Below are 68,964 nucleotides of genomic sequence, written 5' to 3' on the forward strand. Positions count from 1 at the left end.
ACGATTTTACCTCGATCCGCTACCTCCCATGCATAAAGGAGTTTCGAGAGAACTTATGGAATATAAATGGCCAGCGAGATTTGCGTCTAACTTGTCCATACGAATTTTAAAACTACATAAAATTAGTGAATTCTTCAAATGTCCACCCGGCCATTGCCTTTTCATGCATGCAATTAGATGCGTGTTTTAAAAAAATCTTATGTAAGAAATAACGAAATCTACTCCCCATGCACCACACGCGCGTGCACACACATAATAATATACATATATTTATTTCTATATACATCGGCATTAATTATATGGGCATTGTATACATTGAAAATTCAACGCCAGCCCCCTAGCTTTCTCCTCAACAAAAAGTGCATGGCAGGTTGAACTGAAATCATTTGACTGGTAGAGTAGTACTGTAACAAATGCTTAAAAACCGGTTTGTATTTTGGGAGGGTGACAATAGCATTTCTGTTTTGGAAGTCTTCAAGAATAAGCAAGTTATAAAACCCGAAAGAAGGCGGAATTTATGAGAATGATATCACCTCAATTGGACGAAACTACACAGTAACTGCGCATGATTCATACGTGTATATATGCGTAGTTAAGGTATCTAATTCCTATATATAAAATAGTCAAACTTGCACCTCTACACCGCCATCTCACGATATATTCAGGATTGAAGATCAAGAGCATATTCCATATATATTGCTTTGACAGAGAAGCATATACAACGCATTGCTCCACAGTTAAGTTCCATAATATCCAAGAGTAATAAGAACCCTCACTGATGATGATCAGATCAGTTACAAGGCCTAAATTTCAACCCTAACAAAGAAAGGAGAAACAACAGAGAAATGAAACGAAGACGAGCACATGAACCAAAGCAAGCCAACTAGCCCATCTCTTCAGCTTCCACGCTTCTGAATCCTAAATCTGCAACCCAAGAAAAAGCCGCATTAATGCGACAAGTTTTACGTACAGTTCAAACACAATAAAGTCAAACCTTCGACACCAAGCTGTCCTCAATCTAATTTCTTTGTTCTTATTGACCCTAATAACCATCATTAATTTAAATCTTTGGATACGCACCAGATAATAGAATGAGCCGTGCTGGAGTGGCTGGAGAGTGACACCCCACTCGTTGGTGCGAACGGGCTGACCTGAGGAGTGAATTAGCACAGTATCATTGCCAAAAGCCTCGCGCACGTTGAAGGGCATCGCGGCCACCTCGAAGGCTACCTCGTTAATGAACACCGTTGATTTTGAAGGGCCACCAGTGGCAATTGCGCCCAATTCCCCAACACCTGCCAGTACATAATCCTCTTCTCAAATTAGTATATATGTCAAAACTGACGCATTAGTCAACCGAGAGGGACTAATGTCAAGCCATGCACACGTCCATCTAGACACAGATCGCAAATCCCGGATCCAAAAGTCGAAATGATCCTCATGTACATGACTCCTAACGTGACAAACATGTACGTCTGTATATATAAAATAAATAATAAAATTTATCTCTCTTTCCATTCCGTTTAAATTTTGAGATAAATAATGATTTCTCATATATCACAGATTTCATGCCTACATCAATCACGTCAATGTAATGTCGGTGAACCTTCTTGGATAAGCTTGTATATTTCGTCTTAACAAGGACAATCATATAATATTCCGGGGGAGTAAATTAGCTAGCTTTCAATTTCGTGTTATACCATTTGCAAAATGTCATTTTTCACTGATCATTTCCCATCATGGAAATGATAATCAAGTGAAGAGTGATATTTGTGTATAACATCATGTATTATCCAAACAGATTTGAAGTTTCAACTTTTTACCTTGAATTTGACTGATGGGGTGGGGAACGTGATCTGTACCAGCACCAGTAGTGGTAGCCATAGATGGAGGGACAATACTAATGTGACTAGTTGGATGAGTTGTCACGATGTAATTCTGCTGGAGATGGATTTTCATGACTTTCTGATCTTCTTGATCTTTCCTTGAATCCCCCCCATTGTTCATTATTTCACCGAGCAAGAGACTCGTGCAGGGCCCAATAGTGTGTTCAGGTACCTGAGCCACATTTGGTAGTTCAGGAAAGCAAAACGCTTGAGTGAAACTAGACGTTCCGCCGTTTTGGTGCACCCCTCCGGTCTCTTGCACCGGGAAGAAGAAAGGGTCGGGTAAAATTTCACCTTGGGATTGAAAATAGGTATGATTCACTGAGGCCGTTGGGGAATGCGAAACATCCGTAACATTTGGAAAGCTCATAGAGTTGGTCTTCTGGAGTGCTTTAGGGGATGATTTTTCGGAAGAAGATGACGAGGATGAAGGAGCAGTGGTGGCAGCAAGGGATTTGATTGGAGGGTTGTTCTGGCTTTGCTGGGGCTGGTTTTTTGAGTTTTGTAGATGGCGGAGCTTGTGTTTACTTCTTGATTTTCGGTTCTGGAACCAGTAGAAGACGTTGGCATCACCTACTTGACCATATTCTTGCAGTTGAGCTCTGATCTTTCTTATCTCGTCCCTTGGAGGGTTCACCATGCCAGAGTTGAAAATTGCTTCTAGTATTCGAATTTGCTCCGGTTTTGGATTCCATCTTGGCTTTGGCTCCGGACTCCGCTCTTCACACCCAGCTGTTGGAAAAATGCAGACAAATGATCTACTAGCAAGAATCCATTCATGAGAGCTCTCTCTACCCTCGGGTCTTATTTTTGAGCAAGTAAGTTAATCACTATTGGTAGAAAAGTTCATATTACTAGTAAAAACATAATGCGTCCTCCCATTCCATCATAATTAATGAAGCGTTATCTTTTCTCGTCATAAATTGGATGAGAGTTTTAGAACATAAAATATAAATCCATTAACTTCTCATTTGCCTTCAACTTCAAAATCTGAAGACTTTTTTCAAATTTAGGATGTAAATTTTTTTATCCATTTGTCATGGCTAACTAAGAAAGAGAAATCTCATTGAAAGCCGGCATAATATTATTTGTGAACTTCGAACTATTACTATTACAAGATGGACTGTAGATATGAATAATGACAGATTCATGACTTTGGTTTAGTATTTGGTTTGAGGGGTGCAGGGTTGAGGGCCCAGCGTCCGAGATCTACAGTAGTAAATTGTCAAGGAGAAAGAAAACAGAAGGAAAATATTGAGCTTTTAAGTCATGGTTGTTTAGCTAAGTGCAAATTGTACGTGTTATTACCTGAAGTATAAGCAGCTCTGTTGCATCCACTTGACATAAGAGATGAGTTGATGTCATGCTGCCATTGGTGGTGGGTGTTGCAGGGCTTGGACTTGAACATGCTAGGCCAGTGTCTATTGGATGAAGCCATGACGACGACGATTGTAATGAAAATTATGACGAGGATGGTCGAAACGAAAGCTGGTAATCTAATTAATTAGCAGCGAACTAGAAGAGAGAAACAACAAGAAGTTGCCCTTTTGTAGCTCTTGTTTTTGGAACTGAGTCTTGACTCTTGAAAGCAAACATGACTTCTTTTATAGCCTCAGAACCTACTGCAGTCGAGACTACGATTAAAATACATTAAAAATTAATAATAAACAGTCCATCTCATCTCCCCAAAGAAAAGTTGAAAATCTAGTACTTGAGTATAATAAAATAGGCAAAACCCGCAACAGGAATCGCCTGTGCAATGAAAGACAAGAACGGAAACCCAATTAAATAAAAAGGTGGAGGAAGATAAGAGAAGAGTACCAGGTCCCCCATCACTTCGTCACACTTTTGCATTAAAACCGAAATACTTGTGCACTACTCAAAGTACAAGCCGATTCACCCCAGGACGACGCGGAGAGGCAAAAGGACCATGGAAAGGAATACATGATGCTGGGGGCTTAATTAGAATATATCTTCCCTCGGAGATGACAGAGAAGCGCAAAGGGCTTTTATATATAATACATATAGCTTAATTTAGAGAAGTGGGGAAAGTCCGTTCATCGATTCAAGATTTCTATGGAGATCGAGGATTCTGATGATCATCTCTTGGTCATTTGGGTTGCTCGCAGGCTGGCTATATTAATTGGCCTGATGGATGGTAAACTAGGCCGAGTAGGAGCAAGTGTGGGATTATTCTAATGGAAAAAGGTTGTTGCAGGAATAAATAGGAGGTTGGGGTGTTTGAAAGTCGAGAAGGGCACGTAGAGTTCAAATGGAATGCGGTGGTGGGGGATAGTAATTGCAAGTCTAGGTTATTTTGGGCAAACTAAGCAATCTGGGCTCGCTCTCTTTTGGATTGACTCGAGGGTCATTATTTATTATTATTATTATTATTATTGTACATAAATCTTCGAGTATTTGGATTTCAAAAGCTAGGGGTTCCTTTTTTTTAGTTTGTTTGAATGAATGAAGGGTAGTGATCTACACCGTCGAATTTGTTGCATGAACAATACACAGCTAGCGCGCTAGAACTTAAATAATTGTCAGGACAGTCGCAAAACTTGCACGCAACTCTTGCATTATTGGTGCATGGCAGTCCGATGGAAAAGAATGGTGAAAAAATGGGGCGGAGGCTAGCTAGCTCTTGTACCAATTTTATGTCGTGGTGCCTGGTGATGATACTTATTTTCGTAATTTCTTGGCCGGGCATGATTTTAATTAGCAGGGTCCCCCCGCCCCGGCCTGGACAATTTTATTTGGTCGATCGACCCATATATGCAGCTAATTGCTCACAAAGATATATATTAATGCTAGCGAATCTCAATGAGTTTCTACGAAGTTACGTTCAGCCCTAGCTACATATATAGTGAATCGTTCACAATAGCTAATGAGTGGGCTAGCTAGTTGTGATCTATGTCTATAATTTGGTTGAGAAGAATTATATATATATATATATAGCACTGACCATGATCATGAACAAGCTAGCTAGCAATATTAAATTAAAAGATCGATGATCTGAGAAATCAGTAGTAGTACTACAAACTGAATTCAAAATCCCAATAATTTTTACTCATGATCAGATGAGCATCATGCATGATCGTCTGCAATCTAGATTCTAGAAGATGATCACTAGAAGCTGGCCGGCTTATCAAGTCACGAGTTCGTATACGGCTAGATATGTGCTCCTGACATTCATGTTTCAATAAAGCTCTTATATATATATATATATATATATATGTATCCATCGAGCATGCAATTAATTTCTATGATCGGATAGTTTCAAAACTATTAATACAATTAGACCTTGGATGAGTCACTACTAGTACTAGTCTAACATAGAAGTACTCATGTGAGCTACACTACTTGGAACGCTTTTTCACGGGAGATCAGATATTGAAAAACCCCCCGTGATCAATTGGATATATAGGCCGGTAATTTAGCCAATAAAATTAAAAAAAAAATTAAAGAGAAGAAAAATATAATAATTGATGCGCATGCATGGGGTAGTACTCTCTAATTTCTTGTGTTTGTCTGTAGAGTTTTATGCACAAGATCGTAATATTTTTTATGCTTAATTTTTGCTCATGTTTATATGATGATCATCGATCAGTACCATTTCTTTCAATTATATCTAGTGAGATCAGTTCGTATTGTTATACTATTAATTACGTTATAGGAATTTTGATCACACCGATATAATTAAAATCCAAGTTTTAAATTTAAATGCAAATTAATTAAACCGAGATCTAATTCTAGGGTTTAGTGTAGATCTCTAATTATTCCAATAATTGTACTTAGGCCTATACTAGCTAATCTTGTTACAAGCCAGCCTGCCTGCCTTCCTTCAATTAATTACTACTTGCTTTACGTGAAATGTTTATAATCATAAGAATAATTCATTGAAATATTTGAGCTTTGTTTAATTAATTTATTAAATATCTTCATGAATTCTAGATTTTTATAAATATTTGATATATCATGTTAAACAAAAATGTTTTTAATCGTACGTTGAGCTTATAAGACTAATTAATCCATTCAGGTATAGTGATCGATTACATGATATGTATTTATGATCACATGCGTACGTACGTACCTACGTTCATAGGACATGTTCTCACACTGCGCGCCATATATATTTCTCGTCCTCATCTTCCTCCTACTACATCATCATCATCACTAATTGCGGCTATCTTTGTAGTTGATGAAACACCAGTTTCATTTTACATTCATCACAATTTATTTTATCTAATTATTATAATTTTTTTAAATTTTAATATAAAATATAATAAATAATTTAATTTTTTAAATATTAAAATAATAATATTTAAAAAATAATATTTTATTTAATTTTTAATTTTTATCTTAATTCAATTTAGTTCAATTTAACGTGACAATAAATAATAATATTGTAGTACTGCATTACATGCTAAATAATATAATATAACCTCTATCAACCTCCATGGACGCCTTTCAATCAAATCTGCTCGTGCTAGTAATATCATGTCGCGCGCATTTAATGCTTGTATATATATATATATATATATATTTCATGTACTACTGTTTATGAGTGTTCCGAGCTCTGCTCTGGCATCCATCGGGTATTAAAGTAAACGTTAGTATGTAAATTCTGCATATATATTTTTGAAAAAAGAGTGACGTTCGTCGGTAAAAATAAATTTTTCATGTCAATCATAAAATTATTCACTTGAGTGTGCAGAATTTCTCTAACTTAAAATTACAAATATCATCTGATCTTTAATTTTCTATATAACTGATAGCTTAATTTCGCAGAGATTCTCAAGTCCAGTTAAATACAAAGAGATGGTGATGATGTGCATTTCAGTAAATCGATGCCTCAGGCGGAAAATAAGTAAAAAGGTAGGCTTGCAATCTACGAAAAGCCGTTCAAGTACAAAAAGACCGAAAAAGCTCATCAAAAGTTCTGAAAAAAAATCAAAAAGTACAAAAAGACAAATTTATTTGATGGTTTAAAGGCCCTTTTAACGAATGTATGAAGATAATTCATGACCATTACGCTCTATTATTAGATGAAAAATGATAAACGTATAATATTTTATATAATAATATTTTAAAAAGAGAAGTATTTTTATAAAATTAATATTATTTTATAAAAATATTTTTATTTTATAATATATATTATAAAAAATATTATATAAAGTGTTGTGTATTTATTATTATTCATATTAAATAGGTTTGGTTAAGAAACCAAAAGGGATTGTAAAATCCCCGCAGCAAAAGATCAGAGGCCGCCGGGAATGCTGGAGCTTAATATAAGGTGGTACTTTAGCTCTCCCCGCGGCCACCTCGCCTCCCCTTCTGACGGAGGAAGAGGGCATAGTGGTTGATGCTCTTTCTTTTGACGTGATATTGAAAGGTTGTGCTCTCCTTATATTAGCGCGCATTGATCCTAACACAGATCGAGAATCAAATCCATAACATGCATTTTGTACGTTGATCGAAACCGGCCTATAAATATATAAGCTTTACAACAAAACCAACCTTTCCTAACCCTATATAGATTAATATTATAAGGTTAAGAAATGTCTATGCAAATTTAGAGACATGTACACTTCTAATATATATATATATATATATTAAATTGAATAAGAAGGTACAAAAAAAAAAAACTATCTCTGCCCGCGGGGTGGATGTGTGGTGAGAAAGAGTCCAACTCCACATGCAAAGACGAGAGAGTGAAAAGATCAGAGGACTAGTAAAGTTCTGGCCATCGGTGTCGGTGCTGTTCCGACATGCAAAGCTCACACCGAGCATTGGTGCGTGCCATCTAATGACCCACTCATTAATTTACTTTATTTAAATCCTGATCATCTTTGTCCGCTACTCCGTCTCTGATCCTGCAACCCCAGGCCTTTTTATCTCTCTCACACACATGATACTGCCACATACACGCAGACAAAGACACGTACAGAAATGTTTTGGAATTTAGCTAATAAAGTTTGCATGTTTAATCGGAAGTTGAAGAAGATAGTTAATTTTCTTGTCTAATTTGGAAACGGCTACGTCTATAAATTTACACGAGCACACAAAATGAGGTCCATGCATACGTGCGTTAGATTTGAAGGGCCGGGAAACCGCCCTGGTTTTGTTCTTTTTCTTTTCCTTATTAATTTTGGGTAGCCAAGCAACAATATTGAACTATGTCTATTCAGTACCACTCATCATGGTATTGTTGTCTGTTGACTTCTAGTGGTAAATGTTTTGGTAATTAAGAGCAGCTGTGCATACATTGGGGTTTATATATATATATATATATATATATTATATATATATGGGGTATTGGCTGGCACACTAGAAGATGAATCCGGTTATAATTATGAGTGGCACTACAGCCACCTCTCCAAGCTACTGCTGAGAACTACAGTTAATTATAAAATTTTATTTTTTAGTTTTTTGCTTTTTCATTCATGTATTTTTTAATATTTTTTAATATTTTTATTAAAAAAATAAATAAATAATAAAAAATAAAAAATCACAGCAATAAAAATAAACGGTAAGGATAATATTTTTCTATAATTATTTAGTATCGTAAAAAAATATAATATCTATATATATATCTACTCGCCCACAAGTTTAATTAACAGCCTATAATTGTTCTGGTAAGAAAAAGGGTTATCCTTTTGCATCGATCGAATAGTATCTATTTCAAAATATATACATAAATGCAAGGAATGTAATTAAATTAATATTTGATTATATTTTAATCAAAAGATACCTTTTTATTTCTTATAAATAATATAATTATATATATTATTAATGAAAAGAGAAATATATAAATAAACTGAAAATAACAATAATTAGTGGCCAGTCCTATTATTGGTTGTCGCAAAAGCATGCAGTTGCAGGAAGGTCCTACTACTTAAAAAGCACTCTCACGCTTGCTTAAAATCTAAGTTTAATCAAATTTTGCTAACAAGAGACTTAAAATATCCCACATCCCACATTGAATTAGGTTTGTTTATATAAATTTAGATATTAACTACAGTAACTTACCAAATATGTTGGTATATAGTAACTTAGCCAAACACTATAATATTCATTTATCACTAGCCTCTCACAAAATATATAGGTATTTTTTATAATTAAGATATTTGGTTCGATTTATTATTATTAAATATCAAATGTGATAAAAATAAATAAATTAGTTAATATTAATTAGAATATAATTATTACTAACATTTAATTGGTAGAACTACAAAATGTGATAAAAATAAATTAAATTAAAAAATAATTACATTAATAATATTTTATTATTATATATAGAGTAAATAAATACTCTAATGTAGGGATTGAATTTGAATAGACTAGGCAAATACAAACTCGTGTGATATTAACTAAAATTTGAATTTGTATTTAGTCAATTCAATGAAAATACCCTGATTCTGACTATAATAGTAGTAGTACTTGAAAAACTCCAATATATTGCCGTTTGCATTGTCGAATGGAGTTGTTGGACAAAAATGATTTTATTATTTATTTTACATCTTAACCGCATAATTTTTGAAAACATAGGTACGTGCCTAGTTCAGTTCTCCAACATCATGGCACCGTAAGTCCAACTCATGTACGTAATTGTGAGTTTAACTGCTAAGGTCTCGTTTGGATGTTGAGCTAAATTGAGACGAGTTGGGTTCTTTATGAATAGTCATAAGTTAAGATGATAGAGTGAGTTTTGTGGGATGCACCTAAGATGAGTTTAGATGTGTTTGGATGTTAAGATGAGTTTAAATGTATTTACAGAAAGTTGAAAAATGTTGTAGGTCCCGTGTGTAAAGAGGTGTTGAGTTAAAAAAATTATTGATCCCACGTGTAAAAATGTGATTGTTGTGCAGGAGGGGATACTAAAGATTTAAATCACGTCCAAATGGCAGGTGCAGTTGCTTTAGATGTTTGTTTCCATACGAATCGAATAGGACTTGGTACCAAACAATGTTGGTGTGGTTCAGGAGGCCTTCAAGAGCGATGCAAATGGGAAGTATAATTGGCTTACTACCGTTCATTATCTCATGAAGGCTATGGTTCCATTGATGTAAAGCGATGATGGTTATTTTCAGCTGAGGAAATATGCCAACTGATCCGTTTCACAGTGGGTAAATTGCAAAATGTAAATTCAAAGGTTACAAGATGTTCATGTGCGGATGAAGCGCAGCTACATGAGCTCAATGTCCCAATCATCCCAGTAAAACAAAAGGTGCTACAGGCTATAGTTTGAAAGAAACCGATGTCTGGAAGAGTTAAACTCAATATAGACGGTAGTAGCTTGGGGAACCCGGGAGCGTCAGGGGCAGGAGTAGTTTTTCGTGCTTCTTACAGAAATATTGTTCTGGCTTTTTCAAAATACCCTAGTGAATGAACTAATATTAGTGCAAAGCTACAGGCTATGCTTCTTGGGTTACGATATTGCCGAGATATGGGTTTTCAAAGATTCGAAGTGGAATCAGACTCGCAAAGTGTGTGTGAAGTGGGTGCATTGGCAACGATGTGATGTGTGGTATTTAGAAGATTGTTGGGATGAAATGATGGGTTTTGTTCATAGTGGGGATGTTACTGTGCAGCATATTTTTAGAGAATGAAATGCTTCGGGGGATTATTTGGAAAAATCGGGAGCAAATGGAGTTTCGTGTGAGTGGAATTCTTTAAATCAAGCTCGATTTTTTAGAGGTTTGATTTGTACAGATAAATTAACGTTGCCTTATTTACGGCCTTGCTAATATTTGTTAGTTTTGGGATGTTAGTTTTCTTTACTGATTATAATTTTGGTCATAAGGTTGTTTTTGGTTTAGTGAAAAATTGCAAATTGAAATAATGTAACCAATGTATTCCTTTGCCAAAAGTGAGGGCACTTGCAATAAAGCCTTTGGGCAATTTGTATATATATAAAAAAAATATTGAGAGTTGAGAGTTGAGTGTTTAACTCATTTACAATTAGACTGAGCAAGTTCCAAACGGAGCCTAAGAAAATCAGCATGATAAGCACCTTTCCTTATGCACGTGTCATCGTGTTTAATCTTTAGGCTTCTCTGACATTCCCATTAATTTCTTAATTTCTTTGATTAATCTTGGAAGCCATACAATGCAAGTTTGGTTGAAGAGGCTCTACGGGACAAATTGTTGCAAACTTTAAACCTCAATAATAAGTACTTGTTCAATTTCTGTGTACAAATTAAGCTTTGAGACCGAACATACGGGAGCCCAAACCGTAATTCCCTTGGAGGAAAACGAAAAAGAAAAAAGGTCCGAATCTCACATTCAACAAAGAGTAAAGAATCTAAAGACCCTTTCTCGCCTAGAGGAAAACGGAAGGGGGGACCGTTTTTCATTTCTTCCTCTGCCTCCTCTAAATTCTGAAATAATCAATCTCTGTTGTGGGGCAGTCAAAAAGGAAAGTAAGCAGAGTTTGAAATGCGAACTCATCAAATATCTTTAGCAACTGAAGTAGACTCGTCAAAATATACTATAGTAATGTTAGGTATAAATATGTACAAATTCGATACAAGTTTTTTATAAAAAGTAAATTTCAGTAAAATAAAATAGTTTTTTTTATATTTTTTCAACGTGGAGTACTTCCCTTTTATAAAGGAGCATATTCATTATTCATATAATAAATATTTAATAAAAAAAAAATAATAAAAATTAAAAATAATGTGGAGTGTAGAATGTTAAGAGGTTGTGAAGATTTTTTATTTATAAAGATCTATAAGAGATTTATCTATTTAAAATTTATATAAATTATTTCTCAATATATATATATATATATATATATATTGTAGTATAGAGTTGTTTTGGCACTTTGACTTTAATGAGTACAGTACCATGTCACTCCTATAGGCTATATATATATATATATGCAAACGTGCGTACGCTTCTTGTTTATAATTAACGGTGAAATCCATCTATCCATCCCATTCCCCCACACTGATCACTCGCTTTAAATATTTGCAGTACGTACTGAGTGGGATCCTTCTGCTCCTCGGTACGTACACTCCTTGTATTTATTGTTTTCTTCCTATTTTAGTGTCATTTTCTTTATTAATCACCTCCTCTTTTCTGTTCCCACCAATCTGTCTGGATGTGAATAGAGGCCTTATCATCATCATTATTATTAGTATTATTATTATTATTATTTTTCTGACTTGTCCAAGTTTATCGACTATATAATAAAAAATATTTATTTAATTATTAAATAAAAAAAATATTAATAAAAAAATAAAAAATTTAAATTAACGGTAAGATGAGTATTTTTCATATATGAATGATATCACACTGTTTCTTTGCTGCAGAAACGATAAGCATCGACATTTTTATTTTCTGCACGACTCGCCTTGTACGTTGGCCGTTGGGTGCTTTCCCTTTGAAAATAGTTTTGGGTCATTCAAAACATACAATAGAAACATTTTTCGGGTCATCTTTAAAATTAATGCAATAAGCTGTACGTGCTTACTCCCTAGATGATTTTTCTGGTCATCTTTAAAATCTTTATATGTATATCCATAATCCAAACCGAATCCTCACTAATCTAAGCGGAACAATACGAGTACTTGGAATTAAAATATAGATCTGACTCTGGATTTCGACCTTTCCTGACAACAATTAATGTTGGTATATATTATGTGTCTGATAGAAAGAGGAAGTACTGGGTATTTATGTGTGTGTCTTAGCTAAAATTGCGGCAATAGCAGAGCATGCAGTAACCATATGAGAACGTGCAAGCAGTAAATGTACAACATGCTGCAAATAAATGCAGGAAATTTGGTGCACATGCAAACTTCATATAATATAGTACTTCGTTGAAATTCTTAGGACCGTTCATAACTAAGACACAACTTTGGCACAAGAACTCGCGGAGCTAGATAGAGAGATCTAGACGAATTATGCAGATATCTTTGAATTCGATTGTTAACTTGTACTCCCCTTGAGCAATTTCAATCCAAGATCATGATCAATTGGGATTCTAGCTACGCAAGAAAGACTGTTTGAAATTATGTAGGAGGCTTCTTTTATATATATATATATATATATATATATATATATATATATATATATATATTTTATATAAACTTTAAGCTCTCATTCTTGGATATAAAAACCATTTATCTGAAACGATCTATATACTAGGGAACGGCTCCATGTCCGTTAGTCTTAGGGTGCACTTGACATAATGATTTAAATAAAAATAATGAAAAATTCAATAGCTTATTTGTCTGAAAAAAAAAATATAAAGTTAAAAAAAGATTAAAAATAAAGATTAAAAAAATCTAAATTTCAACAAAGTAGAGCATTGGTTTGTATTTATATTGGATGATCTATTTACGCTTTATATAATAATAAAATATTATTAATCTAAATTATGGATATTTTGGTAAAACATGATGCTTTATTAAATTCTACAAGAGAGCTACACATCAAATGATCAAGGATTTTAAGGATCTTTTGGTAAACTATGATCTTTCATTAAATTTTACAAATGAATTACACATCAAATAGTCAAGAGTTTTAGCTAGGGGCTTTTTGGTAAAACATAACTTAACAGAAAAATAAGAAAAGTTAACGAAAAAATAACAAAAATTATTATTCATAGTTAGATAGTCACTTATTATAATAGAGTAGATATATATATAGGTTGGGAATATATATAATATAAACTTACGATAAGAAGAAGTGATTGGTGGTAAATACTAAATATTACTTTTAGTACTTCACGAGACATATTTCAAATGAAGTGGGCGAGGAACCTCCCTATGTGTCTGTTGTGATCATGAGGCACAAATATCGAATTAAGAATAAGGAAATTAGTGTTGGCCATGCACCATTATTAATATAATAAATCTTTACAACTTCTTCACACTCTATACTCTATATTTTTTTTAATTTTTATTATTTTTTTTATCAAATATTTATTATTAATATTGGAGGAAATAGAGCATGTCACGGGTTGTCAACAAAACGAAGGAAAGCAGCGCCAATAATAATATCCCACATATCGTGCATGCAGCCGATCCGGTTCAGTACCAACGTACGTGCATATCCTGCCAAACCATATATGCGTACTTACCCTAATAATTAATTGGATATATGGGTCGTATTCTCATTGTTTCAATTCCAAAGCAAGGCCGGATTGTTCAAGAATAGTCCAATATATTAATTTCATCGTAAAAGTCATATATATATTTCGAATTCAACGACCTAGCTAGCTAAAAGCCCAACATTAAGTCAGAAACAACTGCCTTTAAGAGCCATATCTGACCATTTATTTTCGATAACCAAGCTCTGAATTTCGGTAAAAACAAGCCATGGGAAACTCGATGTACTAGTGTTGATCGCTAGATCTGTCTCTTTGACAATTTGTGTTAAAGTATCTGAGCTTTTTAATCTATTATTAACAAATCAGTAATATTTAAGTCAAAACCCAAAACCAGGTCCAACAATATTCCCGAAATTGTGATTTTTTTTTTTTTCACCACTGATGTGTAATAACGGACAAAATTTGTTTAAGGTTGATGCTATTAATGTTTGTTGGGATATGTTAGTATTTTAAGAAAATTTAATTAGAACATAGGGAGGCCACGAGTGTGTACTGCAGAGCACAGTTTGGGCTGGTCTCGGGTAGATCTTATGGACTAAATAGATGAAGAAGGCTAATTACGTACTCATTCTTTGTGACAAGCTAAACGGGCCTAGAAAATGCATGCGGAGGGGTAATAAACTACTTAAAAAAAAAATAGTCGATCGAGTAGCTCTTGTTTTGCCATTAACATAAAACAATAAACTAAATACTGCATATACTGAAACTCATATATATATATATATATATATATATATATAGCAGCATAACAATGAGGCTAGGATTTATATTGAAATCCCATCCCTATAGATTTTCCATAGCTCCAGCCGGAAGTTACATATATAAATCCATATATATATATATATATATATATATATATATTACGTTCATGTGAGAAACAAAAATATGCTTTAATTGACCAGTGACAATGCTGGAGAAGAGAATTTGATATCGACGTTGATTTAACATTTGAGGAAAGCACATGTTCTTTGTTTGCGTGGCTTCTTCTCTGGTTTTGGTGGCCTTAAAGCAACCTTTATTGCACTATCAAACACGGCCTTCACGTTCTGAAAAACCAGATCATCGAAGCGAGACATAATAGTTTATCAATAGCTTTGTAGGTTAAAGCATTTTACCTGAATTAAGGTCCCACCAAATGGATGTGTCCTATGATATATGGTAGATGGGATAAAAAAAAATCCGATTGATTTTCAGGAGATTTGGGTACCTGCTGAGTTTTGGAACTGCATTCTATGTAGACGACTGCACCAATCATATTCTTCAGCTCCTCACCCTAATCATCATCAATCGATCTCACTTTAATCCCACAGATATTTTAATGTAATATGTATATATAGCTGTAATGTGATTAACCATATTCCGTCCCTGAATGACTTGCCTGAGCTGTTGTTATTGGTGTTGCTCCAGGATGATCAGCCAAGAACAGCTTGTCTTCTTTTAAATCTGCAGTTAAAAGTTGTCCCATATATAGAGGTACTTGATATTTAAGTTGAAGAAATTACACTGAAAACTTTGATGAACATCAAAAGGAAAGGAAAAATTGGGATGAGGGGAAGTTTTGAAAGATTTTGATGGGTTTTCACTTGAAAGATCTGAATTCCAAGATGCACTACCAGGAGTCAAAGAATCAACAGAGAAGCCATGAGAAGCTCCTAAGGCCGAGGAAGCACAAATAAGTTAATAACAAATTGGGGGAATATGACAAAATTCTTAGAAAAACTTCGTTGACTTTGTTTAAATTTATTGTGGATTCTCATTTGTTTAGGCATTAATTTTGCTTCAAAATTTGGGGAAAAATGATCGAATTGTCAGGAATTCTACTCTTATATTGCTTAGGTAATATTTTCAGGCTTGATCTCATCAATGCCCACCTGAAGAGAGTGAGAAGGAGAAGAAGATTGAGTTGCTAGCATGTTTTACAAATTTCTGACACGATTAACAAAACAATTTCGACAGAGAAAGCTGTGAGTTAATAAACATTAGTTGTAGAAGTTTTCATGCTGCTAGAAATGCTGAAAATGCAGTCAGATTATCATTAAATAAGCAGAACACGCAGCACCTTTAACAATTTGGGATTTTTCCCTTCAAAGCTGATGGCAACTTAGGGAACAACTCATGCTTGTAATGCTTCTAAAATTAGACTGTCTTACCAAGTTTGGTCCCCACGAGTATGATTGGCACATTGGGTGCGTAATGCTTTAGCTCTGGGATCCACTGCTAGACACAAATCCAGATATCATCTCAATGTCTAGCAGATTGTGGATGACATGAACAATCTTAGGAAATAAAATATAATAAAAAGGGACAAAAACCAGAAACCTTTTTAGAGATGTTCTCGAAACTGGCCTTGCTGACGAGGGAGAAGGCCAACAGAAACACATCGGCTCCTCTATAACTTAGAGGCCTTAGCCTATTGTAATCTTCCTGTCCTGCAAATGCACTGATTCTATTAACTCTCTAATTAAATGTGTGGAATCTCAATGTAATGTATGCTAGAAAGACATGATGGAATCACCTGCAGTATCCCATAGGCCAACGTTCACAATACTACCATCAACCACCACATTGGCACTGAAGTTGTCGAACACCGTTGGAACATAATCCTACCAAGAAACAAGAACAAACAAAATTATAAACATGCAGATGATTGCTTTACACACAGATCATTATAATCACTGCTTTCTAAAGTGAGCACCAGGAGGAAGAATCATACCGTTGGAAAGGTATTACTAGTATAGGAAATAAGCATGCATGTCTTTCCCACTGCCCCATCCCCTACAGTCACACACTTGAGAAATCTTGCTGTGCTCATTTCCTTAGGTCCCTATTAAAACTCCCCCCACAGTTATAATCACTTGGAAATCAACAAGAGGAGAAAAAGAGGAACTTTCTAGTATGAAAAGAAATGAAAGGGGAAGGCAGGAACTTAACTACCTACAAGCCCTATCACGTCCCACCCTGGTTGAAACTCATCCAATTTAAATTGATTGCTTTTGGGTTTTTCTTTACTTTAGGTGCAAGGCCAGAGCCATAGAGGTTAGCAAAGTAGGTTTGGTGCTAGTGTTGGTTGGTTTAAGTGCTGGAGAAGGGAGGGAAAGCATGATGATGATGAAGAAAGATGAATTGCTTAGTTGGTTAACCAATATACAATGATGACTGAGATTAAGAATGGCCTAAAAAGAGTCAAAAAGGTTATGATCTGAAAATGTTAGGGTTCACCAACGGTCAGAATCAGGGAATAAAACCACTGTCCCTGTAGCAGGACCCAAGTGTTATTATTGCTCGGCTTTGTGCTTTTCTGGGCCACTGACAATTACTAAGCCCAATAAACTTATATATTCTTTAAAGTGCAACTCCACTCCGACGCAGGAAAATAATATTAATTTAAGTGCTTTGGATTGGGTTCAGTAAAATGGGTTCTAGTTTATATAAAAGCCCAACTTGACTCCATTCATGCTGCTTAAGGTTAGCCAAGAACAAGCTTTCAAATTTGAAGTTACGGAGGCCTGAATTCATGGAAATTTGGGCCGAATACCCAAAGACATGTCCATGCAATATACATCATCAATTCGGAGTAAAGTATAGCAATTTGATTGTAATTAGGCTTAGACTTATTATCTAATTGTCTCCTAACCCAAGTAAGAGTCTATTAAATTTTAAACGTGTCTTGATATATATCCCTAAAAAATTAATAACCAATGGCCGATATGCCTGACAGCATTACATGTGATACGGGACTCTGTTGATCTGTTTTAAACCTAGCCAAACAAGTTTACCTTCCGCCTCCTTACTGCAATACTGATCTATCACAGTCTTCCTGATATACAGTTTTCTTGCTTCTTGTGAAGGGCATTGTACGTATTGGCTAACCATGTCTATGCCAAGGGGTAGAGCTGAGGAGCCTTGCAGCAGCAATTATCGCCATGCATGCGCTTCGTGCAGGCACCAAAGGAAGAAGTGTGACAACACCTGTCTTATGGCGCCGTACTTCCCAGCGCATATGGCCGAGAATTTCCAAACGGTTCACAGAGTTTTTGGTGTTGGGAACGTGTCGAAGATTCTCATGAATCTTGATGTACAACACAGGGAACTGGCTGCTGAGTCCATCAAATGGGAAGCCGCGATATGGAGGCAGGACCCTGTTCATGGACCTTTGGGGAAATACCGGCAACTAGAACAAGAACTTCAGTTGCTTAGGAATCAACTGATCACCCAAGAAAAGATTTTGAACCAATGGAGTATTTATAGTAGCAACCAAAGTGAAGTTGGAATGATGTTACCCAGTTCTGAGGGTGGTTTAAATTCTGGTTTAACCTGTTCTTTACAAGGAGAACAAGAAATTGAAAGCCAAGGAGTAGTATCTTGCACTGGAATTCCTTATAATACTGAAGGTGGCCTTACTCCATTCTTAACAGTCCCAGCGCCATCTCGTCAGCCATTGCCACTGTCAGGAAGCCATGGTGAAATTGAATTTTGGAATGAAAAGCTTCTACAGGGACAAGATAGAGCAAGACAATTAGGAAGATGTGAAGGAGTATGTCAGGATCATATAGGATTCGTTTGTTTTCAGAGATGAGATGAGATTAAAATTAAAAAGTTAAATAAAATATTGTTAGAATATATTTTTTAATATTATTTTTATTTTGAGATTTGAAAAAGTTGAAATGTTTATTTTATTTTGTGTGAAGATTTGAAAAAGTTGTAATAATGAGGTGAGATGAGATGATATGTTTCTTGAAAACAAACGAGTCCATAGTTATAGGAAACAAAGGAAATAATGGAATATATTGTCTTGAAGCTCTATTCACTCAGGGGTAGGTAACTTTGGAACGGCTCAGCAGCCTCAGCCTGCTGTTGGCTCCTGCAGCATGGGACAAGGGCAACCTAGAAGAAACCAGGCAGGAAATCATATGGCAATGACTTATAGATCAGATAGGGGAATGTTACAATTTGGTCTGACACCTCATCATCATGTGAATCCTCTATTGAGCAAAGATTTAGACTGCCTCAGATATCAATGGAATTTGCAGAGCACAGACTGGAACTCAAATTTACATTCTATATAAAAATTTTGGGTCAGTTAATGTAGCCTACTTGACCAGGATCTCTTAGTTTTTTTTCTTCGAATTATAATATTAAGAAATTCAGAGAAAAATATATACAATGCATTACTAGCTACTATATAGTATCATTTCAAACACTTCTATGTTGGATTTTAATTTTTGCCTATACTATTAATTGATTTTTTAAAGAGATACTCCTAATTTAATAACTTCATGATTATTAAAAAACATACAATTTTTTCCCTTATCAATCCAATGAATTGTGTTAAGGATGTGTTTGACACCCCGCCGTGCTCTGTTAGTCACTTGAGGCAGAGAAGCTTGATGGGCCTGGAGTGCCAGGAAGTCACTCCAATGCCTAAAAAGGGGATCGAGTTGGGGAGAAGAAGAAGATCCCGAATTATACATGCAATGGGGCAATTATAGTTCTCTATGTGTCTGGAGCATCCAGTCCTACCTCAGAGGGGGGAATTGTCGCATTCAATGCAGTGGCTCTTGTCAGGGACATGATCACTGGTTAGAATCCCCAGTTGACACCCCCGGTTGACACAATTAATGTGGCTCCATCTGTCTCAACGACAGATGGTGGACCTGAGGCAATCGGACCGTGGGCCTTGCCAACCATACTCTGGGCCTGGCCCAACTAGGGGGGAATGTCCCACCGAATGGAATGGACAATTCTTATGAGGTGTTAATTTGGTCACTTCTTCAGTTCTTTGTTCAAACAAATTTGCAAGTTAGAATTAGTTCAGGTACTGATTCCAACAAACACCCCTCTAGTGGCTTTTTTTCGGTCTTACCCTTCAAAGTGACTGGAGAAAGAATTCAACTTATTCAGCTCTTTAATTAATTATTAACCGAACGAGAAAGATTAACTAGGAGAGAGAAAAGAAAAATGATAATAAGATATTATATTTTTCGCATAAAAAGGAGCCCTTTGTCACCCAGCTCATCTTGAATTTTTAAGGCTTGACAACGTTACTACTTGGCTTATGATACTAGGATATTTTATTTTGTTCTGTTGAATTTCATTAAGGAACCAACAAAACAAAACAAATAAAAAGAAAATACCAATTTGATTTTTTTTTAAAATAAAAATACACAACTTATCTCCAGTGTTCACCAAAACTTATCAAGGTAAGCCCTACACTACATATATATATATATATATATATATATATATATATATATATATAGCTCCAACTTGATTCTTCTTTCTTTTTTTTTTTTTTCTTTTCCCAATTATCAATTAGATTCAAAATTTGAACCTAAGGTTGATTTGCGTGAGTAGAGAAAAAAGATCAGGTTTTGACTAGGACTAGGTGATTAAAATGATCAGGTTTATCTTAGCATTGTGTTTGTAATTATAGATGAATGTAAACTATTTATTGACTCTATCTATAATATTATTAAGTTTATCCAGAAATCATAGAGTATGTTTAGATAAGTCAGTTAGTTGAAAATCAAGTCCATAAGAATCTGCACTTATACATCACAGAAGCTGAATTGGAGCCAGTTACTGCAATAAAAAGTTATCGCAAAATGTTTGCAATCCGTCAAGAGAGGTCTTCGCGACAGACTAAATTCATTAGTAGAGTCCTACCTTAATTGAAACTCTTTCCAAACTTTATATTTAAAGGGATTTGATTTATTAATGATCTAATGAGATTTTAGTGAGAGCATATAGAGAAGATATTCCGTGTGCTTAAGAGAGAAAATTAACTTGAGAGTTTTCATCTTATTTTTCATCTCTCCTTAAGTATAATCGTGTTCCAAGTTTAGAGGATTGTTGATTCAATTTTAGCCACTTGAGTTTCAGAAGAAAAATTAATATTTGAAGATCGTCAAAGGTTCTGGCTACTATTGCTATAGAAGACAAACGATCTCATTTGTCTAGTCAAGTAAGATAGTTAATTGACAAAATTTTATAATTGAGAACTTATTTATAAGTTGATTTTTAAATAATAAATTTTTTTTAAAAAAAATTTATCTGTCTCGTAGGATTTTACTTTTAAGAAATTTTTTTAAAGTTTTTCTTTCCTAACCAATCATTGTATTACGCAAATTTATTTATTTAATTCAAGTAGTTGATTGCTTAAATAGTCACAAGATTAAGATCTAATCAAGTTTTTCAAGTGAATTGTTATACAATCTCGTGAATACGCAGGAATACATTGGGAATTTCAACATTGATCGACTATAAAGTTGATTGATTTGGATCACTATAAATTGCTTGATTTTTCTACTCGATTTCCATTTCTATTCTCCTCGTATGAATTGCTATTATATTACCTGTGTTTCCACCATACCTTCATCGTATACTTCAATCACAACTCTTTTTCATCACTTTGATTTCTCTTTAATTCCCTCTCAAGTGCTACGTGACATCAACCCACTTACATATACATCTTTGTACCAACCACTTGTTTTGCTAACCGGCCTAAAAGTTTTCAATTGCCAAATTTCTATTTAATAGAAAAGATTTATTTTTTAATAATAAATTTAATTTTTTTTGAACAAGAATACGTGAGACTTGTTGTACATTCTAATATAATAATAATATATCTAATATAGCTCATACAATGTTAGAATAACTACAAATTAACTTTTATGATGTTATAAAATGAGAAAAATATGAAGAAATTAATAGTCTAATAAACCTGAAACAGTTTTTTATATGACCAAGCCCTAATTCAAGTTGGCCTTTTTTTTTCTTTTAGGGGTTTAGTATACGAAATTGATGAGGTTGGTTTGTTTGATTGAGACTCTTTATCTCATGATATACGCAGTCTTTTATTTATTAATGAATTTTGTCTAATTCAAACCACGTGAGTTAGTCGGTCTTCAATTAGGACACGCTCTCTTTCTGCAACCAAAAAATATACATGGACACCCTTTAATTTCGTGGCTAATTTATGCTTTCGTCTCTTTGAAAAGTCGGAACAACGGAAGGCTTACGAGGGTGATGAGCTCAGATTGTAGAAACTTTTCAAAATGCGGGCGTCATGTCATCGCACAAATAAATGCGGTCGACCATGCACATGACAACTACCAATTAACACGGTGCCTACCACAACCCTGGCCTACCACCTACGCACTGTCTTCCATTTGTTTCTTTTTCAATTGCCTAATTTGCGTTGTATATGATAAATTGCCAACTTGTCACAGTTTTCAATTTCATTAAATTTATTTGTTGACTGTTTGAATTTCATATGTTGAGATATCAAAAGATATTTTAAGATGTTGATCATTCACATTCAGCATGCATGCGTCATTTACTGGCCAGTAATTATCATGCCTTCCCTTCCTCTTCTCGTGTTACCAAAGTTGTGAGCTTGTGGTGTGTCTATTATTGATAAATTCGTAAAGACGTCCATATTTATTTTAAAAATGAGTAAGGTGTGTTATAAAAAATATAATTATATATATATATATCTTTTTTAAAAATACTCGAGACTTTCAAACTCTAAAGGTTTGTTTGAAAAAAAATTTTTATCCAAAAATTTTCACCTTATCTCATCACATTTAATTTTCAAACATTACTCAAATATAAATACTTTCAAATTAATTATTACAATTTTTTCAGACTATTAATTATAATTTTTCTGAATTTTCAAATAAAAAATAATTAAATTTTTTCAAAATTTTAAACTAAAATAATATTATAAAACTATATTTTAACAATATTTTAACTTTATAATTTTTTTTCTCTCCTTTTCTAAAACTTAAAAAATATTCAACTCAAACTATCTCACTACTATTTATAAAGAGTAATAATATCTACACAACATATTTTACAATATATTTCACAACACATGTTTTAAAATAAGAATATTTTTTCTAAAATGATATTACTTTATATGTATTTTACAAAAAAAAACCCTCATTTTAAAACATTGCTATGTAAAATATTGTAGAAAGTGATGTGTGTTTATCATTTTTCATTTAGAAACCATCTTCTATTATTCACAAAATTATCATTTCATTTCATTCTCAAGAATGTCCTAAGACTGCAGATATCATTCATCTAAATTTTAACCCTAAGACTGCGGACTAGGAGCTAATTATGATATGTTTGCATCTAATATCAATCGATGCATACGGCCAAAAGACAATTAACCGATTAAAAATATAATTTCATAAGATACAAGTCTCAATGGACATTCAAATCAATAAACATCGACTAGAAATTGATTTAGAGAGGCGTAAGAGAAAATTGGAGAAAACCAGTTTGATTATTTTGATTTCGATGTCATGATTATTTATTTTAATAATTTATGTTGAAAAATTCAGAGCAATCTTATGGTGACATGTACTAAATTTTTGGACCAATGTATGGACATTTTCGATAGTTGTAATTATAATATAGTTTTATTGTTCTCACATTAAATTTGTGTTTGTGTTTTGGGGTTAGTGTGAATGGGTAATAGTAGTACTTCTATCTACGTAGAATTGATAAAATATTATGGATGTATTTTACCTCTTTTCAATTTTGTATTTTAATTATTGAGAATGAATTTGCATACAGTTTATCATGTGTCTAATTTTTCTTAACGTGTGAGTAGTTAAGATTATAAATAAAAGGGAGAGAAAAAATAAAATAAAAATTATATTAATGGAAGAGAGAAAGTATAGAAAATTGAATGAACGAAGATTTGGAAAGATTAGTAAAATTTCCAATAATAGAGATGATGTCTTCTAGCTAAAATTTAGAAAAATTGAAAAGGAATGGAACGCGAAGGCAATTAGAGCAGAATGTATAAAGTATTTTCTAGCTGTTTTCCACGATTGAGACTCGTGTCCACACCGAGCCTAGCTACAACAGGGAAAATTCCAGATACGTAATATCCAAGCAAACAAATAGTAATGTTTACCAGTCCACCTACCAACCAACACGTAAGAAAAAAAAAAAAAAAAAAAAAGGAAATTTAATCACTCTTTGGTTCCTACAACCTTCGTCTTTCCAAAAGCTGGTAGATTCGAATTCCAAGAGCCCACACGCACGTACGTGTGGCTAGGAGGCCATATTATATTCCAAAGATAAATACAATTCTGAGCCGCCTAACACAATTTCAGTTTTCAAAAACTCCAGTACCAAGAAATACCCACCCCCACCCCACCATCTAGATCAGTAGAATAAGGAAATAATCAAGGAGACAGCCATGGTTTTAGCCGCCCAAAGTGAGCTGCCATTAAACGAGAACGACTCACAAGACATGGTTATATTCCATGTCCTAAAGGAGGCCATGTCGCTCAACGGTTCCTTCGTACCCCAAAGGCAGCACCAAATCAATACGTCAAGCAGCAGCAGCAGCAGCAGCCGCCTTAGCCTAGAACCGGCCCGGAACATTGCCAAGAAACACTACAGGGGCGTGAGGCGTCGACCGTGGGGAAAGTACGCGGCCGAGATTCGTGACTCGTCACGACATGGTGCCCGTATATGGCTAGGAACGTTCACCACCGCTGAAGAGGCTGCCTTGGCTTATGATAGGGCGGCTTTTAGGATGCGTGGCGCCAAGGCCCTTCTGAACTTTCCTGCCGAAGTGGTGGATGCATCTTCCACCTTGCAAATATTTCATCCGAATTCCAGCATGATGAGCTCAAACAATAAGCAAGATTCAGATTCAAGTATTGGTAGCTCTGGTTCACATTCCGTTGGGACCTCAAGATCAGAATCTGAAAGTAGCTGTAGCACAGGTGGTGAGGCAAAAGACATATCCGGTTAGATAACCCAGAATAAAGGAGTTTAGTTAGAAATTAACCTTAATAGTACTAGTTCATGGTATATTTCATGCAATACGAGGATAGAGCCGAGTGAATGCTTTTGATTTTCTTTTTTGTCAGCTTTGCTTAATTTTGCCGTCTTTTTACGGGTCCTAGCCTTCTTTGTGTTATATAATAGGTCTAGTCAAAGAGATTGTATTCCAGCTTATAATTTGCTTTGCAGAGTGACAAATGAACAGAGTGTACTAGAAAAGTCATATATATCTAATTAGTAAAAATTGGTTTTCGACAAAAGTGAAGTCTTTACTTGGTAATAAGATCAAATTCCAAAGCCAATCTCAACCCAAAATGCTTTTAATACGGTGGCATTCAAACGGTAGCTGCATATTTTGATAGCGAATGAGACTGTCTCCAACTCTCTCTCCATTGGCCAACTAGATGATCTATACATATCTTAGGGCCATTTATGAATGTTAATTGCTTTTGCCATTGGATATGCTTAAACGTTAAGGTGCAGTATTATATGGTGAAATAAGGTGAGATAATTTTAAATAAAAATTAAATAAAATAGTGTTAGAATATTATTATTATTTTAAAATTTAAAAAAATTGAACTGTTTGTTATATTTTGTATAAAACATAGTCATATATATATATATATAGCTGGTCCAATACTCAGAATAAGAAACAAAACCTAAAATCCCTTCTAGATGATCTGCCACGTCAAGAATTATTTCGTGTGGTTGTCAAATAGTTGGAGAATTAATTACCTTGATCAACTACCTCCTTATAACCCGTGTAATTGGGTTATCTATATAAATTTATATCAAGAGATCATAAAGTCTCGATCTAGAAGTAGTAAAAGTATATTTTTATATATCTACGAAAAATCAATAGTAATAAAAACGTTAAAACTATTTTTGACTTGAACTTATGTTCTATATATATTATCTGTTGGAGAATACGTACGTACTCTATGAAAAATATAAACTTTCTTGTCTTATATATATATATATATATATATAGGAATGAAAGAATATATAGATATTATCTGTTGCTACCTACTCCCATGTAACCAGTAACATGTTTGTTTCTTTTCTTCTTCTTCTTCTTGTTTAATCTTTTAATAATCATGAGTACGTACGAGGGAACCTATTCCACGTTAAAACCTATATAGAACCAGAAGTCGGCTAAATTCAATCATTTATATATCCTTTTCCTGCTTTTTAACACTTAATTAAGTGTCTATAGGCCCGCCCAGATGTTTACTTTCTTCCCGACTTCTTCATAGATATTTAGCGTATCGATCGTTAGCGATTAAATGTGAAGAGAAATTCTATTTACAATTCTTAGAGATTGTATATGCAGACACATTATTAAATGAGAGAAAATATCATTTTAAAAGAGATATTTTTATAATTTAAAAAAATTTTAAAATTAAAATAATCTAGACTTGAATTGCTCCCCATTTAAAGACTCTACCTAGCATTTCTCTAAAGGGAAAAGTATTCCTTCATTTACTTTTTACAAAACATAAAATAAAAGAGTGAAAAGCGGGTCTCCTTTTCTTTTCGACCAGAATTTTTCCCATTTGTATTTTTCATTCCAACATAAATTTGGGGTGTAAATAGGTAATCTGGGCGGACATAATTTTGTCAATTGAATTCTCCTACCACCATTGGTCTCTACGAACTCAAGGTAAAGAAGGAAGTGTAAATTCAGTTGTGTTGTTGGAGAAATCAGCAAGAGATGTACCTTAGTAGGAAATTATGTTTGGACAAAGTGAACTGAAAAAACTCGGTCTTGTCATGCATTTACATACTTTAAATCCACTGTTCTGTCCTCAGTAATCCTGGTCTATGAGCAACAAAACTTTAAGAGATGGATGCCTAACTAAAAATAATCCAGACAATCTAATTCCCTATTTGGGATGTTGCATAATGCAAAGAAAACTTCATCTACATGCATCTGTAAATGTTATACATAAATACCGGTAATTGGGATCAATAACTCTCTCTTTTCACTTTCTGTGGGCAACTCATCCAGTCTTTATTCAAAAAGAAGACAGCAAGCTGTCCAAGTAATCAGTCCCAAGGTCCTGAAACTCAACAACATCAAATTCATTCCCTAGTATATTTTCCATGCTTCTTGTTTTCTTCAATGCAGGTTGTTCAATAATCATGTCAATATCTTGTTCAAACTCCCTCGATGCTGATCTCTTCCTAGGATTGCAAACTTTCTCAGCACTGCACCCAAGAAATGTGCAAGCTGGGTCCTCCCCTAGTCCTTTATTTGACATGGAAGAACAGGACACATCATTTCCTGAGTAATCAAGTCCTAAAGCCTCGGCAACCGTCTCAAGTGGGAAGTTGAGATATGCCTTGGGGCCTCTAATTCTCAAAGCCGCCTTGTCATAGGCCAAAGCTGCTTCCTCTGCCGTGTCAAAAGTCCCAAGCCAAACTCGTGCCCCTTTTCTTGAAGAGTCCCTTATCTCTGCCGCATACTTCCCCCACGGCCGCCTCCTTACTCCCCGATAGTGCCTTGTAGCAGCCTTCTCTGCTCTTGCATTAGGCTTTTGTAAGCACAAGCCTGTGGCACCATTGCATTCTAAATTGTCATTACAGGACTGTTCCATATTGCTTGCAGGGACCACAATCCCATCTAGGAGTGCTTCCCAGGCCTCAGCTCCCATTGATATCCACCTTCCTAGACTTGGCAAACGTCTTAGAATTTCCTTTGAACCATCTCTCCTATCAAGACTAGGAAGTTCTTCCCAGGGTCTGGACAATTCTGGTGTATATGTTGTACCCGGACCATCCCCACTAATAAAGCTCGCCCACACATTCTCTAGAATTGCTCCGGGTGCTGGAGGGTCTTCACAATTCTTAGACATATTTCCAATTACAAGCTCTATTTCCAAAAGCCAAGTAAAGTGGAGAAGAGAAGTGGGAAATCTTGGAATAAAGAATTATAAAGCGGTAGAGCTAGCCGCGTGATATCTGTACAGCTCAGCTATGCCTTTATCCTACTTCATTAATGGAAGGAACCCATTCGGAAACTTATAGTTTCATCCACTGACCAGCTAAAATCAAGCAGGAGAATAGGGTTCAAAACTTTAAACGCAGAGCAGATTTCAGGTTGTATATTATATGTCAACTATGTTGACATGTGTGGTTGTTCTCATCATCTATTGGGCTTAATCTATATAGATTCTATGTACTTTGCATATAATATTGGAAAACCTTCCGACAATTCATGATCAATTACATAAGAAAGAGAGAAGCAGAAGAAATGGAAAGCAGGCTAGAGTACATTACTTACATTTTAAAGTTTGTATCAATACACATCAGTTGTCATTACCCTTCCTCAAATAGCAAGCCTACCTGTACACAGCTTAGAAAAGGGCGAAAAAAGCAGGCCTACCTGTAATTGTATACAACTTCAATGACCTATTATAAATTGTTCTTTCTGCAGATTTTAGTTATGTTTTAATCTTAGAATGATGTATTTAAATGTTAATTGCAGGGTCAGGTTCTAAGATTTAAGGTTTTTGAGGGCAATAGTCTAAAGACCTAAATAATTAAGGGTCTTTGTGCAAACCGCATTGACCAGTTCTTGAAGTTACTGGATTAACAAGGATAATGCACGTGTAATTCTGAAAAAGAGTGTTGTCAGGGGAGATTAAAAGCTTCGTTGTTTCTTTGGGAATACACTTGAGGAGAACAGGGGCAGTTTCTTTTTCTCATCTCTCAAGTTCTTAGAATTGACGAGCAGCATTTCTTTAGACTTTTTATTCGCCTTTTAACGAAACCAAGTGCAGGCAAGGGGGAGTTGTTAATGTGCATGTTTAAAGCTCCAAAAGAACAAAGACTGTGATTTGCTACTGGCTGTGCGATTGTAATGTTCTGTGCATTAGAACTTCCATAACATGACGATCACAGAGAGAGATTATGATTCTTCAAAAGGTACCTTAAACCAGTTTGCATGGCAATCATTGCGCTGATTATTTCTTAAGTTCCAAGAATGGTTTGGACTTTGGATGGATATATGAATGAATAGCTGGGAATACAAACCGCACGCGTTGCCTTGGAATACAAGAAGAATATATATATAAAAGAGAGTATCCAAAACGACAAAACGAGGAGGTTTTTATGTGCTTAATATCGAAGCAAGGGATACTACCATACAAGGATGCCAGCCATTTAAATTCATTGTATATGAGAGAAGAAATTAATTCAATAATCGGAACAAATTGAAAACTGTGGCCGCAAATTGACTTTTTTTTTTTTTTTTAATGTGGGGATTAATTTATAAGGAATGTTTTTAATGGAATAACGGCTAAGTTTGACTTTGATCCTCGTGTATTTTTATGCGAAACGTTAGTTCGAATACGTGGAGTGCAAATTAGAGAAGTTAGTGAAACTTGGGCCTTAACTTTCATGGGTTCAGCGCCGGGATTAGTCCATAACATAAATGATCAAAGATGAAGGCCGAAGATGAAGGCCGAAGCCCACAAAGGAAACAGCCCATCCAGACGAAGTGTCGAACTCTATAATATGAATCTTAATTTATCTAGTTAAGATTGAAATTAAGTTAAAAAACTAAAGTCCGACGTATTATCACCGCACTTACAAATTAATTTGACACTCGTCGTACCAAGCTAGCCACAACATGATTCGACCCAATAAACTAGCTCGTGAGTTCTTGGGAAAGCGATTTAATAGCCTCATCTGCTATGATCTTGTACATTTTCTCCGTCGGATGAACAGCATCCCAAAATACGTACTTTGTTGGATCAGTACATGTACTTAACCCCTTGCATGTATCTCCATATTCTATGGCTCCTGTCCCGCAACATCCCTTCGCAGTTTCCTTTAAATCTGCAGGTTTTTATTCTTTTTCAGATATTTCATTTTCTATCTCAAAATTGGAGATGAAATTCCCATGCAGCAGCTTGTATGTAAAAAAAAGCAAGACAAGCTCAAGATGGTAATTTACTAATTACGTACCGTATAACATGGGATGGGATACTGCTTTCTGTAGGACACCGTATACATCAACAAAAGCAATTTTCATCCTTAAAGCTGCCTTGAGGGTTGCCAGTCTCTTCTGTACCTTGGAATTGAATGAGACGACTACTTTGTTATAACTCTCCACACATGATGTTGCCTGGCCCATCATTGTCTTCACAAGTGGCATGCACCCAATAGGCGGTACCCCAACAACAACCAATCTTGTGGCTCCTACTCCGTGCATTAACTGCAATTCAATACAAAGCGTCGGTCGATCACGAAATATCAGAGCATTTGGAACATCTGAATGAAAATAAAACAAGCTCGAGAAAGAATTGTGGTGAAGAAAAAAGTAAATAAGATTTAACTTCAAATGGATATATATTATCATTTGGAGTTAAATCTATACACCATATTACTATCTTATTTTCATCCCATTAAATATGATGTGATTTACTCTTTAGTTAAGAAACCCAACTAATAATTATCTGAGTAACCCTCAAATTAAAGCAATATTTATGAAAGGGTGAAGCAAGCAAGCATCTTTTCTTTATTAATTAGGGGGGAGAGGGGAGAGAGAAACAAGAGACAGAGAGCAGCACCTCAATGTCACGAGACATGGATGAGACCAAGAAATCCTGGTACTGTTGCACAGTGAATTGCTTAGGGCGGACTAATTCCAAGTAGTAGTTCTGGAGAAAGTCATTTGTGCCCATACTTAAAACAAACACAGCACGTCTGATAATATCGTTTGCCTTCTTCTCACCCACCAACTTTCTCAGATGGATCATGTAATGCATAAAATACTCCAGCTGACCGGAAACGGGCAACACATTCTGCAAAAACCAATAAAAAAAAAAGAGATCATGAATTATAAGCTGTACGTGGGAAATCAAGACGTTGGTGGTGAGTTCTTTATATATGGTCTAAAGACTTTACCGAAAGATTGGCAGTAAGGTCATCGTAACCTGAAGCAGCTGATGCAAAACTGACACCATGTAGCAGATCTGTTGGCTTTAAATTCGGATCAAGAAAGGCTGGAACTTGTTTTGTGAAGCCAATGGCCTCCGCTGAAAATTAATACGGATTCGGCAACACAAACACTTCTAATTAATTCAGGGCGTGCTTTAATTTCAAGACATAATATTTAATAAAGACAACGTCCTGAGATTAATAATATATGGCATGCAATATCATATCATATATAGGGGCATCATGCATAATAAATATACAAACGTAGCTAGCTAGTTATGCATTAATTATATTTTATTCTTCACATAATTATCAACTGAAATGGATAGCTAGCTAGAAGTGATCTGTCTCGTAACTTTTCCCATATATTTTTTCAAATTTTAAAACAAAATTTATAATAAAAAGTTATATTTAAACAATTTTTTAATTTTATAATAATTTAATTCAACTTTTTTTCTTTAATTTCTTAAAATTTAATAAAATATCTTAACTTAAACAATTTCACTACTATTTAAAAAATTATTATCTGATCTCACTACTAATTTACAGAATTCTCATCTCATTTTATCAGTATGTATTGTAATAAAAGATAATTATGATGTAGTTTGTAAATTATTCTTAGACACGGAAAATTAAGACTGAAAATGGTTCCTCTTTTTAAGCTTGTTATTTGAAGATCCAAAGAGCTAATGACCCACAACACAAGTGCGTTACAAGGACTCTTCTTTCCAAAAAGCAATAATAAACTCCAAAAACGCCATGAAGAGCTAGCTTGCTAGCTTGTGAAAAGTACTATATGTATATAAATCAAGTTGTGATGACTAAAAAACATTGATCAGATAATTGGGTGCAGCTAGCTAGCTAGCACTGGCTGATCATGTGAATTACCAATGAAGTCCGTGGCGAGTCTTCCATTACTAAACCTTCCCGTCGGGCGGCCATTAAAGAAGTCCCTCCCGTAGGGTGCGAAGTTGCCCTTCATGGTCGTTTGAAGAATGTTGTTATTGCCGGGATCGACACTCGAATCTCCAAAAACAAGGATTGCTGTCACGTTATAGCGAACTGCCAATTGCCTCACCTGACCCATGTCCAGCGCTCGTGACAGCAACGGCAACAAAGCCAATGCCAAAATCACCAGCATTCTCACACAGCTCGTTGCTTGCATATAATTGAGCGACATCATCATGAATTTAGTCGAATTTAAGATCAAAGCTAGCTAGATCGTACTAGTTTTGGGGAGCTGAGAAATATAATTTATAGTTTTGAGATCATGTGCTGGCATGAACTTGAATATATAATTCCCACCTCTCCATAAATAGGCTGGTGGGAAATAGGTATTGTTTGTTGAGCATTTAACATATGTCTGAGATGACCTTTGAAAGATGAGGGTTCGTGGTTGGCCTGTAGCTTGAAGCCGTCATGATGAATTGAATTCAAGCTACAGCTAGCTAGGGTAACAGTTAATGTGGCCGGGCATGCAGTACTACTGGATAAGTACTGGATATATGTGCATAATGGCTTGAATTTCTATCACGTACCTCGCCTGCCCCCACATCTTTACATAATTAGTTTAATTGGGAGCTGCTTCGTCGCTATAATTGCAAATATGGTTCATTTATGGAGCCTAGTGCTAGTGTGAAAGAATTAGAACCTAACCACATGAAGAGGTACTTGACCTTCATTTCTCCATCTAATATTGCAAGACTATATAGATGGAGATCTGCAAATTGACCCTCACAATATTTATATATATATATATATATTAGGTAATGATTAGATAAAAAAGTTTAAGATTTAAAATTGAAAATTATTTATATTTATAGTGTTTAAATATTAAGATAAGATGTAATGAGATAAAAGCATTTATTTGTCTAAATCAGGCCTGTTTAATTTAATTGGTTTAATTGTAACATGGGATGAATGCTACAGAAAAAGAGTACCCATGTAGTGAAAATGAGACGTCTTCCATGTGTGTTGATTTTTCGGTCATTTCCAGTATTATCAGCCTCAGGGCTTGTTTGTTTGTTTTTATGCGAACCGAGAAATTTGAAGTCAACAGCAATAAAAGGCAAAGACACAAATGATTTGGTATTAATTAGGTACTGCTAGCTAGACAAAGACTGCATGCATGCTAACCCTTTAATTGAAATAGTTTGTCATGTTCAGTTTAACCCATTTGGATGATAAGATGAGAGATGAAATAAGTTTAGATAATTTATAAATAATAATAAAATTATTAATTAAAAATATATGAAATTAAATGAAATGAGGTGAGATTACCTCCGTATCCAAACGGTCTTAAAAGGATAAACAAGTTCCTCATGATGACTTTATAGAGTGAATTATTACAAAAGATCAAGGGTGTACAATGCTAGCTGTTAGAGCATTGATACTGGGTTCAACAAATTTTAGTCAAAATTTAATTAGAAAATTCACTTTTATAAATTTAGCTAGTCATTTTTCAATAACATTAAATAACAAGCTCAACAAATCTATTACTATTTTATTAAAATATTAATTTTAAACTTTTTGTTTATTTTAATTTTAATTGTAATTTAAATATTTATTCATTATTAAAAAACTACACATTAATTTTCTAGCGTTCAACTTATTCTTAACATATATAATTTGCTAACGATATTTTTTTTATAATGGTCATATTCTTTTAATTGATATATTTTTTGAACTTTTTACAAAGCACAATTTACATTAAGATTTTAAACCTAATTTCATTTTTTTTTTCAAACTTTTTTTTTACAAGCATTGTAGCTGCGTGCCGGTTTTTCAAAGAGAGGAAAGCAACACAATTTTTTCATTTTTTTCACATTTTTCACATTTTCTCTTATGCTGGAGAGAGAGAGTAAATGTGAGTCCATGTTATAATTAATGTTCATTTGTTGAGTCCATTACAGTGGTTTACTGTACACCTTAGCTAAACTTTGGCCAAATTTTAGCTTTGTTAAGCCCACTACTAATACTCTTAAATAATGAGTTATTATAAAAAAAAAAAAAAGTAATTAAAGTCTTTAGATATAATTTTATGGTGTACAATATCACCCATTCAATTTGAAAAAAAAATAGAGCACTTAAAAAATGGATTAATATTACAATTGGTTTCGAAATTTGTCAAAGTTTTTTAATGAAATATATAAAGCTTGCATACTCTAAGAGCATACACATCACTTTTCATTAAGTAATCAATAAAAATGCCACCATAAAATCTAGGAGTGAAGGGAAAAAAAAAAACCAAAAACTTAGTTGAATCGATCTAACTAGTGGGTTCGGTCTAGTTTCAATTCTGATTTTGGAACTGAATCGAAATCGATTCGGTCCAAGTTTTCACATTTTGAAAATCGATTTAAACTGTATCGGATTGGAATATAAATATATTTCATATAACATAAAATTAATCTTATAAATTTAATATAATATATAAACTTTAATCTTATAACATAAAATTAATATAAGATGAAATTTTTAACTTAATATTAATTGGATCAAACCAAAATTAAAAATATCAAAATTTTTTATTTCAGTAATAAATCGATCTATATCGATTCTTAAATTTTTAATATCTATGTGTATCGATTTTAAAATATATTCAAAACCAGATCAAGTGGGATCATTTATACTACTTATAAAATCACCAAATAATGCCAATCTTTTTTCTTTTTCTTTTTTGTTCTCTATCTTAATTGTTAGAATCGAACGAGGGTACTAAATTTATGAATTTCGAATAATACGAGGAGGATAAGAAACAATAGATTTCTAGGTAAGCTAACAAGATTTTGAAAGCGGCCTGCATGCATGGGACAGCTATATATGTTGTCACCGCAATTTCTTTTATTTATTTATTTATTTAATATATGTGTATTTAAATAAAAATAATAATAAACCACATATTGATGTATGAGATAGAAGATTATAAATATAATTTTTCATATTGGCCGGCAGGGTTGGAGGTTGAGGGCATTTACTCTCGACATATGGATGGATGGATCAAAGACTTTTTTCAACATATATCATGTAGTGCTGCCTCTACATATTATATATATGTGTGTGTGTGTGTGTTATATAATATTAGCTAGTATATCTGAATCTCGACATGTTAGGAGCTAGCTAGCTATATCGGTTATTTTTAGTTCATATTATATATATATATATATATATAAGTAACGTCAGTATAAATCTTAAATGTATAAGTCTTTTACAATATATATTTTTTTTTTTTAAATGTAGAGTCAGTAGGTGAGCACGATTGCTTGCGGTGTGTCCTACAAATTAGGAAAAATAGACCACATAAACTTAGGCAGTAAACAATTAGTAGTGAGGTAATAAGGATATATTACAGCGGCCACATGTCTTCACTACGCGAAAAACAGTGGGGACAAAAACAAACGAATGGCTGGCTCGTTGCTTTTGTAAATTACGAAATTGGGTTCTTTGACGAATATGAAGTACAATACAAAAACAAAAATATTTTAGTCTCAAATAAATTATATAAAATTAAATTTATAAATTAATGTGATTTGATATAGTGCATCAAATTATAAAATTAATTTTATTATAAAATAGATCTAATAAATTTTATAAAATCATATTAATTTATAAATTTATTTTATATAATCTGTGTAGCAGTTCTCTTTTCTAAAAAAATATACATATGAATTATTATTATTATTATTATACAAACTGCGTGGCAGGAAAACAATACCTAGAACCCCGTGCCCCTATTATTTCATTGCTCTACGTCCAAAAGATCAAAGATAATAATATCTTATGTTATATATATAAAAAAAAGATAATATCTTATTATGTTATTTCTTTTATGCCCTTTTATTTATTTTGTTGAGCAAAACAATCCCGGTCTTTCCTAATTTCAATTTTACAACCACACGAGAATTTATTGCCATCTAAAACAAAAGGGTGAATTATAACTATTCTCTCTCATTTTGATGTGGGGGTAATCATTAAAAAAACTTCAAAATTTGAAAAATATAGAATTACAACTATTTTTAAAACTTTTATACAATTATGTGTTAAATGTAGGATATTTTTATAAAACAATTAATAAAAGTAACTTCACTTTATATAAATACCCTCAATTTAGCACAATTGTATAAATATTATAAAAAGAATTATAAGTGTATCGTTACTATTTGACTTTTAGCTAATTTCCTCATTAGATTATTTAGAGTTTTTATTTTCAATTGCTAGAGTGCAACCAAGATTTAGGAACAAATCTCTTCTCTTTCACTTTCTTTCTCTCATTTATGGATTTTCTTGTATCTTTTTGCAAATTTCTTCTTCCTAGTACCATTGCCCTACGTCAATTTTCCTTTATAAATTTTCTTCGTGACTTGTCTAAACAAAAGAAAATGTAGCTTTCACAACCAAACCCAAAACGATGATAAATTCTGCTTCTTCATTTACTAAAAAAAGTAATTAATAGACGACACAGAATATTAGAATTTACCATGAATAATGATATCTACATAATTTATTTACAACACATATTTTAAAATAAAGATATTTTTATAAAGTGATCTTACTTTTATAATCTTTCATTTTAAAACATGATTGTGTAATGTGAATTATGTGTATTTATCATTTTTTATATTATTAAAATTAGTAGAACAATTATGGCATGATTCCGTTGTAGTCTAGTTGGTTAGGATACTCGGCTCTCACCCGAGAGACCCGGGTTCAAGTCCCGGCAACGGAAATGACCTTTTTATCGATCGGGGGCGTCACTCGGTGGGAATATTAAAAAATATTTCTTTTTTTTCCTTTTCATTTTGGAAATGACCAATGGATAATCGAATCCTACGGGCTCGATCTTAAGAACAGAACATCTTGGCTATTCTCGACGCTTCTGGGACTAATCACTGAACTCAACCGAACCGACTGCTAGTTCTGCGGAATATTCGAGTGGAGATTCTTTGAGAGATATTGAAACTAGAATTCGAATTTCTCAACTTTTCCTATATTTTCTTTGCAGACAAACAGAAGTTAATTGTACCGGCTAGTTTGGTCTGAGTTTTGTCGCCTCCTCATTATTTTGATTGGTGCTCATGGATTGCTTTTCTGGAAGCTGTTCGTGCTGCTTCGATTGTTTCAGAAAGTGGAACACCCCCAACCAAGTAATTCTCTGTCTGCACACGCGCGTTTATTATGATTATTTTTTCTTTTACTTTTATTTTTCCAGCTTCAGCTCTATTTTAAATTTTAAAATAAAAATAATATTTTATTTAAATCCGATTTGGATACACAAAATTATCTCATCTCATTATTATAATTTTTTAAATTTTCACATATAAAATATAATAAATAATTCAAAAATTTCAAATTATAAAATAAAAATAATCTCATGTAATCAAGTCACTTTTAATATATGGTCATCGAGCCATTTTTATATCATGTCTCTTGCATTATCTTGCTTATAACAAGTTTGAGGGGTGAGATAAAAATTTTATATTTTATTTTAATGTTTAAAATATTATGTTTTTAGTATTATTATTATATTGAAATTTGAAAAAAATTAAATTGTGATTTAAAAAAGTTAAATTATTTATTATATTTTATATAGAAATTTAAAAAATGTGTAATGATGAAATGATATGAGAATTTTGTATCTCATTCCACCTCTCAAAGTTGCCCTTACACTCTTTTCACTAATTCCTTGTCTTGGGAGGCACTATTTCATGCTTATTTGTGGGAATGCGAGGATTCTATTTTTGGAATTTTCGAAATCTTAGTACTCTTAATAGTTTATGTATCTAATCTTTTAAAATACATCATTAAAATTTATTTTTTCTATTTTAATTTTTACAATATATCATATATCAATTTATCTATTTTTTCTTTATATTATATTATTTAATAGTTTGTTGAAAAAAAAGTACAAAGATAGAGAAATTATTGTGAGAGATAAAGTATATAAAAAAGAATAAATAAATAAAATATTTTTACATTTGTGAATAATTCATGCTAAATGTAACTAAACACTGTAGCAAAATATAAAATAGATTTGAAAATAAATGATCAATTGAAAGTACTTTTAAGCTACTTTTCTTTAAATTTTACATAAAAATGATTTTTACAAAATCTATTGGGGTGCTCTTTGAACATAAACCTCGTTGAAACAAAAATGGTTATGTTTGGAAAATAATAATCGTTTTTTTCCTCTCTCCGATCTTTGACAAAAGGCTCGTCCACACCTAATCCCCAATACCAAATCCATCAGGAGAAAAGCATACTACTGCACTCTTTCCTTTTCTCTCCATGTGTTCCTCCCCTCTTCACACCAATCGAACCCATTTTATCCATAGCCGCTGCAAAAGCTTGAAAGAACGTTTGCTTATCCTTTGCCAAAGTTTGAACAATCGGTTTGGTCCGGGGGTCCAAGAATAAAGCTTGGTCAGAGGCCAGTAAGCCTAGTTTACCGATCAAATTCTCATAGTAAGCGTGGTCGAACAAGAATGGGGTGGTAACATCAAATGGAGCAACAATGTCTTTGTTGCCACCAAAATGGGGGCATGACATTCTGAGTGCCTTGAGGAGTCTTGGATCGATGGCTGGGTCGGGCTGCTTGGTGCCATTATAGTCATACAGCCTGCTTATGAAGTTGTCACAGTGGGCAAACCCTATTGTATGTGCACCCGAGAGGACGACCAGGTCCTCTAGTGCTAGCCCTTTTGAGTTAAAGAGTTTGAACAGCTCGTCGACCGTGGAATTTGCGCGCGGGATATTGGAGGGTACACTTGATGCCATTGATATTCTTCCATCCCACCTTCCTTTTTTCACTTGGTAGTAAGGACCCCCTGCCTGCAGCACATGAATTGTATATCATTCGAGAGAGAAGAGTACTAGAATCGTGCTGTTTTATGGAAAAAATAATAAAATATCTGTGGTGCTTATTATCAAGTGGGTTAGAGGAAAAAAAAAATCAAGTATTCAGTCATGTAGAAAAGAAAAAGGTTTCAACTTTCACAGTGGATCGGCCAGGCTACGTCTAGTAAAGGGCAACCAAGCTCCACACAGGTAGAAGTATGTCCACTTCTTTAATATGGAGTCTTGGCACACGAACTGAACAAAACCATGTTTCAGCCATCAAACTACAGTACGGAAGGCGAAGTGATTGGGTTAGAAAACAAATTAGACACAGCTTAACAAATTAACTTCTATGAGACAATTACGTTCTTTACCGATGCATTTTGCTTTCCTATGATACAGATACAGACGACTACTGACTATTACTTTAAAGCCAATAAAGGCGGGCTGGCATGTTGTGAGGAAGAAGTGATTGATCTAGACTTTCATAACGCCCGACACTCGCTAGTTTTGGAGACCCAAATTGTCAAAACCAAGACGAAATAAATATAACGACAAATTAGGCACATGGTCATGCAGCTCTGCATTACAACAGTTGTAACTTGTATATTTATTTTTTTAGAACATATAAAATATAAAGAAAGTTCTCTTCCAATCAATTTTATATTTTAATCTTTATTTTACATTTTATTAAAATAATCTTCTAAATATAGAAAATATTGTGGTAAAATATTCTTGTACGATGAAATCTTTTAGATTTCCTGAGGTATCAAAGGATGGAGTTTTTCAATTGATAAGGAATAACCTCTTTGAAGTTTTTTCAAATTTTTGGATCTCATAATACAAACTAATGAAATGCAATTGATAAGGAAAATCAAAACCTTGTAATAGTGTTTTGGAATTTAAATTTGGATTAATCTGAAATATGACATAATTATATAATATTATATCCGAAGAAATATTATAAATATCAAAAGATATAGAAATATTGTAAATTCATTTGTAGTTAGAATAAATATTTGAAATGAAAAAAATATGACTTATTATAAAAATCAATATTTGAAATAGAAAAAATAAGACTTGATGATGTATTTTAAAAGATAGGATAAAAGAATCATTGAGAATGCTCTTTCAGACAAGGGTTGAATAACCTTTCTCTCAAGTCTCGTTTGGATTCAGAAAATATTTCGTCTTATCTCATCGTTATAATTTTTTTAAATTTTTATATAAAATATAAAAAAAATTAATTTTTTAAAATTTTAAAATCATAATAATATTTTTAAAATTTTTAATTTTTATATAAAATCATGTATCTCATCTTTTACGAAACCAGCCCATCGTTTTTTCTACTTTGGAAGCCTATGCGTCGTCCGTATCGAAAAACATATAATAATGACAACGAAGAAAAATATGAAAGAAGTACCGGAAAAAATCAATGCAAGAGATATTGCTGCAGAATGTGCGGACAAATTTTCTTTTGTCACGCAAAAGCTGTTTATAGACCCAAAAATAGACAAGGCAAGTCTTCGTAGAGGTTTTTCTATGAGAAATTATATTTGTAATCTTTGATAGAGGATTGCGTGTCCTATTGATAAATAAGAATAAGAATAAAATAAAATAAAATCATTATTTTTTAAAAAAATATTAATATAATTTTAAAATTTTTTTTAATGACTTACATAGTTTCATGAGCAGTTCCGACCGTATGTGACTCTTTCCATTTTACCCTCCAAGAAGAACACTTGCATTGACTCATATGCAGCAAACTTTGAGATCAGGAAAATGAAAATAAAATGATCACAAAAGAAAGTGAACAGAAAGGAGTCACTCACCAAATGCACGTAGTCTCTGGCTGCAATTGCCAGAATGTCCGCACAAGACACAACACCAGGGCACTTGCTCTCTACCAAGACTTTGGCCTTGCTTATGGTCTCAAACCCCTCCACTCTTAGGTCCTTGTTATCCTCTGCATCCTTCTCCGCCAACATTTTGCTTCCCGGCTTCGATGATATCAATATTGATGCATCACAGCCCTTCCATCCACCCATGCATAAATTGAGAAAACAAATACTCAAACTTCGATTTCATGTCAAACAAAATGCATTGAATGAACACACATTCTCAACTAATATGCATCAGGGCGATGATTATAGTATGATATGATAAAACGGGAGTGCATGCAAAATCAATGCATTCTGAGGAATCCTGCAGCTCACTTCTACAAAGCAGTCATGGAAGAAGAGGCGAATGGTAGCAGGCCCGGAGACTGGTTCTTCTTTGAACTGTTGGCTGGTGACGGACCCAATAAGCTGCTCGAGTTGAGGGCATGATTTGGAATAATAATCGACGGAGAGTTGCCTGGTTTTGCTAGTGGTATTTGACAGTTTGGCTGCACAATTTGAAGGGTAGGGGGTAAGCAAGAAGACGATGAGAAAACAAGTGAAAACAAAGGTAGAAGAAGAAAAAGAAGATACAGACATGGTTTGAAGTATGGGGTAGCTAAATTAGGACAAAAAAAAAATCAGTGGGAGTATTAACAGGAAGACCGGGTGTGAAGGTTTGTTACAAATTGCCATGTTGAAAAATAGAGAGAATCAAGACCCGTGAAGCCCAAAAGGTTAGGGGGGTTGCTGTGGGGGAAGAGAGAGATGATGTTGTAGGGGATAGACCAGATACGGCGTGGAGAAAAACATGATGAAAAAATTTAGAAAGAGCCAAAAGAAAGCCCCTTTTGAATTACTTCAACAAATTTAAGCTGGATCCAACCTGATATGGTTTGGTGACAATTGGTATCATGTTTGGGGGCTTCTAAGTCAAATAAAAAGGTGAGATCTGGTCTCTAGATATGCTTATTCTCTCACAGTATACCAAACAATATTTATTATTTAGGATGCGAGATCAGATTACTCATGAGTATGGCCAATTTATTGTCATGTCCATATCAATCTTGGATTTAGACAAAATTATGACCTAGCAAGCATCTTACGGCTTTCTTTTACGAGTGGTGCTCCATTTGACAGCTAGGTAGGGTTTTTTATTTTTTTTATTCATATTTTTTTATCATTTTAAAATATTTTTAAAAAATAAAAAAAGATTAATATATTAAAATATTAATAATTATTTCCTTAATCATTAATTTTAAAAAATTAAAGTAAAGAAAGTGTCAAATTTAAACAACATTTTTCTTTCTTTTATTCTAAAAATCTCTCTTTTGGGTCCACGAAAAGAAAATTCAAAGTGAGATATTTCTGTTTTTGACTCCAAAAGAGAATGGCGTGCAGAAAGAACTGGTGGGAATAGTCATAGAGTGAGCCTACAGGCATGAGTTCTCAAATGCAGGCATGTGCAGCATCGGGGACCTCAGCCAAAGAAATAGGGTAATGCTACAGATTCATGGAGACGAATGCCTAATTTACTTTTACCTTTTTAAGCCGGCAGCATGTGGAGCAAGCCTTTTGCTGTGAGAACAGTGAAAGCTGGTGGACCATATTGTACCGTCGTTCCTAGCATTAATTAGTGCGGACCAGATTTATAGCCCTGAAACTCCTCCGGTGGCCATTCAACCCGGCAAGATTTTATCTTGTTATGGGTAAAAGGGCTGAATTTAGGATGGATCCGATGGAGAGATAGATGAGATGTATTGAAATAGTTTATAAATAATAATAAAATTTATGAGTTAAAATTTATAAATAATAATAAATAATAGTTAGATGATCTCAATTCATCTTTCAATTTAATCTGACTATCGAGTTTCTGTCATTCATATCTATTAAAATTTTTATCATATATCATCAATATACTTCATAACCATTTGAAATTTTTTTTTTTTTTAATTCACTGAATACATAAAATACCCTCCAATTTTAAGGCTATAAATGTTTGATCGTATGGGTTTGTTTCCAGGTATATTTATTTGTAAGTAATGCAATGCAATGAGCCAATGACATCTGATCTCAGAGTGCTGCTTAGCATTGCAAACGCACGAGAGCCAAGGAGTAACAAGAAGTTAAATTCTTCCGTGTGTTTTGTTCATGTGCGAGCTCATTGTCAACCGCTGAGTTTTGTGTGTTTCCCAATTTGTTTTGTTTTTCCTTCTTGTTCATTTCATTTGTCTTTGTTATTTTCCTGCCACCTTGAGGGCATATCAACTAATGATCATGGGTCAAAACAAGAAGTCGAAAAGCAGAATCTCTTTTTTCACTCTCCTCCAAGTTAAACGTTCTCGACACCAAGTCCTCCCTGTAAATCCCTCTTTACCTTTTCCTTTTCAGCTATAGCTGGTCATTCCGTGTTAGCTAAAGCTTATCAAGCAGTTCATTTTCGGATTTGAGAAACATTTTTCTCCACTTCTCTCCTATTTTTTCTCCTATTTTGGCCGTCCAGTACCACTTCCCTTTACCCTACGGTCTCTACCAACCCCATTGAAAAAAGTAGCAAAATCACGACGCGTTGTGATGCGGATTGTGACAAGGAAAATGTTAGTTCTACCGAGAATATCCACCGAGCGTGGGTTCCGATTTATTTTTTTATTTAATGGTTAAAAAAGTATTTACATTTCGATAAGAATTCTCGATGATTCTCGGTGGATTAGCAGTCCCCAGTCCCCTTACGAAAAAATTCTCATCCACAATGATTCTTCCTTATTGACCTATCTCTCTCTCTCTCTCTCTTTTTTAATCATATTTCCTTTATACACGGAACAATGAGGTGAATGCTTATGAATCTTTCAATCAAAGCAAAGAATGGGCAGCTATGATGTGAGGGGAGTTATCCTTGGGCCAGACCAGGAGATAAGGCCCGGGTCAGGGCCATACCAAGAGAAAGGGCTCGGGTAGAAACTTAGACATGAAGTCTAGTCCAAGTCAAGCACACTAAGAAGACTTGGGCCCTAGCCCATATATGAAGTATGGGCCGGGCTGTGTATATTTCAAAGGCCCAACTAAAGAAGATGGGTAGATGGTAAACCATGGTGAACCTATGGCAGGGAAGACAGTCTAGAAACCCACTAGCCGACGGACATGTACAATCATTGAATCAAAATATTGCCACCCAGACATGACAGAAAGAGAAGAAAAGTTGAGAAAAACACGCTGTATTAATGGAGGATATGAAACTTAGAGAGGAAGGCACGCCGCATTAATGAGGTAGAAGAAAGCTTAGAGAGAAAGACATACCGCATTCAATGCGGCCCAGGACTTGGAATGCATTGGAAGAGGCCCAGTGTCAAGAGTAGTCACCATAAGACCTGAACATCCTATAGCATAACAGATGAGCAACGTGAGTGTCCGATTTCCTACTGAGCGACATCCCACTACCATGAAGGCTGAACCATTGGGTATAAATAGGCATCACTAATGATCGATAGAGAGGTTAACATCCATACACATTCCTACTACTTTCTCTCTTCATCTCTAATATTGAAACTAACTTGAGCGTTAGATGTACTACAGACCCCGAGCTCCCATTCTCCTCCTTGCAGGAAATAGTTCGAGTATTGCCAACGTGGAGTTGCTCAGGCCTGCGAAACACGATATCAACATATGATATTCTATATTTTTTTAATTGTTTATCAAAATAAAGAAAAATCAAAGCGGAAAGAGGACAAAGGAAGGGCATCTACGATATTCCTAATGGAAAATAGTCGACTTATAACCATTTTGTAACTACTTTACAACTCCATATAAAATGAAAAGTGATTTTGTAATATTGAAATTTACCATATAAAATGAAAAGTAATTTTGTAATATTGAAATTTATTTTTAGTGGAATGATATGATTATATTGATTAAATGAAAATGTATTGTAAAATAATTGTAAAAGTATCATTACCCAATTCGTAATTTCCTTCATAGTCTACTGATTTTGTCTATATTTTGTTGAGAAATGTTATAAAGAATTTTCATAAAAGTAAGCTTACAAATTGAAGTATTATCATGTAATTCATTTGATTTACTTTATAATAAAAATAATTTTACAATTTGACGTATCACATCAAACCACGTTAATTCATAAGTTTACTTTTATATAATAACTTTGTAGCTAAAATATTTTTATTTTTTAGTAATTATTTATACATGCCCCAAATAGATAAGCTCCACACAGTCATCTTATAAAAAGTAGATCTCACCATCAAAAAAAAAAATTCTATATTTTTTAGTGAAATTTATTTTTTTACAAAAAAAAATACTTACACCATCACAAGAGCCGCACGCTTTAAACTTACACTAGCATTATTATTATTATTTACCTACGGATTTCTATCTTTCTTTAACTGAAGACTTATCAGATCTAACAAAGATATCTAAGTACTTCATTCAGATGCGTACTATAAATGATGGTTGGTTACATAGGAAAAACATCAGCACCTGGACTGTATTTTCGAAAGTCCAGCCCACTCTGTTCAGCCCTTTGCGAAGCCCAGCCGTTCTACTAAAAACACACCTGGCCGCTCTTATGTTGTTGCTACCTTCTATACCCGGTCTGTCTCGGCACCCTCCCTCGAAGGCAAGCATCGTGTGGCGCACACCACCTGTTTGATCAAATTCTTCAACAGGCCATACATTGTCTTCCTCGACTAATTAGCTAGCTCTGGAGCGACGAGTCGCGGTCGTAAATAGAACCTCAGACCACAGTTACTCGTCCGCGGTCATTTTCGACTGAGCCCCAACTCACGTCCGGTTACCATTTCAATAGCATCGTATAACAGTTTCAAGCTCTAGCATTTAAAGCCTAAAAAACAATTCATTTCTGACGAAGTTTACGTTTTGAGTCTTAGACTATGCAACGCTTGACATCAAGAATTTTAAGGACTGCGGCTTCTTATTCTACGTCAACAACTTTACTCAACCATGCGTCATCGAACTGTGTTATCCCGAAACAGTTTTCCCGTGCCTTGTCTTTGCAACCAAATCTCCGAAAACTGCAAGAAAGAGCCGTCCCGGGAGATTTTGTGAAATGGGGTTCTCTTGGTTTCTTTAGGACTTCTAGGTTTGCCACTGGGTTCGCGCCATTACAGCCGAAGCCGTTAGACTCGATTATGGATATCGAGAGGGTCAAGGATCGCTCGGCCGAGGACATCGCCTCGATTTGGGATGATGTAATGTCACATATTCTCAATTATATTTTCATTGACCATGACTTGAATTTGCTAACCTTGCTTGCTGAAGGAATAATATCAAACTTATTTTAATGATGCCCGTAAGTGCATCCGATATGGTTCTCATCGACTTACTCTGATAGAGAGAGATGAAAAAGATCCGGACAAACTTATGGTATGTTTTGGAAGTTTTATTACGTGCAGTATGGCGTGTCGCATTACTCTAGGGGTTGAGGGCTAGGCCAAATTTAGACCATTTACCCCCTTTGGCTAATTTTCTACTTCAATATCAAGGAGTTCTTATAGCAAATTGGTCAGAGTGTTGGTTTAAGACAAAAGACTAGTACATGTTCATTTTAGGGTCTTTAATAGAGTGCGATTAGATTTTTTTTTTTTCTGTAGATTTTAGCTTTCTACTCTTTGGTGTCGTTACCTTCCCTTTTGAGATCCCAAAAGTACATTTGAAAAATCGAAATGTGTTTCTCTTTTGTTTCTTGGGAAAGGAAATATCTTTGTGTACACGACACATCTTCGATTCTTATTTGCTTGCTTCTGAGCCTATTCACATTGTGGTTAAACTTAGAACAGGTCTTGTTGAATGCGCCTAATTTCCTCGAACAGCTATATAACTCCGTGGAGTAGCGTCTGAGGATTTCCTTTCTGCTGTCAATCTCTACAAATGGTCGTTTTGAGTCTCTTTAGCCTGGACTATGGCTTCATGTTATTTTGTGAAAAAGATATCTCTTATGGCAACTAGCATTTTCATGAGTGAATTCATTGTACCTTTGTTATTTTGAAGCAAAACTGTAACAGCATAGAACTCTAGGACCTTATCTTATAGATACCTTTTTCAATGTATGTAATTAGTTATATTTGGATGTGTTATGTCTATCAGTATCACTTGGGAAGAGGCCATATTGGGGCATCTATGAAAGCAAATCTTTATTTCTTGTTGGAGCAAAGAGCTGCAGATTGGTAATCCATTTTGATGACATTTTTGTGTCCTTTGGAACCTTTTTTTATAATTAAATTCCTACTTATAAAAAAAAAATGATGTTTACATTTTACATGTGTCCCCCTTCTATATTTTGGCTATTCATACTTCTATCTGTTTTTGCAGCCAATATTTTGTCATTCCTTTGTGGAGAGGAAGTGGCTATACAACAATGTTTGCTCAAGGTTTGGTTTCTAATCACTGGCTTTATATCATCCATGCGTTGTTAATGATTGTTAGAGATTGCATCTAGGTTAAAATTGATTTATGTGTTGTTCACTTGACCTTGTTTGTGGAGTGGTGTGCCTTTGGAGATGAAGTAATATGATTATTCACACTACTGGTCTATTTAGTTAATGCAAATGGAGTTTATCTTCTAGTTTGGGTCCGTCCTTGGAGGATCCTTCTAGACAGAATATACCTTTTTTAATGATTATTTATATTTATTAATTTTGCCCTTAGTAGACTCAATAACAAGAGAAAAAAGTTAAATTTGTTTTTTTAAGTGAGTATCATAATTGTCTGTTGCCTTTGCCTGTTACCAAAGTTCTTTCCCAGACTTGTTTAGTCTATTCACTGTCATGGTTGTGCCCCTAATTCTTTATTTTATCTTTCGCCAGTGTTTTTTCCCCTAAAAAATTTAATTACGAAAACTTTCTAGGGGCTATGTAGGAGTTCTTGTTTGAGATAATACTTTTAGCAGTCTTGTAAAGTGCTATTTTTTTAGCAGTCTTGTAAATTGCTATTTTGACTAGTGCTTTCAAAATGTTTAAGAATGCTAAATGCATTTTCACTCTTACAGAATTGATATTTCCCATGGTACTTCGAAGATGGCTACAAGCTCTCCTCTACATATCCAATTTAGTGGGACTTCCACATAATTTAGAAGCACCATTAGACATAATGCTTTTCACATCAATGAAAAGAGCCAACTCTAATGGCATTTTCGACATAATTGAGAATGTGCCATTTAAAGTAGCAATTAAGACAAAAAAATCCAAAGCAATAATCGTGACTATGTGTATATATATATATATATATATGTATGTATGTACACATATTTAAGTAACTTGTGGTGCACAGTGCATGTAGAAGGGAGCTGATCAAAATCATTACAAATGTTAGTGATGGATATTGAGATTGTGAGTTAATATCTTCACCTGGTACAATCCATGTAAAAAACTATGCAAGTGCAAGGAGAGACATCTTTATACTGAGAGTCCTCCCCATCTCTTATGGTGAAAAGTTATCATAAGTTGTACATATCAAAAAGAAAGTTTTCATAAGTTGCATCAGCATCCGTGGCAATGTGCATTCAGTTCCTTGCTATGAATTTTTACGACGTCAATAACAGTGATAAAACTAATACTTCACGACTACCAGTGTTTTTGCTAATTCGCTCCTCTGTTCATTCAAACCTTTCATGCAGTGCAGATGCCACACATTATTTTCACTGGCCTTGAAGATTACAAGGCAAGAGGAACTCAAGCAACTCCCTACTTCACGGTTTCTTATCACAAAGAATTTGCTGAAAGCAAGGACTTGGTACTTGTCCGCGGTGATGTTGTGCTCACAAGCAAGCTTAGTGACACAGAGGCACAATGGCTTCTGGAGACTGCCCAATCCTTTTATTTGAATGATATGAGGTACAAGCTGGTCGAGCGCTTCAACAAAGAAACGCGTGATTTTGAGTTCAAGGATGTCTTGCAAGCATTAGACATGCCTACTATGTGATCAGCCAAAAGACAAACTTTGACTAATAAGAGGGTGAAAGAGAGAGGATTTTAGTCGGTAAAGGAATTGGCATAGTTTATATTGCAACGGGGACGTTGTCAGCATGCAGTTCATGTTAAAGAGCGGAGTGAAGGTTCTGGTTTTTGATGCATTTGATGCAGTTCCTTTTTCTACCTGTAGAAGTGCTGGTATTTTGCTTTTCTATTTTTCCATAATGAGAATAGTAACTGTTTTTTTAAGCATTATTGTACTCTTGTGAGTGATTTTGTTTTCGTTTTTTCCGTTACGTGCCTAATAAAAAGTGTTGCAACTAAGGGGGTTTTGGAATCATCTGTCGGTGAAAGTACTAAATAATAATAATAATTACGGAGAGAGTAAGAAACAGGAAAATTTAAATTTAATTCTATTCATGGACCTTGCCTCACAGCAATTTTAAAGTTATATTTGGATGTTGAATTGAGTTGAATTAAAATAATAAAATATTGTTAGAATATTATTTTTTTAATATTATTATTATTTTAAGATTTAAAAAAATTAAATTGTTTATTATATTTTGTATTGAAATTTGAAAAAATTATAATGATAAATTAAAATGCGTTTAATAACCAAACGAAGCCTAAATCTCTTCTCAAGGTGTCTAGTTTCACGCATTTTGTTCAAAGAAGGTAGATAAAACTTTTATTTATATAAGAAATTATATTTTTAACGGCGAGTCTCACTTTTTTTCAATAAGAGTATGCCCGTTTTGTTTGAAGAAGGTAGATAAAACTTTTATTCATATAAGAAGTTCTATTTTTAATGGTGAGCTTCACTTTTTTTCAATGAGAGTATGAGACAGTTATACATTATATATATAATTACTCAATAAGAAAAATACTCTCACTCAATCATTTTATTTATTTATTTGAATTTCAAATTTTGAATTTTAAGACTTTTACTATTTTCAATAGTTTACACATGTTATGTAAGTAAAATTGTAAATAAAGATAGTACTTCCAAAAAAAAGAAAAACATTTGGTTTAAATGGGTTAACAGATTATGGTGGGCAACACTTTAGGCGATACTTTTTTCCCAAAAAATTATTGAACAATAATGCTGCTTGTTAGCTTAGAATAAATAATATTCAATGCCTCAATGTCGAGAATTAAATATTGAGATTTCTTTGCTTGGAATCGACTTTGAGGAAAAAAAAACACTAGAACTTAAATACGAAGATTCCAAGATAAAAACACTACACGGCGTTGGTTTGGCTAATAGAAAATATCCAGTTATTTAGCCACAGGACCCATCGACTACAGTTTGAACTGATGGTAGAGAGTAGGGGTGGGCAACGGGGCCTCGCACCTTGCTGTACCATCCCGTTCACCCTGCCCTCGCCCATGCAGGGTTGGGGTTCTGTTCCGCATATGCAGGGAGTGGGGGGCCCCGCCCACACTAGAGGCCTCCAGTGGAGGCAGGGAATGGAAGTGACTAAGTCCCGCTCCATTTTTCCCTCACCTCGCATAATATATAATATATTTATATTATATATATATAAAACACTCTATAAGTGAAACGACGTCATGGCGCCATTTCATTTTACTTGTTAAGTCCCCCATTTGGCCTGTTCATCCTTCTGGCTTCTCAAACTCTCTCTCAGACTCAGACTCTCTTGCGCTCTCTCTCTCTCTCTCTCTCTCTCTCTCTCTCTCTCTCTCTCTCTCTCTCTCTTGCACGAGCACAGCATCTAAAGACTGAGACTCACCGTCGCTCCGTCCATCATTTGTTGCGCTAAAGGTAAGACTCCTTATTCCGGACCTCGATTAGAACCTACATTTTTTTTTTTGAATTTTGGATTGGAGATTGGAGGAATGATGGGTTGAATAGGAGATAGAGGATGAGAATGATTGTAAATTTGTGTGCTGTGGATTCTGATTTGTGCATGTGTTTGAAATTGAACGAGTTTGTGTGGCATGTGCATTGTGTTTATTTTATTTTTATTTTTTTGTAGTTTGTAGATCTTCAGATTTGGAATCCTAAATTAGTTTAGGGTCAAAATCCGAAACTCCTAATTTTTAGGATTCTAATCCGAAACCCTAAATAAATTGATTTAGGTTGTGTTTGGATGTTGAAGTGAGTTGAGTTGAGATGATAAAATATTGTTAGAATATTATTTTTTAATATTATTATTATTTTGGGATTTGAAAAAGTTTGAATTGTTTATTATATTTTGTATTGAAATTTGAAAAAGTTATAATGATGAGTTGAGATGAGTTTGGTAACCAAACTCACCCTAAGAGTTTCGGATTGAACTCCTACTTGTATTGCTTGATTTTCTAAATTTTTATTGTGTTGGAGAATCATGAATGTTTTCTCAAAGGGATTTTAGTGATAGCTCTCCTACACCTACCAGTACTCTGCTCATACCAGTACCCCTGTCCCAAAACCTAACCCTACTCCAATATCTGAGAATACACCTTGCCCCACCCCCAATCCCACACTGGACAAGAAACCTGTTTTTATAATTTGGTCTCACTTTACCAAATTAAAGGGTGGTGACCCTAATAACCTCTAAGCTAAATGTAATCACTGTAGACAAATATATGAATGTCACTATAGAAAAAATGATACATCCTAATTAAATGTCTATTTAGAGGAACAATGTAAGAAGAATCTAATATTAACATTCTTACAAGAGAATGGTCAATCTAGTAGAGAAGGTGGTGCAATTCGATTAAACTGTATAAAAAAGGGACTTTGAAGAGAATGCTTGCTTGTTTGCTTCAGAAAAAGAGAGAGAGAGAGAGAGTCATTTGAGGGTATGAGTTTGGCTTACATTATTTTAAAAATTAAAATTTTATTGGATTTATGCAATTGAAAAATTAATGGATTAGATTTTCTGTTTTTTGTTTTTTTTTTTTGAGTTAGGAGAGGGAGGTTTCGAATTCTAGACATTATGTTTTGAAGATTGAAAATTATGCCAATCAGACCTAAAGGTTGTTGGCAATGGATTAGATTTTTTAAAGTGAAAAAATAAGTAAGGTTTTTTATCCATCTCGGCAGTTTTCATTTTTTTCAACACGACGTATCAAGCGAAGTTTTGAGGGAAGCTAAGTTTTAAGGCTTCGTTTGGAAGTTGAGTTCATCTCAACTCATCATTACAATATTTTTAAATTTTAACATAAAATATAATAAACAATTTAATTTTTTCAAATCTCAAAATAATAATAATAAATAATAATAATATTTTATCATCACAACTCAACTCAACTCAACTCACTTAAGCTTGAGTGGAAATTCACGACCAAAACACAAATACCACGTCGTTTTAGGAAGATCAGATAAGAATACGCATGTCACGACGACCCCTGGGAGTGGAGACAGCAAAGTCTAAAGTTTAACGTGTCGTTTTGACAGGGAGTTTTTTTTTTTTAATGAATTTTGACAGGGAGTTTGAAATGAAACAGATTGGTTTTAAAATTAAATAAAATATTATTTTTTAATATTATTATTATTTTATAATTAAAAAAATTAAATTATTTATTATATTTTATATAATTTTCTTAAAAAATTATAATAATAAAATAAAATCAGTTGATTTCAATCCACACGTGACTAGGCGATGAGATTACGAGTTGTAAAGAAGGTTTTTTTTTCTTATTTCTTCCTGCCTATTGGCCAAGTATCCATAAGAATTTAGAAACCCTTGCGGAGCGGAGCGGAGACGAGAGCCCTCTTTTCCTTCCAAGTTCAAGTAGAAGTAGAGCTTGAAGTAGAAGTACTCCTCGCAAAGCCCCTCTCTCTCTGTCTCTCTCTCTCTCTCTCCCCAAAATCCACAAATATCCAGTTACTTAGTAAGGCAAAACCCTCGTTAAATCCATTTCCAACATCCTTCTTAAATTTTTCTTTTTTCTTGATCACAATGAGTGACTCGGCCGCAGATGACTCCAAACACATCGAGGAGCTCTACCTTTACGTTGAGCGTCTCAACGAGGCCACGGACAAGTCCCAGGTCCGCTCTACTCTCCTTTTCTGCGTTTCTAGGGTTTACCCCAGCCACAACCTGCCTGGCGTTCCTGTGTGTGATCGTTCTCGTTTTTCGGTTATTTGCAGAATGTGAAGGACTACCAGGGTATCATCGACACTGCCAAGTCCAGCATCAAGGCCAAGCAATTGGCCGCTCAGTTCATCCCCAGGTTCTTCAAGTTCTTCCCCACTCTCTCGGGCCCCGCCATCGACACGCATCTCGATTTGATCGAAGAAGAAGAGCTCGGGGTCAGTAATTTATCTATTGACGTATTTATATATGTTGTAGTTCTATTTACTTGCTAATATAATGTGAGAAAGGAAAGCAAAAGAACATGATTGTCACGTCATTTATCTGCGCCTCTCTATTTGTTGGTGCTTTATTATTATTATTATTATTATTATTATTATTATTATTATTATTATTATTATTATTTAATCTCAATGGTCTTTTCCAATGCTCATCTATTGTACAGGTTCGGGTGCAAGCAATTAGGGGACTTCCCCTTTTCTGCAAGGATACACCAGAACATATTGCAAAGATTGTAGACATTCTTGTGCAACTCCTTGCATCCGGTAAATTATGGATTTTGCATTGCTTGTTCTCCTGGCATTCTGCTTGTTTTACACAGTATTGGAGCTAATGATCTAACTATTTGGGAGAGTAGGGAAAATTAAACTAAAATGATAAAATATGCACATTATTTATTTTGCTATTTCTAGTACCAAAAAAATATCGTAAACAAATTCAAACGATAATCAAATTAAGCGATGATTTTGAAAAAAAAAAAACATTACAGAAGATAGATAAACCTTGATAATTTACCTTTTCTTAGATTGAAACATTGTTATCTCTTTGCCATGTGATGAGAAGCCCAGAAGCAGAGAAAAAAATTTGGATAGTGATAAGGTGGTCATGGAAATTTTTTTGGTGAAAAATCAATATAAGTAAAATTATAACAGCTTGGTACTAATTGGATTGTGACTTTAGTTAAATGAAAGTGAATGCTTTGGGACGTACTAAAAAGGAATTTGTAGTTTTAAAAAGAAATAAATTCATGGGTATTATATGGAGAAAAACTTGATTGGGATCGGGTGGGGGGACTGGGGTCAGAAAGTACACTCATTAGAGCTTTCTTAAACATTTATGTTTATAGAATTTCAACATGTGGCTCCTCCCCGGGGTTAATATGAAACTGATACTAGATTTCGTCTTTTAGAGGAATTTGTGGAGCGTGATGCCGTGCATAAAGCCCTTATGTCCCTGTTGACGCAGGATGTGAAAGGTACTGTGCTTTATCTTCTGGTTTGGTGATGGTACCTGAGTGCAAATTGTGCCATGTAGGAGTTAGTGCATATGCTTTATTCCTTTGGAAACCGGAATTTTATGTGTTTGTTTATTTGTATACCTTTTTAAACTATAGGAGTATGTCCAAGAAAAGTTTTTGCCACAATTGTCTGGACGGCAGCTCTAGGGAAGATCTTGACCATTGAGAATCTTAGAAGACGCGGCCTTATTATTACGAACTGGTGTTGTTTGTGCAGAAATAGTGGTGAATCGGTGGACCATTTACTACTACATTGTGAGTTTGCCCAAGATATTTGGACTTATTTTCTTAGTAGAATGGGTATAGCATGGGTGATGCCGGGTAGGGTGGTTGATTTGTTAGCAAGCTGGAGAGGGATCACAGGGACACTACAGATTGCAGCCGTGTGGAAGATGGTTCCTATATGTATTTTCTGGTGTATTTGGAATGAAAGAAACGAGAGACTCTTTGAGGACCATGAACGTTCCTTGGAAGAGTTTAGGAATTTTTTCTGGAAGACTTTGTTTTTGTGGGCCATTGCTATTGATTGGAATGGTCGCAGCTTCCATGATTTCCTTGTAACTGTTCCTAGTGCTTAAATAGGTGTAATCACATGTATACTTCTAGTGTACTTGGGCTATGCCTACTTTTATTAATGAAATAACTTATTACTTATCAAAAAAAAAGTAATTCTTTTTCTTTGTATGAACATCTCAAGTCAATCTGCTTCTAGTGTGATACATATCATTCATTGTGCATATTCCTTGTCTAATTTATAGCATGCATTTCTAAGGGTTAATTTTTGGTGTAATTAAATCTTCTTGTTGATGTAGCTTCTTTGACGGCCTTATTTAAGCATATTGGGAGTGTTGATGAACCGAGTACGGATGAAGTTATTCGTGAGAAAGTTCTAACATTTATAAGAGATAAGGTAAGAAGACTCACTCATATTATTCGAATTGTAACTTTTTACTGCATTTCATTTTGATAATTAATTGGGTCTGCAGGTTTTTCCCATTAAGGCTGAACTGTTAAAGCCTCAGGAAGAAATGGAAAGACATATAACTGATTTGATAAAAAAGGTGTTTTCTTGGTTTTACTACTTTGATCAATGCATTTTGTCCTTTTCCCAGTTCAAAGTTTTGAATTTATTGAATCTCAGTTTTTGTTCTGTTGTTCAATTGGAAGATGTCTGACTGGTATGATTTGAGTTCCATTATCAGAGTTTAGAAGACGTAACCGGCGCAGAATTCAGGATGTTTATGGACTTCTTAAAGAGTTTGAGCACTTTTGGAGAAAAAGCTCCCCCAGAACGCATGAAAGAATTAATTGGAATTGTTGAAGGACAAGCTGATTTAGATGCACAGTTCAATGTGAGTACTTGTTTCTTTGTGTTGACACTGGGGGCATTTAAGAGAAGTAACTTTTGAAGTCCAGGATGTATTAGAGGTACATTAAGGCTTTGAGAATGTAATGTTGGAAGAGTTCAAGGATTCAAAAGTGGAGACATGCGTTGTTCCCAAGGGATTTATTAGTACTGTTTGAGATTTTAAGAGGTTGACAGTTATAATCTTGAAAATAGGACGTAGTATCCTATATTGTGAATGGCGATTAGTGCTATATTCTTGTCCCAAATTTGCAGTAATCATTCTGAGGAGTACTTAGTCACGGGTGGTTGTATTTGTGATTAATGTTTGTCTCTTCCTCCTTTTATTGTATCCTCTAGCCTTGGTAAATAATATCTTTTGCTTTATGGTTCTATGAATAAATTGTAACAATTTTGTTGGAATGGATTTAAAAAAAAACAGGTTTCAGATGCGGACCATATTGACAGGTTGATATCGTGCTTGTACATGGCTCTTCCACTTGTTGTGGTATGGACTATGTGCGATATTGCTTTTCAATTTAAAGGGCTCATTGTATGTATTTCTGACTGCCTCATGACTTTAATTTGTCACACAGAGGGGTGCTTCAAGCAGCAAGTTTCTCAATTATTTGAACAAACACATTATACCTGTATTTGATAAGGTAATTACTTATGAAAAAACCTGTATTTGATAAGGTAATAATCACTTCCTTGTCTTGAAATAGTAAGCAGGTGACGCAAGTTCATTGTCCTTTTGGATATTTTCATTTAAAAATTTGTTGCTTTCAGTTCTAATATGCGTTTGCTTATGCTTAATCTAATTGTCGTTTATACCAGCTATATTTTTTATAAGTAGTGTCAAGATATCTGGGATTAGTCGGAGCTTTGTTCTCTGACACCCAGTGCCAATAAAAATAAATAAATAAATAAGTAGTTTGAAGATATAAACCATGTTCTAGTATATTTTGATCTTAAGCTACATACCTTCCATGAGCATTATTTTATTTTTTGTTTTAAATTAATTCAAATGTCTACATGAGCTCTAATCGTCTTTTATACCAGCTATATTTTTAATTCATTGGTAGTTATTTCTTCCAGCTTCCCGAGGAGCGAAAGCTAGACATGCTCAAAGCCCTTGCAGAAATTTCTCCTTATACAACACCACAGGATTCTCGTCAGATTCTTCCTAATGTTGTTCAGCTATTAAAGGTACACATTTAAAATGACAGAAAAACATATACATGCATGCGTTTGTCTTTATGACCAACACACAGAGAATTGATATTCGTTCATTCACACAAGAATTTTTGTTGTTTATACCTGCTTGGATTGTCTTTACTCGATGTACCAAATGTTGAAGCCTTGCTTGAAGTACACGAATTTTTTTTTTGGACTAGAGAATATGTTTGCCTCAATCTCATAATATGTTCCTTCTCCCTTCTCAGAAGTACATGCCCCGGAGGAAGACAGGGGAAGAGATGAACTTTACTTATGTTGAGTGCTTGCTGTACACATTTCACCATCTAGCTCACAAGGTTGATTTCCAGTGATGTACCTTTGCTAAATCCTCTTCTGTTTGTTACTATTGGACAATACTTACCCTATTTTTTGTTCTTCTTCAGGTTCCCAATGCCACTAACAGTCTATGTGGTTACAAGATAGTGACTGGCCAACCATCAGATAGGCTTGGGGAGGACTTCTCAGAGTTATGTAAGGAGTTCACTGAAAGGTAATTGATTTATTTTTATTAATTTATTTCCTTATATATGTTACAAAGAAATTGCTTCTTCAAATTATTAGCTTTTGGGTGAATGTTCACTTTAGTCCTTGTAAAATACATTAGTTTCTGATTTGGTCCTTAACATTTAGGCCTCGTTTGGTTACGCAGTTTAGATGAGATGAGATGAGATTTTTTGTTGAAATTTGAATAAAATATTGTTAGAATATAATTTTTTAATATACTTTTTAATTTGGCATTTGAAAAAGTTGAATTGTTTATTATATTTTGTGTGGGAGTTTGAGAAAGTTGTAATAATGAGATGAGATAAGATGAGATGTTTTTGTGTATTCAAACCAAGCCTTAAGAAGTTCCGATTGTATCATTAAATGATCTAAAAAAATGTACTTATAAAAACAATCTAAAAAAGTGTAACTAAACTCTTGCATCAATTTGACTAGTAATAATTGATAGTCATGTTTTTTATTTACCGATAAAAAAAAAATTGATAGTGTCATGTTAGTTTCTCATGCAGCAGTTGATATGAAAAATGAAATTCAACTTTCACGTATGAGTGCTACCTCATCTATGGGAAGCGAGGATGTGGATATTTTTTCCTTCATTTTAGTTTTTTATGTATAATTAAATTTACTAAAAAAAGAAAAAGCCTTCTGTAGCAAAATGACCTACTTGTACTCGTCAAAGTAATAATTAAAAAAAAACACACAAGGATCTGTTTATGACGTTTTGATTTTCTTGAAGTCTTGATTGTAACTTTTTGAACTTGCACCAAATTAGAAATTCGTGTATTTTCAGAGAGCCAAAATTGATGTTTGCTCTTACTATTTATTTTCCTGAGGGTTCATTCTCTATTATGGGGAGCAAATATAAAATTTCTGAACTGGCCATGCCCTAGAGTTTGCAACCTTTTTTGTTTTGGTCTTGTGTGTTTGTTTGTTTTTTTCTTTCTTTTCTTCTTTTTTGTTGTGTGTACTGTGTGGTTTGCTTGTTGAAAATTTATATTGTTCTTTCAGGTTGAGTAATGTCGAGGAGTTAACCAGGGCTACCATGAAGAAATTAACTCAGGGGATGGCTGAGCACAACAAAGCTATGGCTGCTGCCAAATCTGATGAAGCAAAGGAAGGCATTGTGAGTTTGTTCTCAATAGATCCCAGTCTCTGGTGGAGCTTTTATTTATTGATTTTCTTAACATTTTACTTTATGACTATTTTCCTGTAATGTACAGAAAACTCAAAAGCAGAATACTACAACTGGGTTGCGGACCTGTAATAACATTTTGGCAATGACAAAGGTGAAAGGAAAAGATTTATTTTTGTGTTTCTAATATACAGGCCTTTATTTATATATTTAAAAGCTGATCTTTAATGACTTATATCCAGCCGTTGCATTCAAAAACACCTTCATTTACTGGAGATAAAAGCATCAACCTGTCTTGGAAAGAAGCAACAAAACCTTCTATTCCCTCTGCCACAGCTACAACTGGGTAGGGTAGATATTTCTGGTTCTGTTCTCATCACTCTCTCTGTCACCCCCTCATCTTTTCTCACGCAATAGAATGTTTGATCTTTTATTCCTTCTTTGATTATATGGTTTCTGGCGTTGATAATCTTCCTGTCTTTGCTGAAAGATCTATATGGGTTAATTCAATCAAAATAAGCATGCAAGGATTTTATGTCTTTGATGGTGGACATATTTTTATTTTTTCATGAACTTTGTGTGCAGAGGAAAACGACCTGCTAATGCTACTAATGGATCCAGCAATGTGACATCCAAAAAGGGCCGTGGAGCTGGTGGTTTACCAAACCAGCTAGTTAATAGAGCATTAGAAGGTTTGTCTCATGGTGGGAGAGGTGGGACTAGGGGCAGAGGCAGGGGTTGGGCTGGACGTGGGAGAGGAAGAGGCTACCGGTAGCCTAGGTGCTTGCTGGACTAGAATTCACAAATTCAACATCCACCGGGAAGTATACGACTAGAAACCATTTGTTTATTCTTGTTCTCTGTTGGAGCTAGATTTGATTCGTAGAGGAAGCTGAGTATCTGGAGACTTCTTTGTGGTCTAACACTAGGAATCATATTGCTCTGGAGCTTATCTAGTAGCTTTTAGTGCCTCAAGAAGTTATTAATCGTTTCTAATTCAACTGATGAAAGCAGCAGCTGGAATTTTATGGAATCTGTGCATGCCTCCTACTCCGTGTATGCATATAATAACTTGCATTCCGAGAAATGATTTTACAATTCTGAAAATTTGTAGAATATAAATTGTTTGGTTGAATGAGAACTTGAGAAAACTGATACTATTCTGATGAGTGTCATTACTTGTTATATAACATGCGTGGCCTACATTTACGGAGAAGGAATATCTAAGACAGTCCGAAAGAAAGCTTTATATTGAAACAAGCGCAGCTTTGATCTCAGCAAATTTTCTTTTTGCTGCTTTTGAACATTCAGGAATGCATGGCTTCTGTTTATGCAAGCGAGGGGTGACGGATTGGGGATAGCAGAACGGCAGGCTAGCATTTATTTACATCCGATTTGAAGCTTCTTCATTTGTACTGGATGTGTCTGCCAGATTTGGAGTTCTTTGATTCTTGGTATGGAACTGTCTGATTAATTCAATGGCCTTCTTCCAGACGCTATTATCGATTCGGAGTATCACGAGTAGCAACATTTCCTCGGAAAGCATCTTGATTTCGACAACAAATCAGGGATAGCAGATGACTAATGGTAGATGTAGAAAAAGGATATTGGATATGGAACCCAAAAGCTCTGGATGCTAGGCTATTGGGTTTGTTGGAAGTAATGTTTGTTGAGCGCTCATGTGAGGGAGTCAGCAATTGTTCCCCCAGTTTCTTGAATTCTCCCTTCTCCTACAGCTGTAGAATGGCTGTAGAAAAATCCCTGGCAATTGGCTACCCTTTCTGGAAGGCCTGAGTGGGGAAACAACAGAAAACTCCCTTTAGGTTTTAACCTAGTAATAATAATAAAGCAGCAATTTGGGATGGTCAGTCTCGTGAAATTGAAAGGTGTGGTGTAATTACTCACAAAGCCAAATCTTCCATATCTGTTGGTGGGCATGGTGGTATTGTATCCCTGCAAGAACTTACTCGGGAAGACTTTCCTATATGGGAGGGAGTTCCAGAAAGGCCACAGCTATAGTTTTGTTTCTAATTCCTCTAGGTATGTGTGTGTATACATCGCTTGCATTTATGATATTCGTTGGACTAAACTCGAGCCTATTCTCCAGATATCTCTTTGTAAACGAATTGCCACCACAACCAGCTTTCAAGTTCTTCTTCAACCACCAGATGGTGGAAGAACCAAACGGTACTCAATCTCCGAACCAACATTTTGGGGAGCGTCGGATTGATATTAACATGTAAGACATTCGTTTAATGAAATAGTGAGAATTAAAGACGAAAATAATTTTTGTGAAATAGAGAACATTCTATTTCTCTCAAAATTTTTCTTCTTATATTTTTCTTTCAATAAAAAAATCGTACCAACATTAATATGCAGTTTTGATGTGCCAAATCATTTGTACGTAAACGGTAAAAGGATCGGGATCGTCATTTTTAAGTCAACGAAGTTGCAGTAGAGGGGGGATTGATGGCCGGTGCTGCAAATGAAATACCAGCTTGCATTGCAAAACTATAAATTAATATAATTAACGTGGTACCTCATATTTATTTTTAAATAAATAAAAAATTTATAATATGATATAAAGTCAAATAAATAGCTTGTAATTTTTTTTTTCTAAACATCTTGAGAGATTCTACTTATTATTCATAACTATATATTAATATGTAATTTATTATTTTTATCATTTTATTTAAATATACATATTTAAATATTGTGTTTAAATAATAAAAAACAATGATATGTTAATGTGTATAATTTTTCTTCTTAAAAAAATAAATACAAAGGATGAGCTTGGGCCTTTTTAAGGGGTTTCAGGCTTTGCAAACCGGGCTGGCGTTTGTCTTCACACCCACTCCAGTTGGGGACGGCGGACGGGTCATATAGCTTCAGTTAATCAGAAAATCTTGCGTCTCCAAACTCTCCCAGTCTCCTTCACCTACAGCACGAACTGGCTTAAAACTTGGAAGAGTGGCAGTAGCAGCAAACCGAACCAATAGGTCCAATACTACGGCGTGAGTGAAAGTTACGCGTAAGCAACAATGGCGCAGTTCTGGAAGCCTGGCACCGAAAAGCCTCGCCTGGTCGACGACGAAGAGGGTGGAGTCCTGTTCTTCTCGGCCTCTGCCTCTTCATCTTCTTCTTCTAGGTATTCTTCTTCTTCGTTATGATTTTATTTCGATTTTCGTTTTTCTTGTCGCTGATTTAGGCGTGTTTAGATTTGGGTATGCGAGTATAGAGAAGCAGAGGCAGAGGCTTCCAGTGTACAAGTACCGTACTGCGATTCTATATTTGGTTGAGAATCACGCAACTACCATCATTGTTGGCGAGACCGGTAGCGGCAAGACCACCCAGATTCCTCAGGCACACTTCCCTTACCTCTAAACTTAAGCGAACCTATTTATTTCTTCGGAAAAATGAGAGATAGCTATAGAAAATGTTATTTTTTTAAAACTATACCATGCTTCTATTGGTGCCGAGTGCCTGTAAACTTTATTCTTCGTTATTATTTTGTAAGTATTTTGGAGTTGGTCTTTGTATTATTTGCATCACTTGCTTATTTTTTGTTTGATTGCTGAGTAAGCGGAAAAATGGAAAAGAAAAGAAAGTAAAAACTATATAATTTTCAGGGTTTTTTTTTTTTTTTCCTTTTTCTAACCCGCCGTTTAATAATTACTTCCAGCCTTTTACTTTATATCTCAATTCCCTTCTTAGCAGTTTGGCAACCAAACAAAGCGTTGGCGTGTCTTTGATAGGGTGGAAATTAGGTTGTTTGAATGCGTTTAACATATAGGCACCGAAAGTGAGGTCTTGATTTCTTTGAGTACAGCATGTGTAATTATCATATCATGAAATGATATTTTTTGGATTTGATCTTTTCCAGTTCCAAGGAATACGAATAATAGGTGAGTTTATTTCTATTGAATGACCAAGAGATACCTACCCCATTGAATGATAATCGTTTTGGATGTGCTTTAATACTTTTCTTCTTGGGTTTGTAAGTGTTTTCAGTTTTAGGTCAATAAAATATCTTCTTACTCATTAAAAAAAAAAGTGTTTTCAGTTTTAGATTTTGTTTGGGCAGCATTTTAAGATTTTTTTAATGAGTTAGCACATCAATAAATCAAATGTCGACCCTTATTTGCTGAAACTGCAGTACCTCAAAGAAGCAGGTTGGGCGGAGGGTGGGCGTGTAATTGCTTGCACTCAACCAAGAAGACTGGCTGTTCAGGTGAATTTCTAGTCTGTGCTACTGCTTTAGATTTTTTTTTTGGGATAAGTAAAAAAGAGGGGTGCAACAGGAGGACTTGTTGCTTTAAATTTTACCTCATCGTATTTACAGAGTAATTTATTTACTTGTGTCTTTTTATTGCATTCTATTTTAAGTTGCTTCTAGTGCTCTGAATGTGAACTTGCTTGCTACTTATAAAAAAAAAAAAACTTGCTTGCTATAACAGCTTTTGTGATGTTTTCAAACACACTTAATTGGCAGTAATTAAAGAGTATTACAAAATTGCTAATTTAAGTTTTTATGTTTCGATAGTGACTTATAAATAAAATGTTTTGATAGTGACTTTTTAGTACAATTATTTATTGGAGACATCATCTTGAAAGGAATCTGGTAGAGCATTGTAGTTATGCTACTGCTAAGTGTACAATAGGGAAATATCAAACTGCATTATCTGGGCAATGCTGTCCTAAGCCTTCTCCATCCAAAATGATGTGATAGGAATCTTCATAAGTCTATATTTATTGAGTGAGTTTGGGTTTTCCGGTCATTTATGGAGGAACTTAGAAGTCTTTTCTCACTATGTTTTTTCTTTGGGCAATTGCTATAGATTTTAATGGGCTTAAGTTTCATGATTTTCTCATATCCATTTATTCTTCCTAACCTTGTGTTTTCTCTTGTATATGTCTTGTATACTTGGCTTATGCTTATTCTTCTATCAGTATTTTTGATCAGTAATAAGTAGTTGTATTGATAAAGATAGGCATAGCCCAAGTACACACCGGAGGTATACATATGAGTACTATTCTTCTATCAGTATTAATAAGCTTTTTACTTGTAAAAGAAAAGTATGTTTGCCAGAGTGCCCTTGATTTTTGTTTCCATGAAATCTCCTCCATCAATGTTACTCTTTCAAGTTCAGCAACTACCTAACTCTTGAGAATTTTCTTAAATTTAGAGTGTTCTTGCCTCCTTCTCGCCCTCCAAACCCTGTAGCTCCTTCGAGAGAGAGCGCCTTTGTTGAACCACATTACCAAAAACTTGTTTATTCCATTGCTTCAGATCCTGTTTCAGCGCTTTCAACTTTCTTGTCATTATGAAACTTGGATAGCCTTGGAAATTGTAAGAAGTCCACCATTGTTTGACCTGTGGTTCCCTATCCTCAGAGATTGTCCTCCTTTAGCTCATATTTACCCCACTAGTAATAGCCCTCAATGGCTGTGCTGTCAACGAAACTCGATAAGTCCGAGTGTTGCATTGCTGTGCGCTCTCAGCAAGATAGTCAAAAAATGGTAATTCTTCATCAGATTCCTTACTAAAGAATTTCCCGTTGCACATAGTTTGAACAAACTGCTTGCATTTTGGAGTGAGACCAGTGTAAAAATAGTTCACCAACCTCCAATATTCGAAACCATGATGCAGACAAATATTTACCAAATCCTTAAACCTTTCCCAACTAGCCTGTAAAGTCTTGTCAGGTCTCTGATTGAACTGGCTGATTTGCTCTTGTAAAAATTGAGTCCTCTAAAAAGAAAAAAATTCTGTAAGAACTCACGCTGCATATCATACTAACTTGAGATGAAATTAGGCTTCAAAGAATTAAACCAAATTTTCGCTTTATCCTTTAAAGAGAAAAGAAATAAACGAAGTTTAATAAATTCATCAGTAATGGTTCTATTGATAAAAGTAGTGCAGGCTAACTCAAAGTCCGTTAGGTGCTGGTAAGGACTCTCAAAATCTATCCCGTGGAATTGGGGTATCAATGACATTATGCCATGCTTAATAGAAAAATTAGGTGCATTATCAAGTAAAACAATGCATGAAGGTGTGGTGGTGCAAGTGGACTGCAAATAATCTTTATGAGTGCGTGGTGCAGGTGCAGCCATGGACTGTTCAGTTTCAGTGTTCTCGCTTGTAGAAGAGACAGTCTATCTCTGAGCTATGTATACTACTCTCAGTGCTCAATGTAACTCTGAGCAACCTATTTGAACTTTCTCTCACCCAAGACATGAAACATTAGTCTAAATAACAGACGTAAAGTTCAAGTGACTAAAAAGTAGGTGACAAGTGAAATGTGCAATCAAAGATGAAGTTAGCGAAAAACAATTGAGAAAAAATAAAGATAAAAATAAAAATAACGAAAGAAAAAAAAAGAGTTTAAATTTAAGTCAAGCAACTTTCCCCAGAAACGACACCAAAGACTTGATTCACTCAAAAATGAGCAGCACAAAGACTGTCCCAAGTACAGGAGGGTGTCGTGTAATAATTAGGAATCAAAATTCCTAGATCGTCTCCTCGGGAAAAGTTGCTTAAAATCAAACTTGTGTAAAATAGTGAAAATAACCCCAAGGGGTTGGCCCAAGTGGTGAAGGCCTTGGTCTTGGGGTATCACTTCCTTCAAGGTCCAAGGTTCAACACCTCATGGGTGCAAACAATCTTTTGGGGCCACACCCCCTGGTGAAAAGCGATTTAACCAGTTTCGTGTAGGGAAACTTTCAAGGTTGCGTTGCACAAGACTGAGGTTTACTTGTAGGGGTGGGTCCGAAGGGCCCTACCTTGGAGAGGTTCCCCGACATTAAAAAAATAAATGGTGAAAATATTCACAAAGAGAAAATAAAAGTAGTTATATGTGCAATGAATGAAAGAGTACAACGGGAATGAAAAGGGCACTGGTCGTGGACAAGATTCATATTTTGAGATTTTTGAGTATTGCAAGGAAAAGTAAAAGACTAAGATGCAAAAGAGTAAACTAATAACTAAACTAAACTCGCCGAAATTAATTAACCAAGAAGTAACTTACTAAACTAATTTAATTAATAGCACATTAAACATTAAATCTGAAACTAATTAAACACCAAATTATAAAGCAAGCTAACTAATCTAACATTAACCAAGTAATGAGGCAAAACAGAAAATTAAATCTAAAATACCCACCTACTAACCAACAAAAATTGCCAAACTAATTGCAAGACTCAAAATTAAAAACTAAATCTAACAAATTAAAATTAAACAATCAAAAAACCAACTAAACTGAACAATCTTAATTAACAAAATCGAAATTAATTATGCCCTAATTAACCCTTACTCAATCTAATGTCTAATGGAACTAAGAGATTAATAAAACTAAGCCAAGAACTAAGCTAGATTAGAAAATAATTGATAAAAGAGCTGGAAATTGAAAAGCCATAAAATCAAGATTCTAGGATTCATCTTTGTACTCAAATCACAAAATTCTCAAAATCAATTCATAACAATTGTAATATCTGTTAAACGGAAGCTTGAAGGAGCACGGAAAACAACTAACATCAAAGTTAAACAAGCAGGAAATAAAATACCTAAAACCAAATGGTTCTAAATCTAAAAAATACACCATAAAATTCAAACCAAAACTAAAACGAATGGAGACGGTAGGCAGCGGAGGAAGGCTGGACAGTGGTGGTTTGGACCGCTCGAGGAGCTCTTCAAAGCTGGTGGCGCTGCTTGTGTTTTTCCCCCCTGCGTGCTTCCGTTTTTCTCCCCAGCGTGCGTGTGTTTTCTTTTTTCTTCTTAATGTCTTATGCTGTGCGTTTTAGAGAGGAGAGGTGCTAAGCGTTTTTTTTTGTCTTTAAGCATCAATGCATGTCTTGGCCTATATGAAAAAGTAGAAACTAGAAAAAAATTAAAAGGAAGAATAAAATATTAAAGATGTGTTGTGCATGTGAAGAAATATTGCCCAATTAAATCATAAGTTATAAAATTAAGCATAAACTAACCCCAAGGGGTTGGCCCAAGTGGTGAATACTTTGGTCTTGGGGTATCACTCCCTTTAAGGTCTAAGGTTCAACACCTCATGGGTGCAAACAATCATTTGGGACCACATCCCTGGTGAAAAGCCAACGATTTAACCAGTTCCGTGTAGGAAAACTTCCAAGGGTGCTGTGCACGGGATCGGGATTTACTCTGCAGGGGTGAGTCCGAAGGGTCCTGTCTTGGAGGGGTTCCCCAACTTAAAAGCATAAACCATGCTATGAACCAATTTAAATCAAAACCTAGATTTATGCCTCTTAACCATTTTTTCATCTAAAACCAATAATAATGTCGTGAAATAATTGAAATATATTGGTTCTAGATGTATAAAATATGCAATAATTCAGCTCAATCAACTTCCCATCGTAGATGTGTACGGAGAGAAAACTAACAAAAGTAATAATTTCTTCACTTAAAGAGGAGAGTAGAAAACTATTAATCTTATTAAGCTATTGCAGTTGTTGATCTTTGTGCTTCAGTTATATATATATATATATATATATATATATATATATATAAAACTATGTGCTTCAGCTGGTGGGAGGTAACAAAGTAGCTTCAATGGGCAGAGTGGGCTAAAATAAGTTTTGCATCCATTTTAACGGAAGGCTTTCAAGGACAATAGTATATCATTGTTTATTATTCCAAATTGTTCTTCTTACCAAAAGAGAAGAAAATAAATAAATTGGAACTTGTAAGCCCAAATGCATAACATAAGAGTAATTCTTTCACTTTTCATTTTGTGCACTTGCATCATGTCCACGTTATGGTTAAAAAAAAAATGGATTTATCAGTTTTACCTTTTGGAAGGGATTTGTAACATTTCCAAGTAATCATCTGGGACACAGATATGGGTTTATGAATTTCCTATGGTGATTCTAAATATCAGTTGTATTCCTTTTTTGTTGTTTTTTTTCGGGATGAGAAATACTGAGCCTCCAATGGTGCTGTTGATTCTGTCTCAAATACCTATGCTCAATTTTCTTATAAGCTGTAGGCGCATCAATGATGTTATTAGTGTATTATTTTTCTAAGAAATAATAGCTGTATTGCTGCATAGGCAGTTTCTGCAAGAGTAGCTGAAGAGATGGGGGTCACGCTTGGAGAGGAAGTTGGCTACACGATTCGATTTGAAGATCTTACGAATTCGGTGAGATTTTTATTTTCTTTTCAATCTATCATTCATTCATTCATTTATAGGATATCTTCTCTTGTCGTAAGGGCTTATTCTACGTCAGAATACTTGTGAGCATTGACATATCATATGTCTACGGAGTTCTTGTCATAGACCAGTATTTGTGTGACATCATCTATTGTTTTTTAGTTCCTTATCATGAATACGGGGGGAATTTTCCCGTTTTGGCAGCACAGGGTACCACTATGATAAAGTTTCTAACAGATGGAGTGTTACTTAGGGAAATGATGGATGATCCTCTTTTGACCAAGTACAGGTATTGATTGCTTTCATTCCTTTGTTCTTTCTTTATTGCTGCTGTTGGAAACTTAAGAATTTAAAAACCAACTAGTTTTTTCTGTTTTAGCTGGTCTGCAGAAGCACATGCATGTAAATTGATCATTCATTAAAAGAAGCAATGTAGTCTGAATTTATGTTTTTAGACCAAAAAGTAAGCTCACTTATTTTTGTTTTTGTTTTTGTTTTTTTTTTCATAAGAGTTAGGTTATTGATTCTGCGAAACTATAATTGTTTTTCTGTCATCGTCATTGTTATTAATACTATTACCAGTAATACTAATGTTACTACCACTACTAGTAGTTTTGTCATTTTTTTTATAAGTGTAGTTTTGTCATTATTATGATTTCTATTACCATTGCAACTATAACATATTCCCCTTAAATTTGACTACTGTTTTAGTGTCGTAATGGTTGATGAGGCTCATGAGAGGTCTATTTCAACTGACATATTACTTGGCCTACTAAAAAAGGTACCCCAGGATGTATTATAGATGGTTTGGGAAACGAAAGAAATGTATTTTTTCACCTTTCTCAAATTTTTAATTCCTACCTTGTTTTATATATTCTTATCACTTATATCTAGATTCAACGACGTCGACCTGACCTGCGTCTGATTATATCCTCTGCTACAATTGAAGCGAAATCAATGTCTGCTTTCTTCCAAACCAGGTTCTCTTCCAAGCCTCTGAGGGAAGTTGGATTGTGTACTTTCTTTGTTTTTTTTTTATCCTTTTGGCATGTTTCTGGTCTTGGCAGACCCTGTGGAAGTTCTTTTTGAGGCACAAAAAATTTGATGTCGAACTTATATTTAATAATCAAAATTTTTTCTTAAAATAATTTTGTTTCAAGTTATTTTTTAAAATGAAAAATTTTGCTCTTTGCACTGTTCCTCCTGGATGTTATGATTCTCGTGTATAGAAAAGCACAAAATAATAATTATTTTGAATTTTTTTTTTTGATAACCGTGGGTGTTCGGGCCAGCTTGCGTGTACCTCGATTAATCCCATGGGGCCCTGAAGTTAATGACCACCAAGTAAACCTCCAGTGGCCCTAAGGGAACTTGAACTGGTGATCATTGGGGAGCAAACCCAAGGCCGGACCAGCTGAGCTACCCCTCAGTGTTATAATTATTTTGAAAATTGAAAGGATGTTCGGTGTAAAAAAATTTTAATTGTATTTTAGTTTGCTTTTACAAAAAGTTATATAATCATGCAAATTGTCACTATCTTAAAGCATGGCTCCCTTATTGTCATTATTCATTCAATTTAAGTGATTTCACTTTATGACCTTTTAATTATTGCATAGCTTTTTTTTTTCCATTTACAAATCCGGTAAAAGTTATCTTGATTTTCCTTTGGCTGTTACCTTGAGTTTGCCTACAGCCTAATGCCATTTATCAGTAGAAAATGTCAAATATTAGTTTAATTTCCTTTTTATTGTAAATAGCAAAAGGCGTCGAGCACTGGAAGGTGAGGAGCTTGGACCAAGGA

At 34.5% G+C, this 68,964-nt stretch overlaps 10 protein-coding genes and 1 non-coding gene across 16 annotated transcripts in view; 6 read left to right on the forward strand and 5 right to left on the reverse strand.

The window, feature by feature from the left end:
- Positions 1–667: 667 nt before the first annotated feature.
- Positions 668–4,052, reverse strand: LOC109004387 (WUSCHEL-related homeobox 9-like). Of its 3 annotated transcripts, none has more exons than XM_018982920.2 (5): positions 3,708–4,052; positions 3,195–3,505; positions 1,824–2,618; positions 1,081–1,295; positions 668–924 (listed from the first exon to the last, which is right to left on the reverse strand). In XM_018982920.2, exons 2-5 carry the CDS (start codon positions 3,322–3,324, stop codon positions 919–921), a joined length of 1,146 nt encoding a protein of 381 aa, XP_018838465.1. In that variant the 5' UTR covers positions 3,325–3,505; positions 3,708–4,052; the 3' UTR covers positions 668–918. The 3 variants fall into 3 exon arrangements, with proteins under 3 accessions (XP_018838465.1, XP_018838464.1, XP_018838463.1); XM_018982919.2 differs by having other exon boundaries at positions 3,195–3,508; XM_018982918.2 differs by having other exon boundaries at positions 3,195–3,520.
- A 10,835-nt stretch (positions 4,053–14,887) lies between these two features.
- Positions 14,888–16,927, reverse strand: LOC109004408 (rac-like GTP-binding protein RAC13). 2 transcript variants are annotated; one of them, XM_018982945.2, is made up of 7 exons: positions 16,721–16,927; positions 16,523–16,610; positions 16,327–16,436; positions 16,158–16,221; positions 15,386–15,450; positions 15,215–15,280; positions 14,888–15,053 (listed from the first exon to the last, which is right to left on the reverse strand). In XM_018982945.2, the coding sequence occupies exons 1-7, from the start codon at positions 16,817–16,819 to the stop codon at positions 14,949–14,951; spliced, it is 597 nt and encodes a 198-aa protein (XP_018838490.1). In that variant the 5' UTR covers positions 16,820–16,927; the 3' UTR covers positions 14,888–14,948. The 2 variants fall into 2 exon arrangements, with proteins under 2 accessions (XP_018838490.1, XP_018838489.1); XM_018982944.2 differs by having other exon boundaries at positions 16,158–16,224.
- A 951-nt stretch (positions 16,928–17,878) lies between these two features.
- On the forward strand, positions 17,879–18,583 carry LOC109004382 (LOB domain-containing protein 2-like). Its single transcript, XM_018982914.1, has one exon. It carries the CDS (start codon positions 17,879–17,881, stop codon positions 18,581–18,583), a length of 705 nt encoding a protein of 234 aa, XP_018838459.1.
- Positions 18,584–24,109: 5,526 nt separating this feature from the next.
- On the forward strand, positions 24,110–25,026 carry LOC109004409 (pathogenesis-related genes transcriptional activator PTI5-like). The gene has a single exon (XM_018982946.2). It carries the CDS (start codon positions 24,233–24,235, stop codon positions 24,794–24,796), a length of 564 nt encoding a protein of 187 aa, XP_018838491.1. The 5' UTR covers positions 24,110–24,232; the 3' UTR covers positions 24,797–25,026.
- Positions 25,027–26,832: 1,806 nt separating this feature from the next.
- LOC109004394 (ethylene-response factor C3-like) lies at positions 26,833–27,686 on the reverse strand. The gene is made up of 2 exons (XM_035688292.1): positions 27,046–27,686; positions 26,833–27,015 (listed from the first exon to the last, which is right to left on the reverse strand). Exons 1-2 carry the CDS (start codon positions 27,684–27,686, stop codon positions 26,847–26,849), a joined length of 810 nt encoding a protein of 269 aa, XP_035544185.1. The 3' UTR covers positions 26,833–26,846.
- A 1,556-nt stretch (positions 27,687–29,242) lies between these two features.
- Positions 29,243–32,061, reverse strand: LOC109004410 (GDSL esterase/lipase At5g45950). The gene is made up of 5 exons (XM_018982947.2): positions 31,666–32,061; positions 30,745–30,875; positions 30,408–30,641; positions 29,803–30,052; positions 29,243–29,673 (listed from the first exon to the last, which is right to left on the reverse strand). The coding sequence occupies exons 1-5, from the start codon at positions 31,961–31,963 to the stop codon at positions 29,483–29,485; spliced, it is 1,104 nt and encodes a 367-aa protein (XP_018838492.2). The 5' UTR covers positions 31,964–32,061; the 3' UTR covers positions 29,243–29,482.
- A 4,368-nt stretch (positions 32,062–36,429) lies between these two features.
- On the forward strand, positions 36,430–36,502 carry TRNAE-CUC. The gene has a single exon. It is a non-coding gene; the product is annotated as a tRNA-Glu (tRNA).
- Positions 36,503–37,848: 1,346 nt separating this feature from the next.
- Positions 37,849–41,225, reverse strand: LOC109004411 (peroxidase 19-like). Its single transcript, XM_018982948.2, has 3 exons — positions 40,827–41,225; positions 40,443–40,643; positions 37,849–38,604 (listed from the first exon to the last, which is right to left on the reverse strand). Exons 1-3 carry the CDS (start codon positions 41,088–41,090, stop codon positions 38,020–38,022), a joined length of 1,050 nt encoding a protein of 349 aa, XP_018838493.1. The 5' UTR covers positions 41,091–41,225; the 3' UTR covers positions 37,849–38,019.
- A 3,814-nt stretch (positions 41,226–45,039) lies between these two features.
- LOC109004412 (ATP synthase mitochondrial F1 complex assembly factor 1-like) lies at positions 45,040–48,764 on the forward strand. Its single transcript, XM_018982949.2, has 4 exons — positions 45,040–45,706; positions 46,602–46,681; positions 46,827–46,885; positions 48,130–48,764. The coding sequence occupies exons 1-4, from the start codon at positions 45,389–45,391 to the stop codon at positions 48,432–48,434; spliced, it is 762 nt and encodes a 253-aa protein (XP_018838494.1). The 5' UTR covers positions 45,040–45,388; the 3' UTR covers positions 48,435–48,764.
- Positions 48,765–52,078: 3,314 nt separating this feature from the next.
- On the forward strand, positions 52,079–59,849 carry LOC109004413 (apoptosis inhibitor 5-like protein API5). Its single transcript, XM_018982950.2, has 16 exons — positions 52,079–52,425; positions 52,527–52,688; positions 52,916–53,015; positions 53,660–53,725; positions 54,580–54,677; positions 54,754–54,828; positions 54,970–55,119; positions 55,555–55,620; positions 55,709–55,774; positions 56,211–56,321; positions 56,558–56,647; positions 56,735–56,841; positions 57,864–57,978; positions 58,076–58,141; positions 58,230–58,333; positions 58,573–59,849. The coding sequence occupies exons 1-16, from the start codon at positions 52,336–52,338 to the stop codon at positions 58,760–58,762; spliced, it is 1,656 nt and encodes a 551-aa protein (XP_018838495.1). The 5' UTR covers positions 52,079–52,335; the 3' UTR covers positions 58,763–59,849.
- Positions 59,850–60,826: 977 nt separating this feature from the next.
- Positions 60,827–68,964, forward strand: part of LOC109004414 (probable pre-mRNA-splicing factor ATP-dependent RNA helicase DEAH9) — an 18,897-nt gene continuing 10,759 nt past the window's right edge. The window contains exons 1-8 of one of the 3 annotated variants that reach the window (XM_018982953.2): positions 60,827–61,135; positions 61,206–61,350; positions 62,144–62,218; positions 67,062–67,151; positions 67,373–67,452; positions 67,875–67,944; positions 68,058–68,143; positions 68,921–68,964. The exon at positions 68,921–68,964 is cut by the window's right edge and continues 26 nt beyond it. In XM_018982953.2, the coding sequence (XP_018838498.1) occupies positions 61,029–61,135; positions 61,206–61,350; positions 62,144–62,218; positions 67,062–67,151; positions 67,373–67,452; positions 67,875–67,944; positions 68,058–68,143; positions 68,921–68,964 (697 nt within the window). In that variant the 5' untranslated portion in view covers positions 60,827–61,028. Of the gene's footprint in view, positions 61,136–61,205; positions 61,351–62,143; positions 62,219–64,647; positions 65,738–67,061; positions 67,152–67,372; positions 67,453–67,874; positions 67,945–68,057; positions 68,144–68,920 lie in introns of those variants that run through there. The other 2 variants (XM_018982951.2, XM_018982952.2) reach the window with 2 other exon arrangements.

The sequence above is a fragment of the Juglans regia genome, chromosome 3 (assembly GCF_001411555.2).
Source record: "Juglans regia cultivar Chandler chromosome 3, Walnut 2.0, whole genome shotgun sequence".
NCBI classification, from domain to species: domain Eukaryota; kingdom Viridiplantae; phylum Streptophyta; class Magnoliopsida; order Fagales; family Juglandaceae; genus Juglans; species Juglans regia.

Excerpts from the sequence above, each read along its gene's own strand:
- LOC109004409 (XM_018982946.2), top strand. The coding sequence starts at position 24,233 with ATGGTTTTAGCCGCCCAAAGTGAGCTGCCATTAAACGAGAACGACTCA.
- LOC109004412 (XM_018982949.2), top strand. The coding sequence starts at position 45,389 with ATGCAACGCTTGACATCAAGAATTTTAAGGACTGCGGCTTCTTATTCT. Across the intron at positions 45,707-46,601 it reads TCGCCTCGATTTGGGATGAT|TATCACTTGGGAAGAGGCCA; the intron begins GTAATGTCACAT and ends TATGTCTATCAG. Across the intron at positions 46,682-46,826 it reads GAGCAAAGAGCTGCAGATTG|CCAATATTTTGTCATTCCTT; the intron begins GTAATCCATTTT and ends CTGTTTTTGCAG.
- LOC109004387 (XM_018982920.2), bottom strand. The coding sequence starts at position 3,324 with ATGGCTTCATCCAATAGACACTGGCCTAGCATGTTCAAGTCCAAGCCC. Across the intron at positions 2,619-3,194 it reads CAGAGCTGCTTATACTTCAG|CTGGGTGTGAAGAGCGGAGT; the intron begins GTAATAACACGT and ends TTTTTCCAACAG. Across the intron at positions 1,296-1,823 it reads CCCCATCAGTCAAATTCAAG|GTGTTGGGGAATTGGGCGCA; the intron begins GTAAAAAGTTGA and ends ATGTACTGGCAG.
- LOC109004408 (XM_018982944.2), bottom strand. The coding sequence starts at position 16,819 with ATGAGCACAGCAAGATTTCTCAAGTGTGTGACTGTAGGGGATGGGGCA. Across the intron at positions 16,225-16,326 it reads TCGAGAACATCTCTAAAAAG|CAGTGGATCCCAGAGCTAAA; the intron begins GTTTCTGGTTTT and ends ATTTGTGTCTAG. Across the intron at positions 15,054-15,214 it reads GCAGTTCCAAAACTCAGCAG|AACGTGAAGGCCGTGTTTGA; the intron begins GTACCCAAATCT and ends CTGGTTTTTCAG.
- LOC109004410 (XM_018982947.2), bottom strand. The coding sequence starts at position 31,963 with ATGATGATGTCGCTCAATTATATGCAAGCAACGAGCTGTGTGAGAATG. Across the intron at positions 30,876-31,665 it reads ACTCGCCACGGACTTCATTG|CGGAGGCCATTGGCTTCACA; the intron begins GTAATTCACATG and ends ATTAATTTTCAG. Across the intron at positions 29,674-29,802 it reads ATCCCATCCCATGTTATACG|ATTTAAAGGAAACTGCGAAG; the intron begins GTACGTAATTAG and ends AAAAACCTGCAG.
- LOC109004382 (XM_018982914.1), top strand. The coding sequence starts at position 17,879 with ATGTCTATGCCAAGGGGTAGAGCTGAGGAGCCTTGCAGCAGCAATTAT.
- LOC109004413 (XM_018982950.2), top strand. The coding sequence starts at position 52,336 with ATGAGTGACTCGGCCGCAGATGACTCCAAACACATCGAGGAGCTCTAC. Across the intron at positions 52,689-52,915 it reads TCGAAGAAGAAGAGCTCGGG|GTTCGGGTGCAAGCAATTAG; the intron begins GTCAGTAATTTA and ends TCTATTGTACAG. Across the intron at positions 58,142-58,229 it reads ACATTTTGGCAATGACAAAG|CCGTTGCATTCAAAAACACC; the intron begins GTGAAAGGAAAA and ends ACTTATATCCAG.
- LOC109004394 (XM_035688292.1), bottom strand. The coding sequence starts at position 27,686 with ATGTCTAAGAATTGTGAAGACCCTCCAGCACCCGGAGCAATTCTAGAG. Across the intron at positions 27,016-27,045 it reads CCAGCTTGCACATTTCTTGG|GAAGAGATCAGCATCGAGGG; the intron begins GTGCAGTGCTGA and ends TTGCAATCCTAG.
- LOC109004411 (XM_018982948.2), bottom strand. The coding sequence starts at position 41,090 with ATGTCTGTATCTTCTTTTTCTTCTTCTACCTTTGTTTTCACTTGTTTT. Across the intron at positions 40,644-40,826 it reads TCCATGACTGCTTTGTAGAA|GGCTGTGATGCATCAATATT; the intron begins GTGAGCTGCAGG and ends GGTGGATGGAAG. Across the intron at positions 38,605-40,442 it reads CCAGAGACTACGTGCATTTG|GCAGGGGGTCCTTACTACCA; the intron begins GTGAGTGACTCC and ends CATGTGCTGCAG.